This window comes from Phoca vitulina, unplaced genomic scaffold, assembly GCF_004348235.1.
Source record: "Phoca vitulina isolate PV1807 unplaced genomic scaffold, GSC_HSeal_1.0 scaffold27, whole genome shotgun sequence".
Lineage (NCBI taxonomy): Eukaryota > Metazoa > Chordata > Mammalia > Carnivora > Phocidae > Phoca > Phoca vitulina.
The window spans coordinates 24,140,430-24,212,127 of record NW_022589730.1 but is presented as its reverse complement, the minus strand read 5'-3'; the positions used below and the strand labels follow the sequence as shown (position 1 = coordinate 24,212,127).

General features: G+C 44.4%; 1 protein-coding gene, 2 non-coding genes and 1 pseudogene across 3 annotated transcripts; 3 read left to right on the top strand and 1 right to left on the bottom strand.

The window, feature by feature from the left end:
* Nucleotides 1–32,428: 32,428 nt before the first annotated feature.
* Nucleotides 32,429–65,039, bottom strand: ACAA2 (acetyl-CoA acyltransferase 2). The gene is made up of 10 exons (XM_032422759.1): nucleotides 64,550–65,039; nucleotides 58,004–58,170; nucleotides 48,371–48,499; nucleotides 46,000–46,116; nucleotides 44,069–44,216; nucleotides 41,511–41,686; nucleotides 40,616–40,745; nucleotides 36,762–36,832; nucleotides 34,435–34,589; nucleotides 32,429–32,785 (listed from the first exon to the last, which is right to left on the bottom strand). The coding sequence occupies exons 1-10, from the start codon at nucleotides 64,563–64,565 to the stop codon at nucleotides 32,701–32,703; spliced, it is 1,194 nt and encodes a 397-aa protein (XP_032278650.1). The 5' UTR covers nucleotides 64,566–65,039; the 3' UTR covers nucleotides 32,429–32,700.
* Nucleotides 49,079–57,414, top strand: LOC116643667 (annotated as a pseudogene).
* Nucleotides 65,040–65,327: 288 nt separating the features above from the next.
* Nucleotides 65,328–65,469, top strand: LOC116643881. The gene has a single exon (XR_004301662.1).
* A 78-nt stretch (nucleotides 65,470–65,547) lies between these two features.
* Nucleotides 65,548–65,626, top strand: LOC116643879. The gene has a single exon (XR_004301660.1).
* The last annotated feature ends 6,072 nt before the right edge of the window (nucleotides 65,627–71,698 follow it).

Genomic DNA, 71,698 nt, shown 5'->3' with positions numbered 1-71,698 from the left:
AAAGTAATGCTGGCCTCATAGAAAGAGTTTGGAAGTTTTCCTTCCATTTCTATTTTTTTGAAACAGCTTCAGAAGAAAAGGTATTCATTCTTCTTGAAATGTTTGGTAGAATTCTCCTGGAAGCCATCTGGCCCTGGGCTCTTGTTTGTTGGGAGATTTTGGATTACTGCTTCAATTTCCTTGCTGGTTATGGGTCTGTTCAGGTTTTCTATTTCTTCCTGGTTCAGTTTTGGTAGTTTATATGTCTCCAGGAATGCATCCATTTCTTCCAGGTTGCCTAATTTATTGGCATATAGTTGCTCATAATATGTTCTTATAATTGTTTGTACTTCTTCAGTGTTGGTTGTGATCTCTCCTCTTTCAGTCACGATTACATTTTTTTTAAAAGATTTTATTTATTTATTTGACAGAGAGATAGAGAGAGAGCACAAGTAGGCAGAGAGGCAGGCAGAGGGAGAGGGAGAAGCCGACTCTCCACTGAGCAGGGGCCCGGACGTGGGGCTTGATCCCAGGACCCTGGGATCATGACCTGAGCCGAAGGCAGCCACTTAACCAACTGAGCCACCCAGGCACCCATGTCATGATTTCATTGATTTGGGTCCTTTCTCTTTTCTTTTGGATAAGTCTGGCCAGGGGTTTATTGATATTAATTCTTTCAAAGAACCAGTTCTTAGTTTCATTGATCTGTTCTACTGTTCTTTTGGTTTCTATTTCACTGATTTCTGCTCTAATCTTTATTATTTCTCTTTTCCTCCTGGGTTTAGGCTTTATTTGCAGTGCTTTCTCCAGCTCCTTTAGGTGTAAGGTTAGGTTGTGTATTTGAGACGTTTCTTGTTTCTTGAGAAAGGCTTGTAGTGCTATATACTTCCCTCTTAGGGTCACCTTTGCTGCATCCCAAAGGTTTTAAACAGTTGTGTTTTCATTTTCATTTGTCTCCATGAATTTTTTTAATTCTTCTTTAATTTTCTGGTTGACCCATTCATTCTTTACTAGGATGCTCTTTAGCCTCCATGCATTTGAGTTCTTTCCAAATTTCCTCTTGTGATTGAGTTCTAGTTTCAAAGCATTGTGGTCTGAAAATATGCAGGGAATGATCCCAATCTTTTGGTACTGGTTGTGACCTGATTTGTGACCCAGTATGTGATCTATTCTGGAGAATGTTTCATGTGCACTCGAGAAGAATGTGTATTCTGTTGCTTTAGGATGGAATGTTCTGAATATATCTGTGCAGTCCATCTGGTCTAGTGTGTCATTCAAAGCCCTTATTTCCTTGATCTTCTGCTTAGATGATCTGTCCATTGCAGTGAGAGGGATTAAAGTCCCCTACTATTATTGCATTACTACCGATGTATTTCTTTAATTTTGTTATTAATTGGCTTATATAATTGGCTGCTCCCATGTTAAGGGCATAAATATTTATAATTGTTAGATCTTCTTGTTGCATAGACCTTTAATCATGATATAGTGCCCTTCCTCATCTGGGATGAAACGTGAGATCTTGCCTTTATACTTAAGCTCCAGCTTGGCTGGGTAGAATCTACTTGGATCATGCTTTCTTTTCCTTGTAGACATTTCTCTTTTGTTCTGGCACTGACTGCTGCTGGAAAGACATCCGAAACTTGCCTTATTTTTCTCCTTGTATGTGAATTTCTTTTTGTCCTGAATGTGAAAAATATATATACTTTTTATATTCTAAGTTTAATAGTTTAGCCAGAATGTGTATGAAGTTTTACTGTTATTATAGCTTTTTCCTATGAAATGGTATGTATTTTCAATCTTGCAGATTTAGTCTTTATTCTCATGCTCATATGAGTTCACTTTTTAACTACAGATCTCTCATCCATTTGGAATTTATTCTGGTGTATGGTATGAAGGATGGGTCCATTGTTATCTTTTTCCTAACAACTATCCAGGTGTTGTTTGGGCCTTTTGAATTTGAAGTGTGGATGGAACATGCAGGTGAAGCTGCCTGCAGGGCCACTGTGGAATCAGGCTGGAGGGGGTCCAGGACAGAGGGGATTTGAGGGTCATAATAGCGATGTCCAAATGAGAAGATGAATGGGACTGACAGGTGTCAAAAATCTGGAGGTAGCTAAATAAAACCCACCCAATCAATGACCACTATTTAGTTAAGGGTTTATTGTTCACCAATGGGAGCTTTTGAATTCAAAGATGACATGGCGCTCAGGGGCATGAGGTATAGGGTGGCTAATACAGTAAAAATGACAGAGCTGTTTAACCTTTCCTTTTTTTTTTTTTTTTTTAAAGATTTTATTGATTTATTTGACAGAGAGAGACACAGCGAGAGAGGGAACACAAGCAGGGGGAGTGGGAGAGGGAGAAGGAGAAGCAGGCTTCCTGCCGAACAGGGAGCCCGATGCGGGGCTCAATCCCAGGACTCTGGGATCATGACCTGAGCCGAAGGCAGACGCTTAACCGACTGAGCCACCCAGGCGCCCCAGCTGTTTAACCTTTCCAATGACTGGTTATTACAGTGAGGGTTTCCAGATGGCAAGGGATTGGTTAAAAGTGGTTATCTCACATCATTTTTAGAAAGAGGACATAAGTTTGGGGTTTCGTTTGTCTTGTTTTTATTTTTGTCTTATGATTTTCTGGCAATTACAAGAAGCGCAAGTTCACTTCTGCTTGTTTTGCAGAATAAGCTAAATTAAATTTCACTTACGTTGCTCAACTGGTTTTCTCCACTCAGGGGATTTTCAAGTCCGCTCTCCATTTTGTATTGTTTAATAACTCCCCCCTCTGGTCAGTAGGCTGAGAATATGACCAACTAAGTATGGTTTTACTCTTGGTTACCCCTGTCGACGTCAAGCAGAAGAAATCTGTTCGCTGTCTCTGCCAGTTGAGTTGGCAGGCTCTGGGCCACATAACCACTGTTCCCCAGAGCATCTCCCTTCTGCTCAGGTCATGATCTTCCAGTTGTCTAGTCCTGATGGATAGATGTAGTTGATGTGTGGGTGGCTGCAGAAAGGCATTTAAAAACCTTTAAGAGAATACCGTGTACTAGAGAGGTTAATAATGACAACTATAAGGACAGTAAACCATAAGGATTAAAAAATTCCCCAGAGCAGGGGCACCTGGGTGGCTCAGTCAGTTAGGCATGTGCCTTTGGCTTGAGTTGTGATCCCGGGGTGCTGGGATCGAGCCCCATGTGGGGCTCCCTGCACAGCAGGGGGTTTGCTTCTCCCTCTGCCCCTCCCCCCAGCTTGTGTGCTGTCTCTCTTGGTCTTTCTGTCTCTCTCAAATAAATAAATCTTAAAAAAAAAAATTCCCCAGAGCAGGGGCACCTGGGGTGGTTGGGTGACCAATTCGTGGTTTCGGCTCAGGTCATGAGCTCAGGGTTGTGAGATCGAGCCGAGCTCAGGGCGGATTCTGCTTGGGTATCTTTCTCTCTCTCCCTCTGCCCCTCCCCACCATGCTCTCTCTCTCAAAAAAAAAAAAAAAAAAAAAAATTCCCAGAGCTGAGATTCCCGGGAGCCAAGGTTTAACCAATTAAATCAGTCAAATGAGTTATAATCAGATTCAGGCTTTACCTTTCTAAGTCAGTCTACATTTTGGGGGGAGAGTGTGCAATTGTGTTTCCATTTTTTTTCTGAGTCAGTTACACAGGCACAACATGATGTATGAGCAATCACAGGTGTCCCTTGGGACAGACAGAATGGACACAAGGGTGTTTTATTTCAGAGGGCAGTGTTGCAAGTGAGGCCACCTAATTCAGGCCTCTACATGATGTGAGCAATCAGGTAATTTAATAAGAGGCATTTCTATGGAAACAGAAGGAAAACAAAGGTTAATCATGGAGCAAATTATAAATTCAGTTTCTGAGTTTGGAGAGCAGCCAGTTGAGAAAATTTCTAGATGTGAGTTAGAAGCATCTTTAAATGATGGGACAGGGATGGCAGTTTCAATCTGATGGGCCTTCCTGGTTTGCAGTTTGTCTCTGATGATGCCCTTAAGGTGTTCCAGTGAACTCCCTTGAGTGGCCTGACATCATCTATTGTGGGGGTTTCTCTGAAGTTTACAAGTAGATGACAAAGCCTCGAAGACTGACTAGGAGGAGAATCTGATAATGGGTTTTCTACTGAAACACAACTTTTTATAGTCATCCCATTTTTACCAAAGATGATTATAATGAAGCTAATTTGTTTGTCTAATACGTCTAATCTTATTAAAATTGGCCTGATAGGGGCGCCTGGGTAGCTCAGTCGGTTAAGCGTCTGACTGTGGCTCGGGTCATGATCTCGGGGTCCTGGGATGGAGCCCCACCTTGGGCTCCATGCTCAGTGGGAAGTCTGCTTCTCCCTCTCTGCTCCTCCCCCGACTTGTGCACGTGTGTGCTCTCTTTCTCTCAAATAAATAAATAAAATCTTAGAATAAAATAAAATTGGCTTGATCATTTACACAATTGTAGTAAGAATAGTGATTCTATGCATATTCTCAAAATATGACATTCCAGCCAAAGCTTTGACAATATCCAAGGGGCTTTATTAGTTCCATAAAGTCAACCTTAGTTTTTCAAAACTGCCTGGTAATTATAAATCTCAGATTCCATCTTTAAAAGTCTGTTTAGGCTGGGGCACGTGGGTGGCTCAGTCGGTTAAGCGTCTGCCTTCGGCTCTGGTCATCATCCCAGGGTTCTGGGATTGAGCCCTGTGTCCAGCTCCCTACTCAGAGGGGAATCTGCTTCTCCCTCTCCCTCTGCCCTTCCCCCGCCCCTTTGTGCTCTCTCTTTCTCTCTCTCTCAAATAATTAAATAAAATCTTTAAAATGTATGTTTTGGCTAAGAAGTCAAGGTAAGGACTTGTCCCATTGTGCACTATTACAGGAAGACCAGAATCTTAATGAACTTATATAAATACATATATTGTCATGAAGAATAAGCATATTCGAGAATAGTTTCTGAATTCTGGAGGGATCAGGTAGGGGGAAAAAGATAAATGTTTCAATTTTAGTTTACAAAGATATGTTTTACCAAATTGCTGTAAGTTACAGACAGCTAAAAAGAGAGGACTAAAGGGCGTTCTTTCATTCTGGAAAATAAGACAGCAGCCATCAAAAGGAATGAGATCTTGCCATTTGCAATGACGTGGATGGAACTGGAGGGTATTATGCTGAGCGAAATAAGTCAAACAGAGAAAGACATGTATCATATGACCTCACTGATATGAGGAATTCTTAATCTCAGGAAACAAACTGAGGGTTGCTGGAGTGGGGGGTGGGGTGGGAGGGATGGGGTGACTGGGTGATGGACACTGGGGAGGGTATGTGTTCTGGTAAGCGCTGTGAATTGTGCAAGACTGTTGAATCTCAGATCTGTACCTCTGAAACAAATAATGCAATATATGTTAAGGAAAAAAAAAAAGAAGAAGAAGAATGTAGCAGGAGGGGAAGAATGAAGGGGGGGAAATCGGAGGGGGAGAAGAACCATGAGAGACGATGGACTCTGAAAAACAAACTGAGGGTTCTAGAGGGGAGGGGGGTGGGAGGATGGGTTAGCCTGGTGATGGGTATTGAGGAGGGCACGTTCTGCATGGAGCACTGGGTGTTATGCACAAACAATGAATCATGGAACACTATATCTAAAACTAATGATGTAATGTATGGGGATTAACATAACAATAAAAAAATTTAAAAAAAAAGAAAATAAGACATTAAAGAACCAGCAGTGTTTTAAATTAAGTCATAAAAATTATAATCATCTTTATCAGTTCTTTCATTCCCATGTAACGAATTCTTGTTTTGCTTGGTTTGGGGTTAGCAGCTTTATGAATCAATCAGCTTTCCAGAGTTTTTGTCAGGGTCATTTACATGAATCTCTTTGAAGATGACACATTTTTGCCTATAGTTGATTGTAAATGCTTTCAGAGAAGAATGAAAAGTAATACAGTAATTGTGAATGATGGCAAAAGATTAAAAATGGCCATTGTTAAAGATCTGGTGAGAGTTTACTAAAAAAAATTTAAAAAAGAAAAGAAAAAATCTATCTGCAATTGACAAGTAAATTTGGTTATTTCTGTGATATATATTATTTTAATAGCTGGAATTGTGACTGATAACATTATACCAGGACATAAAGACTTTTAGGAATTTCATATAATTTCTGAATTACTTTTATTAATAATATATACCCACATAAATACAATCCAAGAAGGTTAAATATTACTTTTTTTTTGACAATGTTTCCCATGCAATTTGACATACCAAATAAGCCTAAATAAATTAACATTTCTCCTTTTATAAGGAGCGAGAGCCCATCTTTGAGGTTGTTCAGAGACCCTCTGGAAAAATCCCCAAGTCAGTTCAAGGTTAAAAAGATTCCATGGGCGCCTGGGTGGCTCAGTCGGTTAAGCGTCTGCCTTCTGCTCAGGTCATGATCCCAGGTCCTGGGGATCGAGCCCTGTGTCCAGCTCCTGCTCAGTGGGGAGCCTGCTTCTCCCTCTCCTCTCTGTTCCTGTTCTCTCTTGCTATCTCTGTCTCTCTCTCTCCAATAAATAAATAAAATCTTTAAAAAAAAAGTCAAAAAGACTTCAGTCGCAATTTGATTTTGGAAAGTTTGTCACAAATGTGAAAATATTTAAAACACTTGCTCAAACAAGAGCAGAGGTCACTGTGAAACAATAGTTATCCATCCCACCAAACTGACAATTTAAAGATTTTAAAAGCAAATACAGAAAGTTACACAGTTGTAAAAAAAAAAAAAAAAAAGACTTAGCTCTTTTAATATTGAAAAGACTCCATTTTTCTAAGTAATCAACGACCTGAAAAAAGACAATGTGAAACACAGGACATATTTTCATAGGACACAGAATCTTTGTTTTCCAGGCAGACTACATTAAAGCCCCCCACTCCCACTCCCGCCAAAGAAAACCTTTTATAATTTTTTACTAAGAGAAAACTAATACTCTAAGAAATTTTGTGATTTTTTTTAACATAGAGAAAATTAAACTTGATACTAGTTTTGTATCAGTACATTATCAAGCTCATTTTAAAAACCCTTATAAATAAATTTAGTCAATTTTAGCCAGCTTTCTCCTTACAGCATAAAATTTCCTTTCTGCAAACCTGCAAATTCCTATATCCATTTAGGTTTTATCTTATTCTTTTTCTTTTCTTATTCTGGAACAACTTGCATATTCTTAGAAAAACACAGCCATTTTCTTCCCATATAGAGTGGTTTTCCTTTGTTTTGGTAGTTTTGTTTTTACATATTAGTTATAAATTTTAACTATCAGTAACCTCTGTTTTCTAGTGAAAACTAGGAAGGAGGCATTTGTAAACTAACATATATTATCCAGTAGTAGATTAGCAAATTTAAAATACATAATTATAAAAACATAATTCTTTACAAGCATTTTTTATAGTACCACTTTTTAAGGCAGCAAAAGACCTATTTATTAATGGATCCAAATATCTTTTGTATCTGTAAAAAATTAAGAAGCCAAAAGTAAATAAACTTATGTTTAGAAATTAAGTCTCAGTATATTATATTATCTTATTTGGAAATTATCCACATAGTCAATGAATACCCATTATCTAGTTCAACTTAGTATAAACCTTGATCTTACTTGCATCTACTTAAATTACTACTTGCTTTTAACAATTATGCTTGGATTAGACATTAAACAGCTAATCATCATCTTAAATTATATTTTTTGTGGACAAATTTGGTAACATAGAGATAACATGAGCTTATTTGACCTGTTTGTGTTATGTTTAATGTTGGCAACTCTGAAGACATGCCTATTATAATGCTGATTTTTCTTTTTTTTTTCCCTTTAAAGATTTTATTTATTTGAGAGAGAGAGAGCATGAGAGAGAGAGAGGTCACGAAAGAGAGAGATCACGAGCAGGGGGGAGGGGTAGAGAGAGAAGCAGACTCCCCACTGAGCAGGGAGACTGATGCAGGACTCGATCCCGGGGCCCTGGGATCATGACCTGAGCTGAAGGCAGATGCCCAACCGACTGAGCCACCCAGGCGTCCTAATGCTTATTTTTAAGTCAATTAAATAGAGCTTGTTTAAAGAAATATCATAGGCACATAATATACATACATACACAAAAACATATCAACAAACACAGATACCTTATAGCTTTTTTTTATTATTACTTATAGCTTTCGCTTAAAAATTTTAGCCATGTCTCATTTACAATAACACAAAACTCAAGAGAATAGTTGATCCAAATTGTATTTCTGGAAAATGGACTCAGGTTACCTGTTCAGACAGCCAAAGCTTTTCACTAAAGATTTCTTTATTTGTGTACTGTAAGGATTCTTTTAAAGAAGCTATTTTTGGAGTCATTTTATCTTTTAGACGCTTCTGCATACCAAGCAAAGAATTCATTCCATTGTCTCTGAGAGGTTTGGGATCCTCTCCTTTCAAGGATGTCCCTTAAGATGGACTATCTTATCTGAAATAAAGTTTCCCTAAAGTGACCACCACAATTCCAAATTATCCAGAAGTTTGTCCATTTTCCAAAAAGACACAAGAACCTGGTCCATAGAGGGTGTACACACAGGGAACAGGAACTTTCAAGGGAGGGGGAGAAGGAGCCTTCCACCAGGTGGAACCATCTTTGGCTGTAGATTCCCTATGAGGTCTTAACTATGAGGGCCCTTGTTTTTCATCAGCTGATCCAAAACACAGGGAATCGTGTGTTTCCCTCCCTTTCCAACAGAATAGGGTGACTTACCAGAAGCTTCAGCCAACAAAATACAGATATGAGAGAAGCAGTAGGGTGAGGTGCCCAAGAGTGTGGTTTCTGGAGACAGACTGCCTGGGTTCAATTCCTTGCTCCACCATTTACTTGGGCCGGTTATAGAACCTTTCTGAGCCTCAGATTCCTTATCTCTAACAGGGGGTAATAAGAGACTCTACCTCAGGAGACATGAATTAGAGGAGAAAATTAATACAGCAAGGTGCTGGCATTTAGTGCTGATAATGCGGCTGCTATTCTCATTGTCCTTATGGAGCTGAGTCCCTCCCCCGACTCCAACACGTAAAACTTCAAAGAGGAGCTCTGATCACCCAACTCAAGGCACGCATTCACTCCTGTGGCCAAGGAGACAGGGAACCATGACGGGTGGCCCCCGCTGGAACCACAGGGGGGGATGAGTGTGAGGTAAGGTAACTGCCTCCAGAAGGAAGGGTGATGAGGACTAACAGAGCATGAAGTTAGCCCAAGAGAGGGGAAGGGACTGTTATCCTAGAGTCTCCACAGGTGGTTCCTCTCGTTTTGACAGCTACAGACATCCATTGTACTATACACCCAACTCAAGTGGATTTGACATGAGGTTCTCCGAAAGGCAGGGAGCTCGTTCTGCAGAACGTACTGCAGGTTCTATCTGATGACCTAGGTTCCACATGGAGGAGAGGCAGAACCCGAGGGTGGCCGCTGTGTGGGGCGTGGGCAGAGAGCAGAGCCAGCACCAGAGGGCAGGCTGGACTCAGCCCCATCGCTGCTTGCTTCTTGGGCACTTTCTCCCAGCACTGGCTCCTGGTACCCCTCTGCCTCCCAGCACCCACAGAAAACACATATTAGCACCTAAAATTCCGTGGTCCTCTGACAGGGTTCAGTTGTGCAGGGTGTGAGTTTGACCCTGTCTTGCTAGTGAAAGTGGCACATGGAGAGGCCAATTTCATGCTGTTCCTATTCTAATGCTTATTGCACCCCCTCTCCTGGGGTGAGGCCCACGTCAAGAGCTCTCTCTGGCACGTGACACATTTACTTTTCCTTGCCCCCAGTCGGTCCAGCTGTGTGTGATTTTGCACCTGTGCAGACGTTCACAGTGCCATGATCCATCTTTGGACAAAGGTCAGGTAACCATAGTAATAATAGCAAACACTGCTCTATTAATCACCATATGCCAGGCACTCTGATGGAGAAAGCAGGCATTGATGACAGCCTTGCCAAGTCTGAGCCTCATTTTTCTCACTTTTATGGAAGATCTGAGACCCGAAACGGGGAGATCACCTGTTCAATGTCATACAGAAAGCCAGGACCTGAACAGGGGTGGCTTCCATAAGCTGCTCACAGTGTAGGCGGGAAGAGAGGCCCATGAACAGCTAATTAGAGGGCCGTGAGAAATGCTATCAGGGACGAGGGGGGAGGAATAGGAGGCAGCCTGTGGCTGAACAGAAGAGGGAGGCATTTACTTTGTCCCAGGGAAAGACCCGTTGGGATGAAGGGCTGGGCTGGAAAGTGTAGTCATCCTGGAGAGGGCCTTTAAGTTTGAGTAGGATTTTGCCCCATGCTATGAGCTGAACTGTAAATTCATATGTTGAAATCCTAACCCCCAGCACCTCTGAATGTGCCTGTATTTGGAAATAAAATCCTTAAGGAGGTAATTAAGTTAAAATGAGGTCATTAGGGTAGGCCCCAGGCTATTATAACTGATGTCCTAATAATTAGGAAACGGGCACACTGGACAGGAAGGCACTTAAAGCCACAGGGAGGAGACAGCCATCTACAAACCAAGGAGAGAGGCCTCCGAAGAAACCAACCCTGCTAATCTTGATCTTGGACTTGCACCCTCCACAACTATGAGAAAAGAAACACCTGTTGTTTAAGCCACCCAGGCTGTCATACTTTGTGATGGTAGCCCGAGCAAACTAATACGCCATGCCAAGCAGTCGGGGAGGATGGACCTGGCAGAGGGCTCAGTTGAAACACAGTCCCAGAGAGTAGAGACCCCATGGTCTGTTTGGGGATTTGGCAGTGAAACTCAGGTACTGGGACTGTGAGTTGGGGCCAAACACTATGGGGCTTGAATCCCAGGAGGTAGGCATGTGATATAAATAGATTCATGTTGTAGAAAGATGGGGATTGGATCAAAGGTGGTTGGGAAGGGGAAGGTGTGAAACAAGGCGCACATTCCTGACGTCCAGTCTGTCCTCACCAGAGTCCATCTTTCAAAATGTCTTTTTGAGGGGCGCCTGGATGGCTCAGTCGGTTAAGCATCCGACTCTTGATTTCAGCCCAGGTCATGATCTCAGGGTCGTGAGATCAAATCCCTTGACAGGCTCCATGCTCAGTGCAGAGTCTGCTTGTCCCTCTCCCTTCCCCTGCTTGCACTCTTTCTCTCTCAAATAAATAAATAAATAAACAAAATCTTTTCAAAAACAAAATAAAATGTTTTTTAAAAAAATGTCTTTTGATTTTCCCCTTTTCCACACCTCCACTCCACCCTGGTGTGGACCTATGTCAGCACTACCTGGTTGATCTTCCTCCATGTGGGCCACCAGTCTCCAGGCCCTCTTGCCCTGGTCCTTGAGCTGGGTTGCGACATGTTTTTGTTTTGTTTTGTTTGTTTGTAAAAATGAATAGTGACGAGAGGAAGATTTTCACAGGCTATGAAAGCCAACCGGTGAAAAAAAAGTAGTATAATCTATACTGGGGAAAAAAACCACTTGGGTTATTCCTAGTTGGTAGAATTTTAATTATTTTTAAGATTTTTATTTATTTATTTGTCAGAAAGAGAGCACAGGCAGGGGGAGCTGCAGGGAGAGGGAGAAGCAGCCTCCCCGCTGAGCAGGGAGCCCGATGCGGGACTCGATCCCAAAGACTCTGGGATCATGACCCAAGCCGAAGGCAGATGCTTAACAGACTGAGCCACCCAGGCGCCCTGAAAACCATTTTAAAACGCTATAAATACAGGAGAAGAAAATATAAACTCTACTGACGACCTCAGGGAAAGGAAGGCCTTCTCTACAAGATATGTGTGCACATACACACAAGTAAGACGAAGGGAAAGACAAAGGAAAAGCGGAAAGTCTCACGATTTGATTACAACATAATCAAACACTTCGCCATGACAAATGCCCACGTGTGTGTGAGCAAATAACACTGAACAAGTGACGGTGAAGAGAACAGGACAAGGGCAGGATTTATCTGGGATGACAAGGAATGAGAGAGATCACCCTGGGCTGGGGGTGGGGGGGGGGAAGCTGTGGGCACGGGAACTCCAGCGTGGGTGCCACCCTCTATAAAATGGAGATAATTTCTATTTAGATCTGGTTCGTATTTACCTTGCCTTCCTTTCTCACTTTATGTCCTTGGGTCCGCGCACGCACGCTTCTATGGCAGTGGAGATCCTCGCCACGTTCCAGACAATGGAAAGGGGGCTCCTGGAGGTGAAGCAGCCAGAGACAGGTGACCTCATACATGCTGTCCACTTGCCTCCCAGCGTTGCTCTAAACTGTGAGGTCAGAGCAAGGATGGCAAGTGCCCTGAGGCCAAAGTGGAGTTTGTAAACCATTGAAGACAGTTGTCCTGACGAGTCGTACCACACCTGCCAGCCCGGCTGGCTCCCAGCCTGAAGCCCTTTGACCGTGGCCTGCCTATAATCTGGCCACTGGCCACTGCCTCGTGGACTCCAGGCTCCTTCCCTCTGCCTCCATCACTGCTCTCGAGCCCGAGAGCCTCCCCCCTGTTTGGAGGATGTCCAACCTCCCCATGCCCGCCCTTCCCTTGCCCTTCCTCCTGCCTGGCACTCTGCTCCCAGGAACTGCTGTGTCCTGAGCCTGTCCCCGAAACAGTGCTGCCCACTGACCTGGGCTCCCTTCTGCCTCCTCACCCAGCTGTGCTTTTTTATTAAGCTTATCACTATCTGACACTAGAGTATATATCTATTTGTGATGTATCTACTTCCCCCATTAGAACCAGAGTCATTGTATTAATTTGCAATCTCAATCTTCCTTCCTCTCCCCAGTTGCTAGTAATTTCCAGAATCTACAAGGATAGGACAGTGACCTCTCTAAGAGCATGTTGGGCTCTCTGTCCCTGCCTTTTAACTTGTGGTTTTTAATCTGATGAGATGGGGCTTAAAATCGTGTGACTCTGTGCTCTGGTTTGCTGGGACCGACCTGGCCTAATTCATGACCACTGTCCTGGCTCCCCTCTTAGTCTCAAAAGTGTTCTTGTTTGAATAATAAAGTATATGATCGCCCTGGCTAAAAGGATTATCAAAGGCTGCCTGGGAGAGGGAAGAAGTCAGCCAAGGGCAGCCTGGTAGGGAGGTTTGTCCCGCCATTGGCCTTAGGCTGGCAGATGGACGGGGTCTGAATCCGATGAGCTTCCTGTCCCTCAAGGAAGGAGCCAGGCCTGCCTACTCCAGATCCGGCCCCCTGCCTCCCTGAGCCCCTTCCGTCTGTCTGGTCACTCAGCAGCTCTGGCTAGCTCTAGCCCAAGGATGGGTTCTGCCTTTGAAGTAAATGCCTCTGGAAACACCACATAGCTACTAGAAACAGAAGGTCCTCCCTTCTGAGACCTTCTCCTCTTTGGCCTTTCTTGGGGATCATTTTCTTTCCATCTGGTCTCCCTCTGCCCTGAATTGCTGCAGAGATGATAAAGCATTTGGGGGACCAAATCAAGCCAATGGCTGACCAATGTGTGGTCCTAGATGAGCCAGGTGAAGGGAGGCGAGAATCAATAAACATGAGAGCTGGAGGCTGACTGGGAGGTCCTCTTGGGACTCATCTTCAGATGAGGAGGTCACGTTCAGAGAGGTCACTGACCATTCAGTGTCCCTTTGTCAAGTGTCCACTGTGGGCCGGGCGCTGTTCTCAGCAAGGGCACTGAGTGGTGATGACAATGGGAGCCTCTGTCCTCGTGGGCCTGACATTCTGGTGAGGGGGCAGGCAAACCCAAGTGCAGACAAGTTAGGAAGAACACGGGCATTCAGGACAAGTGCCACAGAGACCACTCAAGGTGCAGTGGGTGGTGGCAGGCGGGTGGGTCAGAGGAGACTCCAATAAGGAGAAGCCAGCTGGACAAAGAGGGGGCAGCTGTCGGAGGTTCGGGCACGTGGCCCAGGGCCCCGGGAGAAATAGCGGCCAAGAGGGCAGCCCCCGGACAGTCTCTCGTGGGCTCCTCACACAAATGTGCCCACAGGGCCGGGCCAAGGTTACTTACCCAGCTTTTCAGTGGAGGAAGTTGAAGTGCAGGGAGTGATGAAGTGGCTGGTGCAAGACTGGACCTGGAGTCAAATCTGGGCCTTTCCAATCCCGTCCGAGTGTGCCCCGGGACTCACGCGTGTCAGAGGATTTGGTTAGACTGGACGTGGTGTACGGCTTTGGGCTTCATGAGCTCACTGTGCTCTTGGAGGAGGAAGCTACAAGCTTGCATGACCTGTGGCTTCCAGACGGACCTCCCTGATCTTGCACAGGCTGGTGGGGGCAGGGAGGCACCCTCACACCCGAGGGAGCATTCCCCATAGTCCCATCCTCAACAAGAGCACATTTGCTTAGATTCCCTTGAAGGAAATACCACACACACACAAACCTTGAAATGGGGTCAGTGAATAAGGCCTGGACCCAGCTTCAAAGTGCTTCTGGCTATCCCCACAAATAGCTGTGTGACTTGCAGAGATCACTTACCCTCTCTGGGCCTCAGTTTCTAGAACCAGCAAATGGCAACAGTGTTTGTCCTGATCGCCACACAGAGCTCTTGTGAGGATCAAATAAAGAAAGGGATGTGAAGGCATCCTGCAAACCCCACAATGTAAGGCGTTCTCTCATTATTCAGGTCCCGGATGGCATTGAGCCAGTGTTTCCACAGCCACTCCCCACCCCTACCCCTGCCCCCTGTCCCATTAAAATCAACTCAGGATTTCCCACAGGATGATCTTGCTTCTTATTACCCAGAAGCCCGACTTGATCTTTTCTCCTACTGGCTGATCTGGGGTGTTTTTCCAGAATGTAAACTGCCCACAAGTTGTAAACAAGTTCAAGTTGATCAAGAACAAGGGAGAGGGGGAGAGGGAGGGACTGCCTCGAACTTGCTGGGGATATGAGGATATGAAATCTCAGGGGGCTGATGCCATCCTTGCAAAGCTTCCTTCTGCTACTAGATATGGAAATGATTTATACAGCCTCCGTGCTGGGCCAGGAGGGATTACGTTGCTCTAGGGAGTCGTTCTCAATGTGGGTTCCCTTGGGATACTCCACGAGAAAGCATTTGTTCCCTGGTCACAGCCTTTGGGAAACTGCTGCATCTGCGGCATCTCATGCTCCTACAGGTGACCAGTGAGCATTCGGCCTTTTCAGGGCTCTGAGAAGCCCCAGAGTTAAGAAACCATATATAACTTCAGCTTGGTATTTCCCAAACTCCCTTTGCCATGAACCCCAGCCCTTCTTTTACCTCAAGAGCTGCTGTAGGACGGGGGTGGGGAAGCATCTGTTGAGGCTGTGTAAGCCACCTGCATGCACAGGATTTAACAACAGCCCGGCTTAGGATCAGACTTGTTTGGGAAATCCGGGCCTTCCGGGGCTCAATGAGCACGTGATGGCCTCCAGCTATAAGGAGCTTACAGTCTGGCCAGAGACCCCTGACCTTCACATCAACTGTGGGGGCCTGTGTCTGGGTGCAGGGAGTCTGCTGAGGGTGGAGGGAGGGCTTGGAGTGAGTGCCCCAGGACCAGGATGAGGCAGGGGCTGAAGTGGGGGTGGGGGAGTGTCACTGTGGCAGGCATAAGGGTCTTGGTGGCCAGTCTGGCTGCGTATTTCCAATCCTGCCTCCACCACCATGAGCTGTGATGCTGTTCCTGATCGGAAAAAACGGGAATGATAATAATAATAATAATGATCCCTGCCCCGAAGGTGGTGGGAGTTTGGAAGGCCTGGCAGAGCAAGCCTCCAGTAAACCTCTGCTGTTATTTATATGCAAATCCCTTTTTCTTTCTCTCTTGCCTTTCAAGCTGCCTCCTCCTCAGGTACCTCAGTTACTGAAGTTGGCCCCTTTGGGGAGGCTGAGGGAGGCGCCATTTTAGAAATTAGTGCACAATGTGGTCAGGAAGCAAGTGTGAGGCAAAGATTTATTCGGCCTCTTCCCAGATGGCTCCAGCTGCCTCTCAGGAGGCCTCGTTGATCTCGTTTAGGTCACCTGTGTGGCTCTGAGGTGTTGGCTAAGAGTTCTGTGGTTGAAAGAGCCTCTCACAGGCTTTATGGTCAGAGGTGGGGTTGGGGAAGATGGAGCAGCTTCCCCTGGACAGACTGGCAGAACCCACAGCCCCAGCCGGACAGGTTCTCTACACACACGATGTAGTTTTTGCATGTAGGTGAGGTCCGGAGCCGACCAAGAAAGAATTCTTGAGACGTCTTCGGTGCAAAGAAGTGGTTTTATTAAAGCACCGGGACAGGACCCATGGGCAGAAAAAGCTGCACCGGGGTTGTGAGGGGCAATTGATGATATACTTGGAGTTGGGGGAGGTAAGGGAAAAGGGAGGTGTTTTTTTTTTTTTTAAAGACTTTATTTATTTATTTGGCAGAGAGAGACAGAGTGAGAGAAGGAACACAAGCAGGGGGAGTGGGAGAGGGAGAAGCAGGCTTCCCACTGAGCAGGGAGCTCGATGCGGGGCTCGATGCGGGGCTCGATGCGGGGCTCGATGCGGGGCTCGATGCGGGGCTCGATCCCAGGACCCTGGGACCATGACCTGAGCCGAAGGCAGATGCTTAATGACTGAGCCACCCAGGGGCCCCCAAAAGGGAGGTTTTTAAAAGAACTTTCATATGCTAAAGAAGACTTAGGAGATACTGGAGGCCTCGCCAAGGTCAAGTGAAGGTTGTTTTTCCCTCCAGCAAGGCATATTAACCTTAAGACAGTTGGGAGCTTCCTGGAGGAACTTTATACTCTGCCTGCCTCAAATATTTGTCAACAGGCTGCAGGTTCTAAGGACATTTAATTTTATCTTCATTTCCTTCCGGAAGTTAGGTTATTGATAAGAATGCTTTTTTTTCTCAGGGCGCCTGGGTGGCTCAGTCGTTAAGCATCTGCCTTCGGCTCAGGTAATGATCTCAGGGTCCTGGGATCCAGCTCGGCATCGGACTCCCTGCTCAGCGGGGAGTCTGCTTCTCCCTCTCTGCCCGCCCCCCCGCTTGTGCTCTCTGTCAAATAAATAAATAAAAAAAATATTTTTTTAAAAAAAGAATGTTTTTTTCTTGTAAGTCACTAAGGCCTTTGTAAACTGAGGGAGACTCATGTCTTGCAGGACTGTGATCTCTGTAAGTAAATCATCGGTTTTTCCTTCCCTTAGCTTTAGGGCAGCCAGGAGTGGCTGAGGAAGTTCACACAGATCCCACCTCGGGGGGAGAAGGGGGGCTGTGGGGTGTCAGCTTGGGCTATGTCCTCAGCTTGACTTCAGCTCCCTCATCTCACACACACAAAGACACACACACACACACACACACACGGGCACGCACACCCTCTCTCTCTTTCTCTCACTCCCTCCAGGGCCTCCTTTGCTGCCTGTTGACCAGTGGCCTGTGGAGAAGGATGCCAGGAGAAGGCCAGAGGGCTCCTCTGTGGTTCTGGCAGCTGGGGTGGCCCTGGGCTGAGGCAGGAGTTGCTGAAGGGGCCCAAAGGCTCTGTTGACCAAAACATTTCCTATTTTTTTTAAGATTTTATTTATTTATTTGATGGAGAGAGAGAGAGAGAGAGAACACAAGTGGGGGAAGGGGCAGAGGCAGAAGGAGAAGCAGAGGCCAATGTGGGACTCGATCCCAGGACCCTGGGACCATGACCTGAGCCGAAGGCAGACGCTTAACGACTGAGCCACCCAGGCACCAACCAAAGCGTTTTCATCCAAATGCCCAGGATGCCCAGAATTCTACTGTTGAAAAACTCTTTGGACTAAGGCCATTGGGCCTCCAAACAGGCCCTCAGTGTGCAAGTATGTACCTGAGGCAGAGTAACAGGTGAGCACATCATCACTAGGGCTCAAGAAATGCTGGTAGCTGGTGCCCAAGAGTCACAATGGTGGAGGCCCCAGAGGACGGAGCTGCTGGAATAGCCTGAGGCCAAGGAAGAGGCTCTGAGGCGAGCGTTCCAGGTCCAGCTGGGCCATTCTTTCGAAGGTAAAAACGCAACCCTATGGGTCAAAGGTGGGAGCCCCTCCTGGGTAAACTGAGGCAGCAGTTCAGACTATCGCCGAGGTCCGCCGGTGATTTAGGCCTCACGAAGGACTTCTCTGGGTTAACTTCCAGTTTTTCTGGTCAGTGAAGCACCACGGTGCCCTGCGGGGATGGAGGGAAAGAAGGCTCCGTGGCCCTGGAGTCCCTGGCGTTGGGCCCAGCACCGCCCCCACTGCGAAGGCCGGGGGGGGGGGGGGGGGGGGGGGGGGCCTTCCCCGCGGTGGCCGTGGGGACTCAGGTTTCCCGGGGTGAGCGGTGGCCTGAGGCCCGGTGGCCAATCTCCGCGCGGCTCCCCTCCTGCGCCTCCCCCGCCCTTCTCTTGGCCTCGCCCTTCTCTTGGCCCCGCCCTGCACCCCACGGCGGGCGGGAGGGGAGCCTGCCACCCCCCCTTCCCCCCTTCCTACTCCCACACTCCCCCATTCTGCCGTCCCTCCCACCCTCTCCGGGAGGTCCCACCCTCCCCGTACCCCCTACTTGGGCCTGGTCAGGGCTGAATAAGATGAAAAAGGTTGGGGAGACTGGGCAGGACCTATGGCCATTGTCCAAGAGCCTCCCCGCCACCTGTGGGACCCGCTGCTATCCCAGGGGCCCCTGGTCTGTGCAGGGACAGTGGAGGGAGGGCAGGAGTGTGGGCAGGATGTCTTCATCTCTCGCCTTTGAAGGAGCAGTGTGCTCAAGGAGGCCTCTGACTTCAGCCCCTTTGCCCCCTCCCACGCCTAGGATGCCAGGGAGGGCTGGTTCCTGGGAACCCTCACCTCTGCCCCCACTCCGCAGAGTTTCCCCACCCACACCTCCCTTCCACACCTTCTCCCCTCTGCCTCCCTGCTCTCCTTGGCTGCTTTCCCCCTTTGCTCATCTCCTCCCCACCCACCCCCCCCTTCAAGCCAGGAAACCCAAGGCCCAAGGTTTCCCTTACTTGTCCTGCCCTGGCACGATTTCCCACATCCCTCTCCAGCTCTCCCCCAGCTCCCCAACAAGGGGATGGCAAACCCCCTCTTCTGTCTGGGGGCCCTGGAGTGGGGTGGGGCTGGGGGCCTGCTTTGAGAGGCTCTTAACACAGCTCAGAATGTGACATGCCCTGAGTTAGGGACCACAAAGAGAAATCCACTTAAGCTTAGGTTTTCCAGGTGTTAAATAACAGAAACTCAACCGAGTAAATTAAAGATCTAACTGGCTTTATTAATGGATTTACGACGAATCAGGCAGCATCTCATCTGGCAAGTAAAGGGGAGCTCCAAAGGGCTACAGGAAAGGAAGTTTCTTAAATGTGGAGAGGGAGCAGGGGAAAAAAGGAAATTATTAACAAAGAAACAATTATTTTAGGCGGGATCTATCAGTAAATTTCCTAGTGCTGACCAGGAAATTCACAGGTTGACTGGTTACATGTTACATTTCAGGGGTTGAAAGTGCAGTTAGGTTAGGTACTGAGTTTTGCTTTACTGATACGGAGCCTCAGCCTAAGTGACGCCATTTGGGAACCGTGGTTTTCTTTTTAACATGAAGTTTCCCTGTTTTGATCAGATTCTTGGCTTTACAGAGAGATTCAAAATTTAAGGCTTTAGTGCCTCTCTCAGCTGTGCTTCCTAGTTCTTGCGGCTTTTGGTCAGCTTTTCTGTGATGTTCACAGGTTATAGCCTCAGGTTCATAATTTTTAAGTCGGTTGTCCTCTTTGTTCCTTTTTTGACATTCCAGTCTTAGAGAATTTGCTTAGTGGCTAGCAGCTGTGAACATGATTTAAGCTTCTGAGAGTATATCATGCATGAGGGGGATTATTATGATTACTCTAAGCAGGATAATTCCCAAGGTTCAGAGTGCATTTCAGAGCCATGATCCTCAGGACCCAAACCAATCAAAATCAAAAAAGTCAAAGAAAGACCCTGCTGAAGGAGTCACTCTTTTAGCCCAAGTGGGCTGCTCAGCGATCTTATGGAATTGGGTTTCGGTGTCCCCAGAATTGTTAATCCAGGTGATAGCAGATGGTGTTGGGTACCCCAGATACCGCCTTGTTCCGCTACAAGATAATCAAGGGCTATTCTAGTATGAAGAACAACTTAGGCCAGAGAGTCTAAGGGGTCTTAGCTGGGCCATTACTGCTTTAGTTGTGGATTCACCACCGATTTCAAGAATCCAAGAGAAGTTCCTGATCCTAGCCTCATTTCTATTTATCCTTAATGAGGGAATTAGGGATCTGCCAAAAGGAGTGAATCCTAAATCCCGAAAGCCCCTGGTGAGTCCTTCCTAACTCAACCAGGTCCATGCAGGGGAGTCGACCAGTGAGAGGTCTTGTTTTGCTTTTCTCCTAGGCTGACATAAAACTCTGTTCTAAATTCTAGAGCTTACTCCCCTTTAGCCAGGGCCTGGGAGATAGAATTGAGGGTGTTATCTTTGCAGGCCAATGCCAGAGGAGAGGAAAGGAAAAGCAGGAGAAAGGGTTTCATGTTCAGTTAGTGTGAAGTCTTGATCTGTTGCCTTAGGCAGAAGCAGTCTACTTCGATGTCAGCTACTTCTCTTCCGGGCCGGTTTTGACTGGGAGGCTGCCAGCATCTGTAGGGACCAGGTGTCAGCTGGAGCCTTCTTCAGCTGTGTGATGTGTACTCAAACCCAGTACCTGCCCGTTCTGCAGCACCTGGTAAGGTGCCTCCCAGTGGGGCTGGAGGGCTGTCTTCCTCTGACGGCATTTCCACAATACCTAATTACAAGGCTCTAAACTATGATCAACAGGATCCTTTGAATTGAAATCAGGAAGGCTTCTTGAACTGATGATGATGGGCTTGAGCAGAAGACATTAGAGACAGCAGCTGGTCATACCAGCATGAGACAAAAACTCCAAGAAGTTTGCAAGGTGTTCATCAAGGTTTGTCTGATTCGTGCAGTGGAGTAGACGCCTTGAGCACTGGAGACTATAGAAGGTCTACCCCAAGTGGAAAACACATTTTCTAAAAGATACTTTTTTCCACTGGGAGGGCATCAACCAGGGAGAAGTTTCAACCCATCCAGAAAACATACAATAACAGGGACATATTGGTAACCCATACCAAGCGACAGTTGAATAAGGTATACAAAGGTCCATAAGGAAGAGGGCTGAGGCCTCTGGGAACAAAAACAGGTTTTCCAGGATTGTGGACCTGATAAGGCCGCCATTGCTGATAGACTGTTTTTGCAATGTTATAGAAGTATCCCCACCAATGTCTATTTATAATTGGAATTGTCTTAAATGCCCTATGGTGGGTGAAGGAATGTAGAAACCAAAACATGGGGTATGCCAGGGAGTCAGGAAGAACCAAGCAGCCATCTTGGTTTTCCCATAGCCCCGACTTGTTCATTTAATTTACAGCCTTGATTTACCCACCTTCACTTCTCTGATTCAGGATGATGGCAAAACTCTGGCAATTGGGGGCCATTTTTGCAGAAGCAAGATGGACTTGATCCACTTGTGACACAATCTTACAGATTCAGTTGTTGCTGCCTCTATGAAAGTCAGCTTGATCACATATTAACATTTTCTCCCCACAGATTCCCTTTCCACAAGCCTTCTACAACTTTCTTTCTTACATTCAGATTTTGTCCTAAATGTTTCCTTTTTAAGTAACCAACCTCCCTTTAGGACAAAACTACCTGCTTTTCCCTCAACAAAAGTATTTGTCCATCCCTCATGCTTATTCTTACAGCAAACACATATCCTACTTCTCTTGGATACAGAGTTGTTTCCCTTATGACTTCCAGTAGTCTTAGTTACATTTATTAGAATTCTTAACTCTTAGAAACCTTAATTTCTCGTGAAAGTAAGTAAGCAATTGTGAACTGTCTGTTACACTAGCATTCTTTAGATTGGCAAATTTAGGAATACATTTCATCATTTCTAGAAACGTCATTCTTCATAGTACAGTCTTTCAACAAAGCACAAAATATGTTTCCTAACAGACTCAAATTTATCTTTAGTTTCTCTGTAATAAGTCAAAAGTAGATAAATCTATGTTCAGCAATTAATGATTCAGTATTTTGTCTGATTTGGAAGTGATCTAGATATTTAATGACTTTAACTTAACTCATCACTGAACCTAACTCAGCAAAACTTTAAAGTTTTAGGTTACCAGAAAGATTTGGGAGACAATTTAAAAGTTTGCCTATGGGCACCAGGCTGGCTCAGTCAGTTAGAGCGTGCACCTCTTGACCTTGGGGTCCTGAGTTCGAGCCCCACATTGGGTGTAGACATTACTTGAGAAAAAAAAAAGCTTGTCTAAAATTTTACTTTTATTTATATCTATTCAATCTACTTGTTTGTAAAAATTATGCTTAGATTACCCATAAAAACTTCACAAGACATCAAAGTCAGTCATTTTCCCCAGCGATTTTTTAAAAAACTTTTTTAACAGAGAACATCAACTTACTTGACTTTTTTTTTTTTTTAATTTTATTTATTTATCTGAGAGAGAGACTGGGAGACAGAGAGCATGAGAGGGGGAGGGTCAGAGGAAGAAGCAGACTCCCCGCTGAGCGGGGAGCCCGATGTGGGACTCGATCCCGGGACTCCAGAATCATGACCTGAGCCGAAGGCAGTTGCTTAACCAACTGAGCCACCCAGGCACCCAACTTACTTGACTTTAAGTAAACCCAAGAGGAATAAAAGCTTAAACTTTAATGCTGGTAACTTTCAAGTCATGTCTATTTTAATTAAACAGAGTTGTTTAATTATTTTTCCAGATCACATGAACTTCAAACATTTGAGTTAGTTTCTGTCTTTCTGAGAGTTTTAGAATGCCCTATCCTTACAAGCACTTGCCTTCAAACCAACTAAATAGAGCTCTTTCACAAATTAATTTTAGCACTATCATCCAGAGGTAGAAAAATATCTCACATTTACAACATATATATACAACATACAATATAGATACATACATATTGTATTATACCATACAACATAATATATATATTTGGACACACACATAAACACACAGACATGCAAAGACCCCATAGTTACTGATATTTGTGGAGAAGATTTTTCAGATTTGTATTTGCCCCAGGAATTAATCTTAAGGAAGTTGGGCTGGAGTTTGGGTACAAAGGCCACTTTCCCTTCTTGAGCCCTTCAATCTCAGGTGATTGTAGGCTGTGTTTACATTTCAATGACATGATAAGATTTATAACTTCAAGGGACAGAGAGAGAAATGAAAGTTCAAGAAGGACTTTGGTTTCCTAAGGCCAAGAATTTATACTGAACTGCTGGAGCTTGGAGCTAAACAGGAGAAATTTGTGGGTTGGTAAAGGAATGGATGAACTTTGAATTGCCTCTAGAGCTGCCTTTCTCGTTTTGCAAAAATTTGTGAGATAACGGGCAGTTAGTTGCTTTCAATTCCTCAGAGAACTGGGTTGTAAGTTAAATGGCATTATTTTCAACTTGCTTCTTTCCCTCTGGCTACATAGTTCTACTTTTAAATATTTCTGGCAGTATCGAAGGAACCCCCGCTTTGGTGGAAGAGGGGTCCCCCAAGAGGGTGCAAATGATACTTACCTTCCTAAATCTCGAGTCCCTCCCAATGAGAGCCAAAGAAAGAACCAACAATCCGCAGGTCCCCGAGGTAGGCAGAAAGCCCAGCCGAATTATGCAGCTGATGCAAATGGTACAAACAAGAAGTCATTAGCTGTCTCTGGGACCGAAGTGATCAATAACCAACAGGTCTGGATTTGGAAAGCAAGGGACGGCGCGCAGGACTATTTTCCTCTCTCAACTGGGCACTACAGACTCTGAAGAGCTGATTCTGGTAAGAATTTTCACCCTCTGCTGGTTCTGTGATCTACCAGTTACCCCCTGGCTGTTTAAGGGAATAACATAGCAGTTTACCAGAAAATTCCTTAGTTTTGTCATTTCTGGGAGGGTCCCTTATGGCGGCCCTCCTTTGAAGGTAGATATGGGGGTGTGTGTAAGGCCATTAACTTGGTGGACCTCTGGTTACGGTTGTGTAGCCTTCTGAGTGGGAAGACCGTTCAGCCAGAGGATTAGTAGAATGAACGCTCAAAGGAGGAAAGAGTGGAGCAGTAGGAGTTCTGTCTTGGAGTCTTTTGTTTTAGCTATCTCTTGCATCTTTAATTTTTCATTAGCCTTTTACAACGAATCTTTCCATTTTTTGGAAACTGCTTTGGAATTTTGAAACCTTTTGGAGGCTTGCTTCAGCTTGCCAATTCAAACAGTTTTCCTGTTCTGTTTAATTTGGGAAGCCTTGCCTCAAGTTAATGTTCTGAAATGATCTTATCTAGTTGGAACATTTCCCTTAACCATTGTATTGCTAGGTTCTAATTCCCCTGAGGCCTCGCAGTAGCTCGGGAGGACCCCAGCTGCAAATGGAGTTAACCCGCATTTCTGTCTGGCCTTATTTTGGGGTCCCCAGCCTGACAGTTACCAAGCCAAGCTCTTCAGGACACGGAACAAGCTTAGTGAGATTTTGCTGTCGCTTGTGAGATACCTGCAACTTCCAGGACTCTAGTCCTTCGATGTAAAATAAGCAGAAGGTGGCCTTCTAAATTCTAGAATTTAAGGATCCCATTAGCAAAGACTTGGGGTTTCTAGGAGCCTGACTAATACCTACGAGGGATTGCCACTGGGTTGGGGATTGTACCTGTGTTAGAGAGTACCTTGCTGCTCGGAAGTTCTCTTGAGGTTGGCTAGGGACCTAGACTGTCTGAGCTGTCCCACGGCCAGCTTACCCATTACGACAGCCTTCCCGAGGCGGGGAGCTCTAATAGCCTTTAAATGCTTGACCAGGTCCTGCCGACTTTTTCAGCTTTCTGGCCTCTGAGATTCCCATTAGCAATAGCCTTTATCTACACAAGATAAGATAAACAAACACGTATACCTTAACATATGGGCAGTAACCAAGAGATGTCGCTGAGTCCTGGCCACAGGAAGGTCCTGTGCCTTTGGGCACCGGCTCTCCCGGAACCTTGGACTGGGGGAGGGATTGAACCAGCAAACCCCGAGGAAGGGGGACTGTGGACTGATTCCAAACAACATGGAGAACTCCAGCAGCCACCAACAGTTCCCAGTGTGGAATCCAGGGACAGAGCAGAGGGTTGGGGTTTCCACTCCCCGGGGAATTGTGGTCTGAAAGGCTGGGGGCTTGGCTCTGGTAGACCCTTCTGCCGGCTCATCAGCTGGGCTCCGGGCAGAGCCATCTGCCAGTGCAAGCTGACCTGCCCTGTAAAGGAAGGCCAGTTAGATCGGGAGCCTGAATGCAGAAAGAGCAGACCTCAAACCAAGAGGAGCTTACCCACAGCTCTTGGAAATGGCCAGCAGGACCGTGAACTCAAAGAGTTCACAGGGTACCATTCCCGTGTTCTCATCATCCCCAAATGTCTCCAGGAAATTTGTTTTGGATCTCATCACTGCCAGCCAATCTGTGAAATAACAAAAATTCAACCAAGTAAATGTTAAAAATCTAATTCGTGAATCGGGCAGCATCCTATCTAGAAAGTAGGAGGAGTTTCAAAGGGCTCTGGAAAAGGAAAGGTTTTTAAAGGTAGAGAGGGAGCAGAAAAAAAGGAATTATTAGTAAAGAATCCATTATTTTAGGCAAGGTCACCCTTCTACGGGGAACGATCAGTAAAGGGGTCTATCAGTAAATTTCCTAGCGTTGACAGGGACATTTCCATGTTGACTGGTTAAAGATTACATTCCTGGGGGGTTGTAACTGCAGTTAGCTTATGTGTTAAATCTTGGTTTTCTGATGGGGCCTTAACCTAAGTGATGCCATCTTGGGCCCATGGTTTTCTTTTTAACACTAGGCTTGACAGAAATTGGGTTGACTTCTCTGGGCAGAGCGGGATCAGGCTCGTCTGGAAGTAGACAGACCTTTTTAAGGCCTTAATGCCACAAATCCAGAGTTCGCATGTTTTGGGAGAGGGGTGTCCAGGGTTGGAATGTTCTGGGAGGACAGACGTGGGAAGTTTTAGGTCTCTATAGATTCCTTTTAGGAACCTCTGGGGCTATATTTCAGCTTGTTTGGCTCAGCTGTAAAAGGCGTCCTGGGAGGTCAGCAGATGAGCTTTGAGAATTTACAAAACAAAAGAGAAAGAGATAAAACACCACCCTGTGTGGGGCTTGACCTTTGGAATGGCATCCAGAGCTGGGGAGACCAACCTGCCTACTGCTGGCAAGTCGGGACCCTTCCTTTCTGCCAGCTCAGCTGTTGATGGGGGCCATGATCTCGGGCAAACCATTTCCCCTCTCTGGGTCTCAGGGTCCCCAGATAAGGTGGGGGTTAGACCTACCAGGCTTCAAATGATGGGATTCCATGTGGGCAGCAAGGTGGGGGGGCTCTAATGTGTCTCTCCTGGCCAATCCCAGCCTTTGCGTCTGTGTGCAGTTTGTCTTCCCTTAGAATTAACTAACTCGTAGGAATGTTACTGATAATTACCCTTCTCTCTGTTTTTATTGTTACTTGAAGATGCTCACTAAGTATTTGGAGAATGAGGCCTGGCAGATGTCTGCGACTTGGAGGGTCAGATTCAGTACTGGATTGAGCCCAGAGCTGGTTTCTTGTGGGGCCTTGCTGCCTGCTGTGGGCACTGGGCCTGTGTGTTAGGGAGCACTCTGCCTCCTCCCCTGGCTCCTCTGGGGCAGGCACTCAAACCCCTGGCCTGCTCCTGGGAGGGGTGGCTGCTGAGACCTGCACTGTTCACATCCTCAGCAGATGGAGCAGCCTGGGGGCACCAGCCTGAAGCTGCCCAGAGGCAGGGAGGGGGGGCTCCAGAAGCGAGGGTGCAATGGATGGCTCGCTGAGCAGCCCACAGCTGCAGTGTCCGGCACAGCACCCCAAGCAGGAGACACTGAATGACCACGAGCATCAGGCACCGCTCTAATCCTTCGAGGCCCATCTCAGAGTGCACCTCTTCTATGCAAAACTCTGTGCAAGCCAAAAAAAGGAAAAAAGGGAGGAAAAGCAACCCCTCCTTAGTCCTCAGCTTGACCGGAACTCTTCTTGGACTCACATAGTTCAGACCAGCTAGCCTAAGATTCTCCACTGTCTTGCATTTAATAATTTCAGGGCTTTTTCAGTGGGTTCCCAGAGAGGATATGCTCCCTCCAGGGCTTCATGTCCCCTGCCGGTAGGAGAAGCAAGGGAGCCCCTTACAGAAGTACTGAGGCGGGGTGCGTCCATGGATTGGCAATGACTCCCCACCGCCCAGCCGCCCCCGAGCCCTGAGAGGCCTGACTTGTGTGTCCTGCCCACACCTCCCTCTTCTCTCCCCGTTCCGTTGTTCCCAGTATGTGCCTTTTCATTGCGCCACACGCTCAGCTTTTTCTTGCCTCTGCTGGCTTTTTTTTTTTTTTTTTAAAGATTTTTATTTATTTATTTGTCAGAGAGAGAGAGCACAAGCAGGGGGAGCAGCAGAGGGAGAGGGAGAATCAGGCTCCTCACTGAGCAAGGAGCCCGATGTGGGACTCGATCGCAGGACCCTGGGATCATGACCTGAGACGAAGGCAGACGCTTAACGACTGAGCCACCCAGGTGTCCCCTCTGCTGGCTTCTTGATGGAAGTTTCACACGGAGATTTCCTCTCTTGCATCTGCTCGAGGAAGCTACTCTCCCCGCTTCTGCCTGGCAGAATAGTTACTCTGTTGGTGCACTCCAGCATGGCTGTGGTCACTGGGGATTCTCCTGTGAACTTACTACACAGCTCCACAGACTTTAAGGGGCAGTCCCAGGCCAGGCCCCCCCAGATGTTTGAGTCTCCCCAGTGCCCTCGGGCTTGGTGGCTAAGAGCGAGTCCCATCAGACAGGACGATCTGGGATTGGCCACAGAGCCAGGCCGTGAGTCTGGCATCCGGGCAGCCATCATCTTGGCATGACCACCACTAGCATTTTAATGGAATGACATATCCATTACACATCCTCTGCATGTTTTATTTTTTTTTAGGATGTATTTGAGAGACAGCGAGCACACAGAGGGGGAGGGGCAGAGGGAGAGAGTCTTTAAGCAGACTCCCTGCTGAGCTCAGAGCCTGCCCAGGGTTCTATCCCATGACCCTGAGATCAGGACCTGAGCTGAAACCAGGAGTCAGATGCGTAATCCACGGCGCCACCGAGGCACCCCTGCATATGTATTTTAAAACCTAGTTATAAGGCAGTGTACAATAACTTACAGTGGTTCTTGTCTCTTTATAGTTAACATTTCTGGCTTATGGGTATTTCTCTTTTCACCCTCTACTATGTCCTGGAGAAAACTTGGGAGTCGCTTCATACCCCTGTAGAGAATTCTTCCTCCTATGTGTTCTAAAACTGTCATTTAGAGAGCTTGAAGGGGCTAAAGATGACCATGTCCTTCGTAACTTGGCTTGACCTCACTTGACATCATCCCTCCAGCTGGAGGTCTTGTTCTCTCCACTGACCACGTCCAGTGAGAACAGAGTGGTGGGTCCGGGCTCAGGCCCGGGAGCTCACATCCGTGATGGACACACAGCAGCCTGCAGGACAGAATTCTCCTCCCTGGCAGGTCGCCCCGGCTCAGAGCTGGGCAGATGTGCACCTTGTCAGGCTCGAGCTGTGTCCAGGGACCAGACGCAGGCTGGGGAATGACCCGGGCAGACAGTCGGTGCATGACCAGGCTGGGGTGCTGCTCGTCGCAGGATGCTGCTGGTTCTCCCTAGAGATGCAGGCCTACCTAGAGCCCTGGGGGACAGTCGGACTGGGGTCCTGGCTCCCACATCCCATTGTTTCCCAGCCCCAGGCCCACGGATCTAAAGACTAGCTGGGCTGTGAGTTCATCTGTACTGTGGGCCTCAGCTCCTGGTGACTTCGCTTCTTCTTGCAACCTAGAAATGCAGTGGGACTTCGTGTGTGTGCACGCGCGCCCATGTGTGTGAATAACCAGCGTAGCTTGCTCCTTGCTCGCGGTATCAGCATGTTCCCTCATTCTGTAGTTCCTGATCTCATCTTGTCTGATACCTAAAAAGGCTCCTGAGAAACTGCACGTTCAAAGCACAAGTCTGGCTTTTACTTCCGTCAGAGTTCCTTGTTTCTACAACTGCTTCGGGCCCCTCGAATGTTGTCTGCGGGCCCCCTTCTCATTAGTTTCCTTTGCTCTAACTTACTGGAACACGGCGAACGGTGGGGAGGGCGGATGTTGTGGTGCCTGGGCAGACAGGGCCTTGTCCCCAGCACTGGCCATGCTCCCGAAGAGTTTTGCCTCCGTCAGATGCTTGTTCCTTTACTGAGGCTCTCACGTGAGAGGCACTGGGGCATACAGGGAGTCCAAGGCAGCGCTCCTGTCCCCGGGGAAGCAAGGCTAGGGCCCAGGACACGGATCTCCCATGTGTCTTTGCTCTGTCTCTGTCCCAGCTGCTCCCCACAGCCCTCAGGCCGCACTGGTTCTGGCCCCATCAGCCGAGGTCGGGAAAGGGTGGCAGAATGCGAGCAGCTCCCTGCAGCCCTTGCTCTGTGGGCATCCGGGGCCTCTGAAATAAATAGGGTCTGGAGTGGAGAAGAGGAGCCCCACGGGCTCCAAGTGTCCCCGAAGGTGAAGGGTGGGCAGTTCCATGGTTGCTGAGTCATCCCTGCTGCCCCAGACTCTGTCCCCGGCCCCTTCTCCCTGCGCCCTGAGCCGGCAGGGGCGGGGGCTGGCGCAGGGCCCGGAGCCTCAAGGGGCCTTGACGGGTGCAGCTCATAGGGGGTCTAATGCTGGGCTCCCTGGCTTGGGGGCTTTGCTTCTGCTGTTTTTCACTGCGGAGAAATAAAGAGCAGTGTCCTTGGCCAGAGGGACTTCCAAATTCCTGCACTGGGACTGGCACTGGCCAGCAGGTGAAAGAGAGTTTTGTCCCCCACCTGCAGTCCGAGGTTTCTTTACTGCTGGCTCCTTCTCTCCCTCTCTTTCCAGGAGGCGAGGAGGACCAAGAGGGGCCGACTTTGCTGAGAGAAGCATCTGTGAGATGCTGAGTGAGAAAGGGGCTGGGACAGCACAGACCTGTGGTGCCACCTAGGGGACAAGTGTCCCCGGTCTCGCGGCTGGCGCACACAGACTCCTCATTGCAAGTCAACCCGATTAATAAAACCCAGGATTCACTTTAAGAATAAAAAACGGGGGGGAGGGGCGCGCCTGGCTGGCTCAGTGAGTTAAGTGTCTGCCTTCAGCTCAGGTCATGATCCCCGGGTCCTCAGATCGAGCCCCATGTTGGGATCCCTGCTCAGAGGGAAGTCTGCTTCTCCCTCTGCTCCCCGCAACCGCCCCCCCCCCCTCCTTTTTTCTCCCCCCCCTCAAAGGAAAAAAAAAAAAAAAGGGAATAAAAAAAGAGATGAAGAGAAAGGGAAAGGGGAGTCATTGTTCACTTCATAAAAATAATTTCAATTATTCCTCATTTACAAAAGCATTCCTTTTAGAGTACCTTTAAAAATGTATGCTCCCATCCTACATTTTAGTGATAATTGATTTAGTAAAAAATCTACAATTTTTTTCCATGAAGGTAGAAGAGATGGCACTTATTATGTAGAATGAGGAAAAACCATACAAGAATTGGATCAGTCTTCAGAAAGGCAATGCAAATATACTTGGTTTTATATATTATTCTCATTCTTATTTAAATTTTTCTTTAAGTCATGAAAATGAAAACCAAGGAGTGTTAATAGAAGGAAAAATTGTTCTTCTCTTGTTTGGATCCATCTAGGATAGAGGCCACTAATTCTTGATCAAGTCCCACTTAAATGCCAATGACTTAGAGATATGGCTCTGTCCCACATGCCAGACTCCTTCCCCCAGGTGCCTGCCCAGCGTCTCCGCTTGGATGCCTGTTTCTCCCAACCAACAGCCAAGCCAGGAGGAAATCTCAAATTTCCATCTTCAGAATATAACCAGTGTCTGGCAAGTTCTCACTGCCCTGTTGCTGCCTCTAGGTCTGAGACAGTGCCGTTTCTTGGCCTGGATTACTGCGGTAGCATCCTGACCGGCCTCCCTGCTTCCCACGTTGTCCCTCCACAGTTCATTTCAACAGGGCAGACTGAGGCATCCTTCTTATAAGTCAGGTGATGTCTTTCTCTGACTCAAAAGCCTGCAGTGGGTCCATTTTACTCAGAATAAAAGCCAAAGTCCCTACAATGGCTTCTCAGGCCCCACATGATATGCACCCAGGTACTTCTCTGGCTCATCTCCAACCTTTCTCCATCTTGCTCCCTCTGCTCCAGTCACACTGGCTCTTTGCACACCAAGTGCACTCCTGCTTTAGGACCTACTCTCCTCCCAGATTCTGCATGGCCAATGATCACCTCCTTTAAGTATTTGCTCAACTGTCAGGAGAGTGAGGTGTCTACCCTGACCAAATCCAACAATCCATACTGAAACAGTATTTGCTCAGTTTTCTTGAACTTGAGGTGGTCATTGACATGTACTTTGGTTAATTAAAAGTAGGGCGCCTCTATGTCCCAGTTTACACTTGTTGCCCCAGGGTTCTGGTAATAGCATCCCCTTCTCTTCCCAATAATCAATATATCATTTATTAGTATCAAGACTAAGTTCAATAATTTGCTCCTTGGATGGATTATGAACATCACTTAACAAAGTTAAACTGGTTTTCAAATTTAAAAGAGTAATACAAGACAATTCAACTACACCAAGAAATAAACAATTCAACTTAAAAAACGGGAGAGGGACTTAAAATAAGACATTTCTTCAAAAAAAGATGTAGGAATGGCCAATACGCACGGGAAAAGATGCTCGACATCGCTGATCATTAAGGAAATGCAACTCAAAACCACAGTGCGGTACCCCTCACACCCATGAGGAAGGCTAGTCTAAAAAACAAACAGAAAATAGCAAGTATCAGTGCAGGATGTGGAAAAATTGGAACCCCTTGTACAAGGTTGATGAGAGTGTAAGATGGCACAGCTGCTATGGAAAACTGTTTGGCAAGTCCTAGAAATATTACAATCAGAGTTACCATAGGATCCAGCAATTCCACTTTCGGGTACATGCCCAAAAGAACTGAAAGCAGGGCCGTGAATAGATAATTGTCCCCCCTTGTTTATAGTAGAATTCTTCACAAAAGCAACCAAGTGTCTACGGATGGATGGAAGGATAAACAAACGCGGTCTATACATACAATGGGATATTCTTCTGTCTTAGAATTCTAAGAAGGCAGTGCTGACATGTGATAGGACATGGGTGAACCCCGAGGGCTCGATGCTGGGTGAGATAATCCAGGCACAGGACAGCTCCTGTATGATTTGCTTTCTGTGAGGGGCCTGGAGTGGTCAGATTCTTAGTGGCAGGAAGGAGAATGGTGCTTGCCGGCGTGGGGGTGGGGGGCAGCAGGGAGGGGGGCAGGAGAGTCCGTGTTGAACGGGGGCAGAGTCTCAGCTCTGCAAGACAGAGTCCCGGAGATGGAGGCGACCGGTGGTTGCACAACAGTGGGAAATGTATTTAAGCCACTTAAAAATGGTTAAGATGGTAAATTTTATGGTATGTGTATTTTTCCTCAATTAAAAGATTTTTAAAAATCCAAGAAATGACAGGAAAGGATCAGCTGAAGTTAAAGCAGTATTTATTCCATTTTTCTTGCAATCATATTAATCTAAGGCATACGTGGTAATTACATGGCAAGAGAATACAATTTCTTTTAAGGCCTCTGTAGTTGGATTTTTGTGCAGAAATACATCTTCGCCTCATTATCCCTTAATCACACTCAGACACTTGCAGTAGAGGGCATGTCTGGTTTCGCAGCTGCTCCAAAGGCCACCTGCTTTGCTGTGGCCTGACCCAGCACAGTACGAGGGGGCCTCGCTGGGCCCCCCGCCCCTCAGGCCATGCTCTCGATGATAACGGCAATGCCCTGGCCACCTCCAATGCAAGCTGATCCAACAGCGTATTTCCCGCCCCGACGCCTAGAAGAGAAAGCAGTGGCTGAAATCTACTCAAATAAAAAACGGAGCTAATTAGAAAATTAATGACATAGAATTAATAATGGTCACATCTGCATTATTCATTCTCATTCAGCTCAGCGTCTCAATCTTTTCCCCAATCCTCAATCTTGGTTTATAGTCACAACACAAGGAATTCAGAAAACTGAATATATTTATTAAGAGAAAGTGGTAACACAGAAGAGAGAGGCTGAAACAGATCTAGAAGCTGAGGTGTGTTGTGAGAAAGGAGAGAGGCCAGGTCGTCATGGGGATAAAAAGGAAGCTGAAGAAGGGGGAGTGAGCGGCCAGCCTCTTTGATTTTTATAGATTCTGATTTTCATGGCACCTTAGTGGAACTGCAGTCAGTGAAGTTTGCCCATGTGAACGGGTAGGTGATTTGGAAGCATTTCATGTCCCTTTCATAAAAATTAGACTCCTCTAGACCACGGTCTATTCTCGCTCCTCAATCCAAGAGAAAAGCACCTGGGAACTTTTTGGTGCACATCACTCATTTCAACTCCGTGAATTACTAAATGAAGGGTGCCTGGGTGGCTCAGTCGTTAAGCGTCTGCCTTTGGCTCAGGTCATGATCCCAGGGTCCTGGGATCGAGTCCCACGTCGGGCTCCCTGCTCAGCAGGGAGTCCGCTTCTCCTCTCCCTCTGCCTGCCACTCCCCCTGCTTGTGTTCTCTGTCAAATAAATAAATAAAATCTTAAATTAAAAAAAAAAATGAAATGAAATGAATCCCATTTACCTTAACCTAATAGGAGCCAGAGTGACTTTTCTGGCCTGACGTATTTGGTTTTGTTTGCTTCTTCCTAATAGAGCAAAATGGTCCAAAATACACTGTACCAGAAGGAGGAGCTCTTGTATCAAAACTGAGAAGTATCAGACACGCAGAAGGGCTCTTCTGGAACCCTGGCACAAGTGTCAGAAACACTTAGCTCAGACCCAAACTAGCAGTTTGCTCAGGTTTCTTAAATGACAGCATCCAGCTCAGAATCCTCCCAATATTTTGTTTGTTCTCCTAAAGAATTGTATCTCGGGGCGCCTGGGTGGCTCAGTCGTTAAGCGTCTGCCTTCTGCTCAGGTCATGATCCCAGGGTCCTGGGATCGAGCCCCACATTGGGCTCCCTGTTCCCTCTCTCGCTGTCTCTCTCTGTCAAATAAATAAATAAAATCTTTAAAAAAATAAAATAAAGAACTGTATCTCACTCTTGTAGCTGGCACTGGAGTGTAAGCACACCACGACGACCGAAGTCCTCAGTAGGGCTGACTGCTGTGCACCAGTGCCAGGTGGTGGGAGGGGCTGGGGATGGGGCAGGAGGGGGAGGAGGCAGGCAGTCCTGGCGGCAGGGGGGACAGTGCTGGGGAGGGGCCAGAGGCTCAGTGAGCACACGGCAAACACGAGGAAGCGTGCACATCCCAAGTGCAACACCACTAACAAGTCAACCGAGTCATCTATAAGGTCAGCCCAAAAGGGGTGCCCCCAAATAACTTGTTCCTGGTGAGAAGCAGTACAGGGGGATATGAGGAAGATTGGAAAATGCTGGACTGTTCTGAGGAAACCCAAATCCATGCATTTTTACCCAAGATGGCAAATATGAAATGCAACAATTTCTAGTAAATACCTTAATTCGTGAACCAGGTGCGCCGTAATTCTTGTTCCAGATCCTCCCAGGGGATGACCCAAAGCAATGGCTCCACCATTCACATTGGTTTTACTTGGGTCAAGATCCAAACTCTTCTCGACTGCTAAGTATTGAGGAGCAAAAGCTTCATTCACCTAAAAATAATCAAAACACAGATAAAAATCCTTGTTCATAAGTTGATTTTTAACTGAGAATTGTTCAGTCCTACTGATGACTACTTTTGCTCTTTTTCTCCTATTTAAACTACCTTACGATGTTATTTCAATTTATCTTCAACCACTCTTTGTAAAGATAACAGGTTTGAAAATGGGTGGATTTACCAACCGATACTTTAACTGCATCCCTTGGAGAAAAGAAATCCTCAGCAATGTTATAAATGGGTACCTAGTAGAGACAGTGGGAGATGGCCTACGGGTTCTGGAGCCAGAGGGATGGCTCAAATCTTGGCTGTATGCATGTTCTTTAAGCTCTTGACACTCGAGGTTCCTTCAATAGTAAACTGTGACTGTAGTACATCCTAGGAGTTATTGTGAAGGTTAAATGAAATCATGGGTATTAAGTGTCCGGTGTATTTCCTGACACATACCAACCATTCAGTAGATGGTTGCTCCTAGTATTATTATTATTATTACTACTACTATTATTATTATTTCCCAGTACTACTAGCCTTTCTTCTAAGAAGAAACTGACACACAACCAAGGATAAACCTTCAGAACCAGATACATAGAGGAATGGTTACCGTGCTGAAATTTGGCAGATCTGAAAAGTATCATATTGTATTTACTTAACAAGGTTGGCTATGAGAATTACCTTCCTTCAAGTTCATAGCACTATAGTTTCATATGATCTTAGCTAGAAAATTTTATAGGTAAGAAAATTGATTTTTTTTTTTTTATGATTTTATTTATTTATTTGAGAGAGAGCACGAGAGGGGAGAGGGTCAGAAGGAGAAGCAGACTCCCCACTGAGCTGGGAGCCCAATGCGGGACTCCGGGACCGTGACCCAAGCCAAAGGCAGCCACCCAACCGAGCCATCCAGGCACCCAAGAAAACTGATTTTAAGAAAGGTAACTTTTACAGAGTCGAGATCAAAATCCAGCCTTGTGTTCTTTCCTACTGTATTTTGTGTTTTTCCAAGATGGTGCTTTGTTTGTCCTTAGGTCCTACATTATTTTTCCATTTTATATGGTCATGTTTAAGGCAGTACTAAGAGACCTGGAATATGAACTAGCAAAACTAGGTTTTTGAACTGAGGAAAAACTACCACACGGTAATCAAAAGTCCCAAAGACAATCATATCAAGGTACTGAGAGCTATGTCCTTGAGTACATACACATCTATAAATGATTATGAACAGCTTTGCAGAGCTGACATATTTAAACAGAGTTTTAAGTGTGAAATCTAGAGTCAGAAATTCAGGGACATTATTTGCTAATATAAGTATGATAATTAGGCAGCCCCCTTGAGGGTCTAAGCATGGAAGAAGAGCTATAAGGATAAGCTGTCTGTCTAAAACCATGGTTTCCTGGGGGCGCCTGGGTGGCTCAGTCATTAAGCGTCTGCCTTCGGCTCAGGTCATGATCCCAGGGTCCTGGGATCGAGCCCCGCATCGGGCTCCCTGCTCGGCGGGAAGCCTGCTTCTCCCTCTCCCCTTGCTTATGTTCCCTCTCTCGTTGCCTCTCTCTCTCTCTCTGTGTCAAAATAAATAAATAAAATCTTTAAAAAATAAAAAAAATAAAACCATGGTTTCCTGGATGAGAGGTTACCACAGAGGAGATCACACGTGTGCCGAGTGAGAAGCCCCTTCTCTACCAATTTAAATAAAGAGATTTCCTTTGTTATATTAGTGATTTCCCAATGTCAAGTAGCATATGTTTAATTACGTAAAATTTTCAATCGTCCCCAAATGTAAAATGTATATTATTTATTTCTCACCCACCTTATATAATATTCAATTCAATTCAACAAGCACATAGGTAGTCTAAAATGCAATATTCTTATAAGGTTCTAAAGTTTCTAGGAATTCATATTTTAGTAGGAGAAATCAGACTGTTTTAATTCTTCGAATATACATAAAGCATTTTAATCAGGTAGAGAAAAGTACTGACCCAAAGCATGTAACAAAATTAATACTTAGATGCACATCATTTGGAAAGGCACGGAAACAAAAAAAAAGCTGCAAAATACCAAATTAAAGCCATTTATGCGATAGAAATGGCTTATTCATGTAAAATAGTGTAACACTTACTTCTACCAAATCCATGTTTATTGGTGGTTTATTCATGTAAAATAGTGTAACACTTACCTCTACCAAATCCATGTCCTTAAGACTCTGTCCTGTTTTCTTCAGTACCCCATTGATGGCAGGGACAGGACCTATATAAGAACAAAATCAGTTTCATCTTATATTAAGTATCAAATTTCTCCTTCCTTACTAAACAGGTAAGGAAGAAATAATGTAACAGTTATTAGTAGCCACAAATCTTACTACCTTGATAGCACATTATTCAAAGATGTGACAATAAAAAAACAGAAAACAGCCAAAGTGAAAAGCTGGTTGTGCAAAATTGTAAATGAGACGCTCACATGGAAAGTTCTACCGGAAATGGCTTTAAGAGTTCAGAGAGCCAAAGGAGTCCTCTATGGGGTTTTGCAGTCATTTACAGATCATGCTTCATACCAAAAATCAAGTCAGACTGAGGGCTCTCCTGGGACACAAATCACATGCATTCCTAGTAGAGAAGTGGCTGTGGCCACTCTCTGAATTTTCAGGCCCATCAGGACAAAAGGCAGCAGCATCTCCACATGGGCACAGCAAGGCAGGAAGCCACAAGGCACTTCAGGGAAAAGATACCAGAAGCAAAGAAGTGTTTATGATGACAATGGTAGGCAGATTTTAAACAAAACAAAACCCCCACTGCAGAAATGCAAATCTACCTAATAAGACTTCCGAAACTTCAGCTCCCAACTTACTGATGATCACCGATGACAGTTTAATGCTGCTCAAAATTTTTAAGCATATTGGTATTTTTTCCCAAAAGGTAAAAAAACTGGCTAAAGATTATCTACTTCACTATCTATTCTTAGAGAATGAAATTGCCATAAATGTCTAAAAAATATATGTGTTACTTTCTATTGAATTTAAGTAGTCAAATATTCTGCAACAAGTTTCATAAATATGCCTAAAGTAATAGGGGAAATTGGTCTTTACAAGAAAAGCATAATGCAATCTAAATACAATGTACTTTGTCACCTAGTTAAAATGTTCTTTGGACAACAGTCTGCTTACTGGTGGAGGGCATCCAGTTAGCCCTTTTCAATCTGGCTACCAATTTAACATAGAACCTAGTTCCAGATTCTCTTTGTATGTCTAAGGCACAAAAATAGGATAGAGAGTCAACAGCAGAGCATCGGTTAGCTGGCATGGTCAGGGGATGAAGTATCCTACAGGGACCGAAGTATCCTACAGGGATCAAAAATACACAGAATTAAAAGCCGAGGGTGTTAACTACACTCTACACAACTCCTTGTCTTCATATCCATAGTAAGCATGACTCAAGGGCATTCTTGTTAACTTAGAATCGTTACAGTCAATTGTTACAATACACTGGGCCACAACCTGAGTTTTAAAGGATTGTTCCCATAACATTTTTACTGGGACTCAGAAAGTTATAGTATTTTTGTTGGGAAAAGGAGACCTCATTTCTAGTCCTACCACTAATAGCTATGTAAGCTTGGGCACCTTTTTTGGGCTCTAAGCTTCTCATCAGAAGTGGCTTGAACTGGTTTTTAACCATTGGAATCCTTTCTACAAATAAAGCCCAGTAAAAGATAAAACCAGAGCTGCTACAGCTGCAGAGGTTCAAAGTTTCACCCACCACTGCCACCACTGGGGAGTTCCAGGGAGCGCTGTCTTTCCATTTGTGTCCTTCCTGGGAGCCATTACTAGTCTCAAGTCCCAGCTTTCCTCCCTTTTCTGGGTCAGCAGTTACTCTTGCAAGGCTAAGGATTGCTTGATGTTGGATAACTACATAACCAAGGAAACTATTCTTAGAAATTGGATTGATGAATCAATCCCCACCACTCAATAACCACTCTCCCTTGTTTTCATTTGGGGCACTCCATGTAGTTACCTTGTTTAATCCTATACAACAACCGACAGACAGCGGTCTAGGTGAAGGGACACCTGACACTGAGACATTTGGCATTTATGGCTCTGTTCAAGCCCTGAGGGGAAAAAAAAAAACAATCCTTCCACCACAATGGTGTTCACTGTACTATAGGGCCAACATCCAGACCCTGGCAGAGAAGGAAGGAAAGCTACCTTTTCTTTGCTCACTATGTTAATGTATCAGAACCTATTCAGTGAGGTTAAACTGAAAGAGAACTATAAAATAACTACTTACCTATATCAGATAAATTTGACTGATCATCAAAACCATCCAGATACACTTAAAAAAAACCCATATTCTCCAGGCTTTACCCTGGAGCTACTGAAACAAAATCTTTTGGGGTGGGGTGATGGGTAGATTCTGATGATCATTTGGGGTCTGGGAAACCACTGTTCTAGACACTGAAGTGATAAATGCCATACCAATAGACAGACGTTTAATTTTTTAAGCTACCTTCCATCTCTAAAACAAAAGCCATGTTTTATCAATAGCGAGTAGCTAAAAGCTAACAAGCTTTTAAGGCTGAAACATAGAAAAATTGACTTTTAACGGATGGTTACATAGCTTGCAGTTTTGGTTAAAGTAATCTCAAACACAATGAAAGTAACACAATATGGACATGGCAGCAAATATGGTTGGGTATTAACTTAGTCCCAAATGAGCACAAGTGGTATTACTTGAGGAGAACCTTGAGGCGTACACTGAAGGATCTCTGAGAACACAGGTCAGCAACAGGTCATCTCCCTTCTATCTTGGGCCCTACTTCAAAACCCAATTAGTTAGTTGGAAAAGGCCTAACTAAGCTCATAGAAAAATCTCTAGACCCATCGAGAATCTGAATCTAGCCCTAGGGTATGCTTTTCTTTGGGGTATGATGGTATAGGTGGGATAGGATAAAACCTCCCGGCACTAATATTTTTGTAAGTGAGACTCCTCATCAAGTCTGTTTCCTGGAGAATGATGACAGAAATTACTAAAATTCAGCATCATCTGAGGTTCCTAGGAGTGTAACCAGCAAAAAGCTCTTTGTTCTCCTTCTAATTCATATTTTTCAAGCCAAGAAAGACTAGCCCTTGAACAACACAAGTTTGAACTGAACAGGTCCACTCACATGCAGATTTTCTTGATAAATACAGTACAGTACTATAAATGTATTTTCTTACAGTTTTCTTAATAACATTTCCTTTTCTCCAGTTTACTGTAAGAATATAGTACATATATAACATACAAAATATGTGTTAAAAGCTTATGTTATGGGTAAGGCTTCTGGGCAACAGTAGGCTATTAGGAGTTATGTTTTGGGGGAAGCAACAGGATTTCAACTGCATGACGGTTGGCACCCCTAGCCTCCATGTTGTTCAAGGGTCAATTATACACATTTGCAGGGAGTTCTCCTGCTAATCTTTGCCAATCGAGATACACTATAATTCTTCATTTTCCTATTACGCCGCAGCTGAGCCAGGTGGGCATGACTGACTTCCGGGATAACACGGTAAGAAGAGCACTTGAATTAGAGAGGCCCGGTTCCCCTTCTGCCTCCATCACTTACTGGTCTGGAACTTGACAAGTCAACCTCCCTAAGCCTCCATTTTCTCCTTCACAAAGGGGTTGTGGGAAAGGGAAATGAGACACACCAGACCCCGCACGCAGAACACCCAGCATTCAGCCATCTCTGTTTGGCCCCAGGATCTCTCCTTGCCTGTTCTCTCATCTGGTCAGCACCTTGTAACTCTTCTGTTATACGCTGGGGGCCAGTTTTAAATATCTCAAATGGACAGTGAGATGCGATTACTACCCATGAGCAGTTTACACGGTCTTGGTTTTCCTATTGTGCCTGGCACAGGTTTTCTAGATTTGCTTAAATGACTGATTACCAGTTTCCTTTTCTCCACAAGTGACCTTGATTTGGCTACCGTTTCAGGTATCTGAATGCCAAAGATTTCTCTCTAGAAACTAACAGAACCAGTTTGTTTCACTACAAACTTACCAATACCCATGATAGAAGGATCACATCCGGACACAAAGTAGCCCACAATTCTTGCCAGTGGTGTGAAGTTATGTTTTTTAACAGCATCTTCACTAGCTATTATAACAGCTCCAGCACCATCAGATACCCCCTGGGAAACAAAAACAGAAGATTAACTAGAGGGCAGAAGGCCCCAGCTAATCAAGGTTTGAATTAATGGGGGCAGAGTCAGGACTGTGGTAGTGCGGAAGCAGCAGCGCCGCCGTCTGGGCTACGCCCAGGGCTGGTACTGCTCCGGTGGGCCAGACGCTGTTTTAGGCACCGGATCCAGCCTCACCAAGGGAAACCAGGAACTAATGTCCAGGAAAAGCTTATGTCCAGATGTGGGGAGATGTAAGAAATCTGATGAGTTGTATACATCAGAAAAACAAACCAACCAACCCATGAAAACTGAAATAATAACCAAGCAGATTTCCTTCTAGATTCCTCATAATATTCAGAACAGACTAAGAAACTGGAAGAGTGTTATATGGGAGTTAAAATATTTTGTTTCGGGGGCGCCTGGGTGGCTCAGTCGTTAAGCGTCTGCCTTCGGCTCAGGTCATGATCCCAGGACCCTGGGATCAAGCCCCACATCGGGCTCTCTGCTCCGCGGGAAGCCTGCTTCTCCCTCTCCCACTCCCCCTGCTTGTGTTCCCTCTCGCTGTCTCTCTGTCTGTCAAATAAATAAATAAAATATTTAAAAATATATATATATTTTGTTTGGGACTATGACAACCCCAATTAACAGAATATGAACACTGCCAGGTTAAGCGAAATAGCCAGACTAGCCTGGGAAGTAGCCAAAAGATACCACGTGACTACTTTGCACTGAACGCGTCAGCAAGAGTCCAAGATGAGCTGTGGCGCCACCTACCGAGGCGTTCCCTGCAGTCACAGTTCCTTCTTTCTTGAATACCGGGGGGAGTTTATTTAACTGCTCCAGGGTTGTCTGGGGCCGAGCATGCTCGTCCACCTGCATTGTGTGTTTCCCCTTTTTCGTCTTCACCTCAATTGGTACCATCTCATTATTGAAGTAGCCAGCATCATTAGCTGAAGTAGGAGAAAGACCATCATAAGAATGGGAGAAAAAGAAGATACACGAAACAAAATCAAACACATCCTTCTCAATTTAATTTCCGCTCTACCCTTTCTTCACAGGCTACTTTAATATAAGCCTTTGTTACATGTACAGCTTACACTGCCTGTTGGAGGACTTAACATACTGCCATAAATCTATGCAAATGCATTCTTGCATCTTCTTAAAATTTTAATTTTGATCTTTTTTACTACAATTTTTTTTTACAAGGTATCACTAGACTATTAGCAGTCCCTGTCCATTATAGATATAATAGCACGAGGTAAAATTTAATGTCTCATTTAAACTTCTCTGGGTGAGATAAGAAGTAATTTAAATGTTACCAAGTTGTACAATGATAACGTATTGTACACTTAAAATTTATTAAGGGTTGGTGGGGTTGATGTTAAGTGTCTTTACCAAGGTAAGAAAAAAGAAGTTGTCTCTAAAAGAAGTTACCGATCCTGGGGCGCCTGGGTGGCTCAGTCGTCGTTAAGCGTCTGCCTTCGGCTCAGGTCATGATCCCAGGGTCCTGGGATCGAGCCCCGCATTGGGCTCCCTGCTCCATGGGAAGCCTGCTTCTCCCTCTCCCACTCCCCCTGCTTGTGTTCCTGCTCTCACTATCTCTCTCTGTCAAATAAATAAAATCTTTAAAAAAAAGAAAAAGTTACCAATTAGGTTACCAAGGGATCTATCACTGAAATTTAAGACAAGCAACCCGAAGAAATTCTGTGAGCGATTGCGGACACAGTTCTAAGTGAACCAGCTGACCTACTTCCATCCCCACAGACTAGAATGGACTACAGTAATCCACCGCTTCAGAAACAGGATATGCCGGGAGTGAGACCACCTTCCTTCTGATATCCCTTTACAACAGGCTACACACTTCCCTTATCTGGTTTTCACAACTCTTAGGGCAACAGGGGAGGGAAATCTTTTTTATCTCTATTGTACAGATGCCCAGTGAATAAATAACTTGGCTGAGGTCAGATAACTTGTATGCGGCAAAGATAGAAACAGAACCCATGACTCTTGGCCTTGGGAGCAGCACCCTCCCACTTTACATGTGTAACTGAAAAACACAGAGCATGAACTGGCTGGCATCGGCTCCGTCCCACTTCTCTTTGAAACGCTAAGATGGACTTTATTCTCACTGTTCCAAGTATTTAATGCCCCTAAAGAAGAGTTGCTGCTCGTTTTTAATTGTTTCATTTAAAAAATCTTTTCCAGGAGACTAGTAAGCGTCTTCAACTCCCCATACCGTCACGTTCCCCACCGTGGACTGCTCTGACAGCAGTGTGGGCTGTTACACCAAGAGCACCTGAGCTCTGGCCGCGGACAGTTCCGAGTCTTTGAGTCAGGGTGCAATGATTCTCAGTTAGGAATGGGAGCAGGTGGGCACAAAAGAATACCCAATGGGTCCTTTCCAAACATACCATCCCTTCCTTGTGAACAGGATATGCCTCAGGGAGGACACCCGCTCTGTCCCAGCAGCCCCTGCGAGCCATCGCCTCCCACAGTCTAACAGAGCCCTCGGAGTAGAGTATCCTACTGACCTCAGAACAGGTTCAGGACTCAAGTGGCCAGATAAGGCCAATTAACAAGGCCACTTTTTAAGTAGTAGTACTGTATTTCAAAAGAGAAATTTTGCAATCACTAATAGAATATCTACTCATATAAAAACAAAGGAATGGTGAAAAAAATGTGATTTTCAAAAGGTAAATTTATGACCATTATAATCTGAAAACGACAAAAATCTCTATCTTTTTTTAAACCGAGGTATAACGGGCATATTAGCTTCAGGTACACAACATAAGGATTCGATCTTTGTGTACACAGGATTGCACGACGACCACCGCTAGTTAACATCTGTCCCCATACATAGCTGCAAAAAACGTTTTTTCTTGTGATGAGAACTTTTAAGATCTACTCTATCAGCGACTTCACACACGCGCTACAGCGTTCTGTAACTATGGTCACCATGCTGTACATTACATCCCCGGGACTGATTTTATTTTATTTTATTTATTTATTTATTTTAATATTTTATTTATTTATTTGAGAGAGAGAGAATGAGAGAGAGCACATGAGAGAGGGGAGGGTCAGAGGGAGAAGCAGACTCCCTGCCGAGCAGGGAGCCCGATGTGGGACTCGATCCAGGGACTCCAGGATCATGACCTGAGCCGAAGGCAGTCGCTTAACCAACTGAGCCACCCAGGCGCCCCCCCGGGACTGATTTTAGAACCTTTATTTTAGGACTTATTTTATAACTTTTGACTCCCTCCACCCATTTCACACACACACACCCCCCCCCGAGTTTTCTTCTGTAGGTATTTCTAATGTCCAATCTCACTGACCAGCTTTCCACCTCTGCTGTGACCGCAGGGCGTACTTGTCACAGTCTTCTCTGCTTATATTATGTTTTGCAGCAAGATTCTCTGCAGTGATTCCCATGGGGAGTCGGACATGCTCATCTGTTAATCCTGACCACAAAGCATCTTCCAGCTATTAAAAGACATGAATAATAAAGTGATTAGTTAAAGCGTATCTTCTGAAAGTAATATGCTGTAATATCTTTACATTTAAATAATAGCTCCAATAAATGAAAGTAAAATTAGATTTTCTGATAGCATTTACTATTACCACTACTCATCTTTGGTTCTGGGACATTTTAAAAAACACCCAATGCACATGTTCTCCTCTCTCTCTTAACTGTGGGGCTCTAAAGAGAGGCGACAGCACTAAATGTGCAGGGAGAGGACACAGAAGTTTTCCTACAATAAAAAACGAGACCCCCGGGGCTCCTGGGTGGCTCGGTTGGTTAAGCATCTGCCTTTGGCTCGGGTCATGATCTCAGGGTCCTGGGATCGAGCCCCGCATCAGGCTCCCTGCTGAGCGGGGAGTCTGCTTCTCCCTCTCACTCTCCCTCTGTGCACTCTCTCTCAAATAAATAAATAAAATCTTAAAAAAAAAAGAAAAGAAAAGAAACCCCAAAGGCTACATTTTGTAAGAAACCTAACGCGGGGCCCTCACGCGATGTTTCCCGTGGCCACCTCTGTGAACCAGGATTCTGAGCTCGGCAGCGGGAGTGTGCGCGAGCTCCTTCAGCGACAGAACAGCTGGTTCCGTCCACTACTGTGAGGAACCCCGTACATGTTCCTTGAAGAACAGAAGAGTTGTTACTCATTATTCAGTGAATCTCTGGTAAGTGTGCCCTTCTGTGTCCTCTCCACTGTCTCATCACCTTCGAGTCACCAACCTGTCTTTCCCAAGGTGTTCTCAAATATACTTGGTGTCTAAAAGACTATCTCATATTTTCTAAGTCTTATTCTTTCCAACTTTCAAAAAGGCCAGGGGACAAACTGGGTGAACAGTGTAAACCAGTCAACGCTGTTGGGAAATGCTAACAACAGAGAATGTCATCAGCCCTTTCACATGGGAGCGACAGCACCCTAGTGTTCGGTATCAATATTGTCATTCCCTTGTCATTCCCTCTCAAAGATGTGAAGATCAGTTTTCGTCTGACTGATCTGGGACAATATCGTCTATATTCAAAGAGAATGTTTAAAAAAAAATAAAAAATAAAAAAAATAAAATAAAAAAACCCCAAAAACCAACCAAACAAACAAACAAAAAAAAACAAAGAGAACGTTTTCTGTGATGATGATATCTATTCAATGAAGACTGCTCCAGGTATAAAACTTCCATAAATCATGGTAAAGATTAAATTATTGGGTTTACCATTTATTCAGTAGAGAAATTAATTACTTTAACCTCTGCCTATCTTTTTATCTGCCTCTTCCCTTCCTCTGTCTCCCCAGGTATTAATTCCACGACCAGAGGTGTGCTGAGATAAAGTCTATTTGGATTTTTTAAATGTGGGTTAAAATGTCAAAACTAAAAACCAAACTGGGGTTTTGAAAGTTTACAAATTTCAAGTCATTTGTATCTTGTAACGAAATTCGTTTCAAAATTTTTTTTCTTGGGGCGCCTGGGTGGCTCAGTCATTAAGTGTCTGCCTTCGGCTCAGGTCATGATCCCAGAGTCCTGGGATCGAGCCCTGCTTCGGGCTCCCTGCTCAGCGGGAAGCCTGCTTCTCCCTCTCCCACTCCCCCTGCTTGTGTTCCCTCTCTCACTGTCTCTCTCTCTCTCTGTCAAAATAAATAAATAAAATCTTAAAAAAACCAAAAAAACACAAAATTTGTTTTCTCTCTCCCAAAATGGTGTTATTAAAATTATTAGCATAAAAGCATGACAAATAATTTTTAAACATTTGAATGGTTCCAACCTTGAGATCTGATCCAAACTTGGTTCCAAAACGTATGTTTCTGACACAGTAGGGAGACTGGCTCATGTTTTCAGTTCCTCCACACAAGACAACTTCAGCATCTTTAACACAAATTTCCTATTTGAAAACGAATGAGCAACAACAACAAAAAACCTTTTATTGTAACAGAGGTACGTATTCAGCAGTAAACTAATAGTACATGTAATGATTTACACTCTCAAAAGGAAATACTTGTCAAGTAACTATAAAGCGAATGCTCCAGCATCCATTCCCAAGATACACGGGAAAAAAACCTAACAGACTTCAATTGTGTGTGCACAAGTGACAAATTCTATCTACATTTTGGCAAGGAATGATAATTCTTACCCTCAATATAAATCTTGAAAATCAGCGGAGATATTAATGCCGGGCATAATATATAGATTGTTAGCTAAGGATAAAGAATAAATCCTTTAAGAAGATGGAAGTAGAATTTATCCCATTCAATGGAGGAGTCTGAAGCAGACCACAGACTTACAAGAACTGGGTCAATCGAGGAGGCTCATAAAGAGAAAGCCATTTCATCCTTCTCACGCTTTCCACTATTTGCATTTCTCAGAAAAGCAGCAAGTAACAAGCCTCCAGAGCTCAGTGTTCTCAGTGACTTCTAGGAAAATCAGGACCACTGTTCCAGATATATCTTTATAGAAATAAATTAACATGAAAGTAATTTATCCATTACAATATGTCCATGTCCTTCATTCTGTAAAGAAATGAAGATCTGGACAAATAAAATTGGATTTCATCGTATCCCTTTTCCCTGTGCTCAAGGGAACAAATGTATTTGCCCAAGTATCCATCCCTTAAAAAAGTGGCGCGAGCCAAGCTACTCATGCTGTTTGACAAAGTCCAAGTATGGGGGACGATCCTGAAAACAGGAGACTCCACAGCTGTATTCTCTTTCATTTTGTTTATGGCAATCTTTATAATTGTGGGAATATTTCTGGGGTTTCATGATAAAGTGACTACTCATCTTAGTTACGCCTATCTAAGCAATCACAACGAAACTAATTCCACGAAGAATTAGTTTCTATAGAACAAAATAACAAGACGGTCACGCTCTGTCTAGCACCTTTCTCTTTGCGTACTGTTTTTTAGTTTTAGCGAAAGCCAATAAGCAGAAATCAATAAAGGTCATGTTAATCACTACAAAGGAAAAATGAAAGAAGGCTATGGCTGTAATCCAGAAAATGATCTAAGATTTGGAAAAACAAAAATATCCTAACATATAAATAAAGTTCCTCCGAGGCTGTCAGGAGGAGATGCTTGCAACCTGATCCTGTGTCTGTGTCTCCTCATTCGCCGACGCCGTCCTTTCCTACGAGAGACCCACCCCGGCTGGAGCTGGACTCCAGCAAAAAAGGAATACATTTTTTTTTTTTTTTGATTCATTAAAATATTTATTGAGCAGCTAGGGAGATACAAAGGTAATTAAAACATCGTCAAAGAGGTGAGGCAAATGCACGCATCACAGAAAGCCAAGTGTAAGGGGTCACTGAATCACAGCACTCAAAAGAAAAGTGCTTTAGGAGATCAAGAATGACACTGCTTCCAGAAAAGGAATACATTTCTTAACATCCCCTAAATCCTCCAACTCTCTTCCTAGCCTTATAGTCTTTATTCAGTTTCACACTGCCTCACAGGGAACTCTCACAGTCCTGGGTTCAAGTTCTGCCTCTATGACTTAAGTCACCTTACTGATCAGTTTCCTTGCCTGTTAAATGGGAATAGGGATAGTTCCTGCCTCACTGGATGGTTGTGAAGATTAAGTGAGATACTGAATGTAAATCTAGCATAGGTCGGGCACATAGGAAGAACTCGATAAAAATGACAGTTGTGATTAGCTTTTAAAAAAATTTGTGATACAATATACATAACTTAAAATTTACCATTGTAACCAATTTTAAGTGTACAGTTCATTAAATACTTCACATTGCTGTGTGACCAACCACCACTCATCTCCAGACATCTTTTTGGCTTTGCAAGCTGAAACTCAGTACCCATTAAACATGAACTCCTCATTCTCTCCTCCCCCAGCCCCAGCCACCACCGTCCTACTTTCTGTCTCTATGAATCTGACTACTCATATAAGTGAAATCATACAGTGTTTGTCCTTTTGTGACTCCCTTATTCCATTTAGCATGTCTTTCAAAGATCCGTGAATAGCTTTTAAGAAACTATTTTCTTCCTGTGAATACTTTTCCAAGAAAAATCAAATACTGACCTTTGCTAATAAAGCACCATAAAAGCCTACAGTGTTATACTGAAGTGGGGCATTTCCTCCAATAGCTTTTAACGTATTTTCAGAGAAGTAATAAAATTTTGCCCATACCTGACATCCACTCACAATGGACTGGAAACCAGAGCCACAGAGTCGGTTAACCGTGAAAGCTGGGATCTCTTTTGGGACGCCAACACGCAAACCAACATGCCGGGCCAAATATGCAGCATCTGAAGAACTCTGGAATGGAGGGAAAAGAAAAAGAATGTCCTCTATAAATCTTAGCAGTAAGAAGGACAAAATATACAGAAATGTGGGCAATCTATCAAAAATGATAAACTATATGGCTCTAAGGTAGGACACAATGCATATAGGTACAGCGTATATTTTACGTAATACAGGGGTTTATTATTTGAATAAAAACTAATTTGGTCAGTTGGTTTTTAAACATACAAAGTACGAGAAATCCTTATATTAAGTCTTCATATAAGACAGAAATTTATAATAATTACAACTGTTTAAGAACAGAATGGGCTATCTTAAAATAGTATGTTCCTTAACAGAGGAAGTATCGAAGGACACTGGAATAACCAGGAAAGCTTGATAAACATAGCAATGCTTGAGTCGAACCAAACCAATTAAACCAGAAAGGTGCAGGCGAGGCATGGGTTATCAGTAGATACTTTTAAAAGCACCCAGGGGATTATAATGTGAAACCGAGGCTGAGACCTGTTGACCTAGGGAGGGGAGAGATAAACAAGGACCCCAGGTTCAAGAGTAACAGCACTGGCCCTGCTTTGGGGTCCAAGAACAGCAGTGATGGCAGGTAGCCCGCTATAGACTTAGGAGGTAGACACTTATTTCTTGTGAAATCTGCACTTTGGTGTTTTTACATCTATTTCTGATCCTATAACCCAACCTGTGCACTTGTTCTGTGGTTTTGGTCTCCTGTATTTTTTTTTTTTTTAAGAATTTATTTATTTATTTTGAGAGAGAGAGAGCACAGAGGGAGAAGCAGACGCCCCGCTCAGCAGAGAGCCGGATGCGGGCCTCGATCCCAGGACCGACCTGAGCTGAAGGCAGACGCTTAACCGCCTGCGTCACCCAGGTGCCCCTGGTCTCCTGTTCAATGGCACATAAATGCTACTGCCGAGTAACCAGAACCAGGTGTGAACATGTTGAGATTTTTACTGTGTTTACCATAAGGAAAATTGTGAAAGAACACATATAAAAGATACAACAGCATAAAATAAATGCAGAGCTGGAAGTGGACTCCCCCACGGGCAGGCAGACTTGGTATGTGTGAGTGTGAGTGTGCGGTAAGCTTCTCATCCCTGCATGGATGCAGTGTTCTTAGCCTTAGTGGAAAAACTTGGCTTAGCGGTTTCAGCCTAATGTGGCAAATAGATCGTAAAGGACAAAGCAGTATACTGATACCTATACACAGAGCAGTGCTAGCTGTCTGTCTATATAAATAGAGAAATGGGCTTAGCCACAGAGGTTTAAACTATCTGGCTGTCCCATATATTAACACAAACCAGGGCTCGGATACACAGTTGTCTTTCATGTTTTATGGTCTCCCAGCCTTTCCAGCCCAGACACTTTTGGACAAATCTTTGTCCTCATTTGAGGTTTTGTTGTTGGGTTTTTGTGTTTGTTTTTGTGGGTATTTGCCTCATTCCATCCGTGAGCTTTGCAGGTAGACGGATGTGATTCAAAACTTATGTTCTAAGGTGTTTCTTGTTGAGGAGTAATTGGTTTACAGGAGTAAGTCATGCTTCTCCCCTAAAGGGGGAGTAGGGGTGGTAATCCACAAGACAAACCACAGTTGTTAGAAGAATTTCTTGATTAGAAATTTTAGCTTTGAGTTTTGTTGCTTTAGTTCCTAAAACAACTTGGAGATATTCCTCATTGGTCCATCTGATGTGGGAAACAAAGGCAGAAAAAACAATTATTAAATTTCCTTACTACTTATAGCCCATTGACAAGTCCTTGAAATACAGTGACATTCCTCTAGGAATGTTAATACTTTCCCAAGGGCAAAAGGCAATCTTAGCCCCAACCGCCAGGATCCTGTAAAGTCTCAACATATAAAAATTCCTTTGGAAACCTCCTTTATTTCTACCCCCCAAGTTACATGTGGGCAATCATCCCCCAAGCATATGATCCACTGATACTCATCTGAAGGGTCTCATGACTAAGGTTTTATTAGACAGTAATAAATGACCTTTCACCAACAATAGCTAGCCCCCTCAAGGCCCTGGAAACCTTGCTTCCAAATTCCTTAGAGACTTAGGCTATCCCTAACCCCCTCCTGACTTGAAAGTATATAATGGGCCACTCCTAACAACCCCGGTGCGGCTCTTTCTGCCCATGGGTCCTGTCCCCGTGATTTAATAAAACCACCTTTTTGCACGAAAGATGTCTCAAGAATTCTTTCTTGGCCGTCGGCTTCGAACCCTAACATCTTTCCTGCATCACATCTACTGCTTTGATTCCTTGGATCCCACCCATTCTTTCACTTTAAGAAAAAACAAGTAAATGTTGCAGAGTGTATTTTGCAGTTGCCCTTTTTAAGAAGCACTTTTCCCTGATCTCAGGGCTGTGAGATCAGGCTCAGGGCTAGGCAGGGAGTGTGCTTGAGATTCTCTCTCTCCTTCAGCCTCTGCCCCACCCCCCACCCCTAGGCATGTGCTCGCACGGGCGCTTTCTCGCTCTCAAAATAAATATAATCTTAAAAAAAAAAATTAAAAAAAGATTGTTGGTCAGGGGATATTCTTTTGCCAGAGCTTTCTGTTTTGGAGTCACTTCTCTTATAATACTCTAATGTCCAGACTGGCAAAATAGGTGTTTTATAAAATCAAGCAGGAGAGCCTGAAGTAATAGAAAGAATATTAGGCCAGGAGTCAGGAGATCTGGATTGGAATCTAATCTAGACTGTCATTCACTTGCAGTGTGAACTTTGGTTTATCGAACTCTCAAGTTCCTCCTATGGGAAGTTATCTGCAAATGGATTCACAAGTGCCTCGTTTGTAAATAAAAGGAGTAGAGGAGTTATGATTGAGTTGTTAAATTCTAGCCCAATTGACTGAATACAGATAGTTTCTGGAGATCTTACTGACAGAATACATACTTACTTGTATGTAAATTTTGAATGTGGTCCTACCTGATGCTTAGAAACCAGACGTCTTCTACTTTGGCCACTGTATTCCAGAAAGTGGTAATTTCCCCCCCGCCCCCGGCCTTTTTTGTTATCTATTCTCTAAGTGTTCCCACGAAATGACTTTACATCTCCTTTAACATCAAGATTTGTGGGAAGAGCTTAGTACAGGAGGAAGAATACTAAACTAGAAGTCAGGGGATCCGCATTCTAGCCCAGGACTGTTAACAGACTACCTGCCTCAACTCTGAAACTTCTCTGGAGGTTTCCTCATGTGTTAAGAGAGGCCTGGAGTTCTATAAAATCTCTAGGGTTTCTTCTGGCTTTTTAACATTCCATAAATCTTAGTCAGAACTTATATTTTTTAAAAAGTTCCTATTCCTGTTTTATTTTTCAATTGAGGTATAATTGACATATAACATATTAGTTTCAAGTGTACAACATAATGATTCGATATTTGTATATATTGCAAATTATCACCACGATAAGTCTAGTTAACATCTGTCATATATATGATGAGGGAGCAGAAGGCTACCTGAAGACAAAGCATTAAGCTGACACCTTGCAACCTCCCCCTACCCCCCACTCCTGGGTGGGACACGTGTGGCATTCTTCCAGGAATCTCCCAGCTATGTTAATGTTAATGCCTTGCCAGAGGGAAAAACAACCTTAACTTGACAAAGGCAAGGCGTCCAGTTTCTTGTAGGTGGATCCTCTTGAACATATGAAAACCCTTTTGAAACCTCCCTTTCCCTTACTTTCCCCAACTCCCCTTTATAATCACCACTCCTCAGAACCCCGATGCAGCAGCTCTTTCTGCCCACAGGTCCTTGTCCCCATGCTTTAATAAAGCCACCATTTTGCACCAAAGACGTCTCAAGAATGGTCGTTGGCTCTGGACCTCACCCCACCGAAACTCACCTATATTCCAAAACCACATTATACAGTTACCAAAAATTTTTTTGTGAGGAGGACTGATGTGAGGGGTTAGGAAGAGCGTAAGTCTCTAAGGAATTTGGAAGTGGGGGCTTCCAGGACCTTGAGGGGCTAGCTGCCATTAAGATAAGGTTCTTTACTACTGTCTAGTACAACGAGTCTTGAGACCCTTCAGATGTGTATCAATGGGCCACATATTTGAAAGATGATTGCTAACATGTATCTTGGGTGGAGGTGTTTATGGTTATCTGGGGAAAATAACAGGAACAAGAACAAAGCTACAGTGGTAAAGCATTAAAAGAAGTCCTTGAGGGAGCTGGAGGAGTGTTATAATCTGGATGCCTCAGGGATTCTGCCTGGAGACCAGAGCAGCGGCAAAATCCAGCCTTTGTTCCTTTTTCTCCCATCAAGGACTTTTAATATTTACTTACTTAGCATCTTTCAAATATGCAGTACAGAATTATTAACTATAGTCATCATGCTGTTCATTACAGCCCCAAGACTTACTTATTTATAACTGGAGGTTTATACTTTTTTGACCTCCGTAACTCATTTAATTATTCCTTATAATAAGGCTATTTTCATATATTAGAACTGCTTAGGACAGAATACATTAGCACCTTTAAGACCTCTCAAAACATAAATATAAGTTCAAAATACAGTCGATTCTCATTATTCATAGATTTCATACTCACAAATTCACCTGTGTGTTAAAATTTGTAACCCCAAATCAATACCTGCAGCACTTCTGTGGTTATTTCCAGGTATGTGCAAGGTGGAGGAAAATTGAGAAATTTTAGTCGCCTAATATAATACACACTTTCCTAGCTGAGGATGAACAAGGGGACACTTAGCCTTCTTGTTTTAGTTCTCATGCTATAAACAAATGTCCTTTCTGGGTGCCTGGGTGGCTCAGTCGGTTGAGTGTCTGCCTTCAGTTCAGGTCATGATCTGGGGTCCTGGGATTGAGCCCCACATGTGGGCTCCCTGCTCAGTGGGGAGCCTGCTTCTCCCTCTGCCCCTCCCTCCTGCTCATGCTCTGTCTCTCTCTCAAATAAATAAATAAATTCTAAACAAACAAAAAACAAAAACAAATGTCCTTTCTGCCGTCTATTTATTGCAATGTTTTTCACATTTCTGTGCTTTTTGTTGGTGATTTTGCTGTTCAAAATTGCCCCAGGCCTAGTGCTGAAGCGCTGCCTAAGTGGAAGAAGGCAGTGATATGCCCCGGGGAGAAAATATGTGTTAGAGAAACTTCAATCAGGCATTAGTTACGTGCTGTTGGCCAAGAGTTTAATGTTACTGAATTGATAACATGTATTAAGATGGGGTCATCATTATCAACAGAATAAAAAACAAAAATGTTGATCATCTCAATTGACACAGAAAAAGCATCCAATGCCCTTTCATAGGAAAACACTTAATAAACTAAAAATAGAAGGGAATTTCCCCAAACTAGTAAAGGGCATCTACAAGAAGTCCACATCTAAGATCTTACTTAATTGTGAAACATTGGCTGTTTTCCCCCATAATATCAGGAAGAAGACAAGGGTATCCACTTTTTGTCACTTCTCTTCAACCCTGGAGATTCTAGACAGGGCAATGAAGCAAGAAAAAGAAATAAAAGAAATCCAGACTAGAGACTAAGAAGTAAAACTAGCTCTACTCCCAGATGACACAATGTCACATACTAATAAACTCTAAGGAATTAACTAAAAAATTATTAGAATAAATGGGTTCAGCAATCACGGTACAAGATCAATATACAAAAATCAATTATTTTTCTATACACTTGAACAATCTGAAATGAAATGAGAAAACAATTCCATTCAAAACAGCATCAAGGGGCGCCTGGGTGGCTCAGTTGGTTGGGTGGCTGCCTTTGGCTCAGGTCATGGTCCCAGCGTCCTGGGATCGAGCCCCGCATCAGGCTCCCTGCTCAGTGGGAAGCCTGCTTCTCCCTCCCCCACTCCCCCTGCTTGTGTTCCTGCTCTCGCTGTCTCTGTCAAATAAAATCTTATTTAAAAAAAAAAACCAAAAAACAGCATCAAAAAGAATAAAATACTTAGGAATCAATTTAACAAAAGCCGTATAAACTGTATATTCTAAAAACTATAAAATAAGCTGCTGACAGCCCTGAATGGGGCCAGACTTTCATGTTGGGCTGCCTGTCTAATCACAACCCTAAAGAGGACTGGAAGGCTTGCAGCATCTGTGGGTAACTCCCCGGCTATCTCAAGCCAACTCAGCAGTGGTGCTTTCCGCAGTAAAAGTCCTAATGAAGTGTGTAGCGTTGTCACCCAAGACTCTGACAACTACAATATGCTGCTAAAGAAGTGGGCCCCTCCACCTGTCACTTCGCTCTCCGGGGAACCAGAGATGCAGCACATCACCCTGGGGAATATCAATCTAATTGTCCAAAAATGACCCAAAATCTTGAAGCAGGAAATCAAAGTCTTCTTTGTGAAGTACAATGATCCCATCTATGTTAAATTAGAGAAACTGGACATTATGATTCGCTTGGCATCTCAGGTCAACACTGCTCAGGTTCTGGCAGAATTAAAGGAATATGCCACAGATGTGGATGTTGACTTTGCTCGAAAAGCTGTGTGGGCCACGGGACGGTGCCATCAAAGTGGAGCGATCTGCAGAGCGCCATGTAAGCACACTGCTTGATCTCACCCAGACCAAAGGAAGTGGCCCTAGAGGCAACTGTTGTCATCAGAGACATCTTCCGCAAACACCCCAACAAGTCCAAAAGTATCATTGCCACTGTGTGTGAGAACTTAGACTCGCTGGATGAACCAGATGCTCGAGCAGCTATGATTTGGACGGTGGGAGAATATGCTGAGAGACCTGACAATGCAGATGAGTTACTGGAGAGCTTCCTGGAGGGTTTTCATGATGAAAGCACCCAGGTGCAGCTTACTCTGCTTACTGTCATAGCGAAGCTGTTTCTCAACAAACCACCAGAAACACAGGAGCTGGTACAGCAAGTCTTGAGTTTGGCAACACGGGATTCTGATAAACCTGACCTTCGAGACCAGGGCTATATTTATTGGTGTCTTCTCTCAAGACCCTGTCACAGGCAAAGTAGTAGTCTAGTCTGAGAAGCCACTGATGTCTGAGGAGATAGATCATACTGTGCCAGCCCCGCTGGATGAGCTCATCTGCCACACTGGATCTTTGGCCTTGGTGTACCGTGTAAGCCTCCCAATGCTTTTGTCATTTTGGAAGGAAGTCATGGAATCCGTCGCAAACACTTGCCAGTACATCATGGGAGCACTGATGCAGGTGACAGCCTTGTTGGCAAAAGCCTCAGGTTATCCCCTCTCAAGGTGACCTTCTAGACCTTTTAAACCTTGACCTCGGTCCCCCAGTCAATGTGCTTCCGGTGTCCTCCATACAGATGGGAGCAGCAGATCTCTCGGGAGGAGGACTAGATGGTCTGGTAGGACAGTCTTTCATCCCATCACCAGGGCCTGTAACCTATGCTCCTCCACCTACTCCCGCTGTGGTCAGCAGTGGTCTGACTGACCTGTCAGCACTCTCCACGGGATAGGCATGGGACCTGCTGGATGCATAGTTTCTAAGGCTGTCTGGCTGCCTGCAGTAAAAGCTAAAGGCTTGGAGATTTCCAGAATATTTACTCATCGCCAAGGGCACACCTCTATGGAAATGAACCTCACCAACAAAGCTCTGCAGCACATGACAGACTTTGCAATCCAGTCAAACAAGAGTAGCTTTGGTGTCACCCCCAGCACTCCTCTGGACAACCATATACCACTGATGCCAACCCAGTGCATGGATGTCTCCCTGCCTCTGAACACCTCAGGTCCAGTCATGACGATGGAACCTCTGAATAACCTGCAGGTGGCTGTGAAAAACAATATTCACGTCTTCTACTTCAGCTGTCTCACCCCACTCAATGTGCTTTCTGCAAAAGATTTCAAAATGGACCACCAGGTCTTCCTTGCAACAGGGAAGGCTATTCCCAACGAAAAAGAACTTCAGTTTCAGATTAAGGAATGTCAATTAAATGCTGACAGTTTCCAGCAAACTGCAAAATGACAATGTTTATACTCCTGCCAAAAGGAAGGTGGAAGGGGGGACATGCTGTACCGATCCTTGAAGCTCAATAATGGCATTTGGATTTTGGCTGAGCTACGTATCCAGCCAGGAAACCCAAATTACATGCTGTCGCTGAAGTGTAGAGCTCCCCAAGTCTCTCAGGACATCTATCAGGTCTATGGCAGCATTTCTGAAAAGCTAACAGATGGGTCCGGTGCCTCCGGCCACCCTGTGACTGGTGCAAGCCAAGAACTCTTAACTGGAAGAAATCGTACTGCCATGTAGACTCTGAACCCAAACACCCTGAGGCCACACACCAAGATAGTGACTGGTTTAACCTGTGCTGACATCAGGGCGCAACCTGTCGGACAGTTTTAGCTTCTCGTGAACATGTGTAACCACTGCTTCAATCGCTTCCCACCCTTGTCAGCTGTGGCAGCGAGCTGTCCTTACTTGTGAGCTTCTCCGTAGCGTGTCAATGGCTGGCAGTTTTGAGCGTAGTTTGATATTTTGTAGTTGAGAGCTCATTTCGAAAGCAGAAAAGGACAAAAAATATTAAAGCAAGGAAAAGTGTCACTGAAAAAAAAAAATGAAGTCCTTTAGACTCCACTGCAAACAATATCAGTTCTTGGCAGAAGCAAAATCTCTTGAGTCGTGGCTCGGAGCTGCAGGGTGGCCAAAACTGCGCACCCCTTTCTGAGCCTTATCCCTGCCCCAGGAGCTGGGCACTTGGTGGAGGGGGTGGCCGCAGCCTCCAGTCTTCTCAGCCTGCCTCTCCTACTATGGAACAACCACTTTCTGAGCCAGCAGAACAGTGACAGGGCCCCAGGACTTGCAGTGGCTCCACATGGAGCCTCTGTTAAACCAAGGGCTGGGAGGAAGAAGGGAGCCCCCACTTCTTGGCCACACTTCAAAGGAATATCCAGCTTTCATTGTCTGCAAATGAATGATCTATTCTGTAGACCTTAACATAGCAGGATAGAAGGTAAAGGAAGTTATTTCCCATAACAAATGCTGACCAAGCTCCTACTGTTTAAGAAATTATAGGAGATGTGTTACACTGACTGGGTTTTCTACCCTCCTTAGTTGGTACACAGAGAGAACCAATTAACTTTAGATAAGCCAAGGAAATGAATCTGGTATTAAGAAGCAATGAAATGGGGGCACCTGGGTGGCTCAGTCATTAAGCATCTGCCTTCAGCTCAGGTCATGATCCCAGGGTCCTGGGATCGAGCCCCGCATCGGGCTCCCTGCTCAGCGGAAAGCCTGCTTCTCCCTCTCCTGCTCCCCCTGCTTGTGTTCCCTCTCTCGCTCTCTCTCTCTGTCAAATAAATAAATAAAATTAAAAAAAAAAAAAGGAAGCAATGAAATGTAACCCCAATGGGACAGATATATGGCTTCCGGATTGTACGTGGCTTTGAACGATGTATGCCATTGCTCCCAGGGTCACAGGATTACTTAAATCATAAATATCTTTAACTATTATTAACTAGTTCACCATTAAGACATATTAAAGAAATTATCTTTTTGATAACATAAAGCAGTAAGAATGAATGCCTCCCTTCTGCCCTACTGACCTGTATGACATTGCCTACAATGACGCTGTCAATGGTCTCAGGTGCGACCTTGCCCGCAGACAAAGCAGCCTTGGCCGCTAACTCAGTCAAGTCGGTCGCCGTGAAGTCTTTCAGAAGACCTCCATACGCTCCAAAGGGTGTTCGCTTAGCAGCAACGATGAATACACCTATGGCAATGAAGAGAGATTTGTAAGCAGTGACAGATTTGTCAGTGTCCCTAACATGCTTTAAATAATCTCACTATGGAACCTAGTATTAGGTACTGTTTTCAGTTAGAACTCAGACAATTTTTGTCACACAATAATACATGGAACAATCACACTCACAGAAGCAGTCTTTTAATGAAGGGGTATCAGTTGGAGCAATAACTCTATGCTGGCCCCAAGAACTGCATGCTGCAATGTAAATCCATCCTGGTAGAAAACATTCTTGTCCTCCAGTGATTTACAATGCTAGAACATTTGGTTAAAGCTAAAATGCTGGGACGCCTGGGTGGCTCAGTTGGTTAAGCGTCTGCCTTCGGCTCAGGTCATGATCCCAGAGTCCTGGGATCGAGCCCCACATCAGGCTCCTTACTCGACGGGGAGCCTGCTTCTCCCTCTGCCTGCCGCTCCCCCTGCTTGTTCTCTCTCTCTCTCTCTGACAAATAAATAAAATCTTAAAAAAAATAAAACTAAAATGCTTCTTCGATGTGAAGTATGTTGCCTAATCACAGAGTCAAAGAGTCTCCAAATTAGAAGTTCTCTTGAGGTTTGAGGCCAACCACTCACCCCACAGAAAATTCCTAACGCGAAAGAAAAAAACTCCTCTGCTAGAAAACTTACAGTAAGAAGGCATCCTCCACTGTGTGAAGCAGTGTGCCCATGAATGGACAACCCAAAGGATGATTTTTGCTCCTACTGAGCTAAGCCAGCTTACCCAGTCTTCTATCCACCAGTCTACCCAAATGCACCCCAAGTCACAAAAATAGTTTCTAGGGAAAAAAAAAAAAAAAGGAAAGAAAAATTGTTTCTAGAGTTGATAATGCTTTGAATGTGACCCAAATACGCCTGTACTTTTGGAGCCACAGGATGACTAAATTACAAATTTCAAATTACATGAACCATTACTGTTTACCCTTGGAATAAAGTGGGCAAAAGAGATCTCCTTTTACACGGGTAACCCCTCCAGATCTGGAGTCAGCTAACCTGTAAGATCCCCCAGATCTGAAGTAAATAAAAGGCATTCTTCCAACACTTCTTTATTTGACATTAGTTCTGGGGGATTAAAGACGTTCTATTTTGCCAATATCCTAGTAAAACGTGTCACTTAGAATACAACAAAATTTCCTGATCTAACCACAAAAATTAAGGGGAATTATCTATACATATATTAATGTAAATTAAGACTATAAATTTATGGTATTACTGTTAGTCCAACTGATGTCCTTGTGCAAAGAAACAAAAATTGCTCCTTCCCGAGACACTCTACTGCCGCCTCCCCCCAAACGGGTTACCGAAGTCTCCGATGAGAGTGACGCTCACTAGAGCTGTGTGAGGCAAAACTTGCACATCGGGAAGCAGCACCCAATATAGCCGTTTCATCACACTAACATTTATTAGGCACCAACAAAGCACTAGACGTTTTATCACTTTTCATATACTATCTAATCTTCCCAACAATCCTGCAAGGTAAAGAGTACAGTGGCGCACAGAGGAGACACTCAGTATGCCACAGACCTCGTGCTTGGTGCTTTGCATACATTGGCTTCCTCCAAAACAATCTGAGCTCACATTTCCATGTCCTGCCAAGAAATTATGGGACCTTTAACAATGGGTTTGTGCCAAGATACTAACCTGTAATTGAGACCATACAAACATTATACCACTCTTGGTATTTAAGTACAATTCTCCCGATTATGTTAGTGGAGATTCTCTCTTTCGTGGAACAAACTCAACCTATCCTAAAAAAAAACTCAAAAAACGAAAAACAAAGGGGCGCCTGGATGGCTCAGTTGTTAAGCGCCTGCCTTCGGCTCAGGTCATGATCCTGCAGTCCCGGGATGGAGTCCCGCACTGGGCTCCCTGCTTGGCGGGAAGCCTGCTTCTCCCTTTCCCACTTCCCCTGCTTGTGTTCCCTCTCTCGTTGTCTCTCTGTTAAAAAAATAAAATAAAATAAAAAACAAAACAAAAAACAAAACTTCAACTTCTCCTTTCATTCCTACTTAGAGAAACTCACATTATAAAAGAATTTTAGGAGGGGCACCTGGGTGGCTCAGTCAGTTAGGTTAGGCATCAGTTGGTTATTAAGCATCTGACTCTTGATTTTGGCTCAGATCAGGATCTCAGGGTCATGAGATGGAGCCCTGCTTCAGGTTCCTCGCAGAGCCTGGTTGAGATTCTCTCTCTCTCTCCCCTCTGCCCCTCCCCCTGCTCATGCTCTAAAATAAATTTTAAAAATCTTAAAAAAAAAAACCCAAACATTAAAAAATAAAAGAATGTTACTCCTAACATATGCAACTATGATTTGGAACAAATCCAATTAATATTTACAGATATTAATATTCAGATATTTACAAGACCATAAATATTATTTCAGTGCATTACAGATGTTTTGTTCTGATAGATGGGTTATTCTGTGCCACTATACCTTCCTGAATTTTTGCAAATGTCCTCTAAACCTCCTTGCTTAATAGTTTACCTATTTTTATATTGATACTTTATTTCATTTTTCTGTCCCCTTCCCATGTTTTCTTCCTAATTTCATTACAGCCTGCGTGTGGTCATGGCTCCTATCTGATCAACTCTCCTGCAAATAACAATGATGGTATAGAAGAATGACTACCTGAAGGCCTTGGAGAATGAACAAAACTAGGCAGATATGGAGGAGATATGGAAGAAGGGAAGAGTACAGGGTGAGTGCCCCATTTATTTATGGCCTCTGACTTGAAGGCAAACAGTCCACACTACGTGAATGGCTAGAACTCAGAAACTCAGTCTTACTGGCTTGAAGACTCAGAGAACTGAGTTCATGGCAACCACAGCCATTGGTAAATGAGAATGAATCTGGGAAAGGAAAGAACCACAGGCAGGAGCCCAAATCATATATACGAACTCTGTCTAAATATTTGGCTGACCCTTTAACCATGCACCCCTACAAACACCTTGGCTAAGGCTAACAGAACTGAACTTAGATTTGAGCTGTTGCCCTCTAGAGGGGAGACAGAGTTTGAGTTCAGCCAAATTAACTGCCTGCAAAAATAAATAGCCAACAAAAAATCAAAAATTAACATGCTTTGGAAGAACATAACAGAATTCAGGCTCTACAATGTTTCATATGCAACATCCATGCTACAATCCAAAATCAATGCACATATGAAGAAACAAGAAAATATGATTCATTCTTTTATTTTTTATTTGTTTTTTAATATGATTCATTCTAAGAGAAAAGACAATCAACAGAGACCAACCCCAAGATGACCCAAATGTTAGAATTAGCAGCCAAGGATTTTAAAAGCAGTTATCTATTGTAACTAGGCTCAAGGATGTAAAGAAAAATATGCTTATAATAAAGGATAAGCCATCTCAGCAAAGAAACAGAAACTGTAAAACAAAAAAAACCAAAATGGAAATTCTAAAACTGAAAGATATCTGAAATAAAAAATCCACTGAATGGGCTTCACAGTGGCCCCTGGGTGGCTCAGTCGTTAAGCATCTGCCTTCGGCTCAGGTCATGAACCCAGGGTCCTGGGATCAAGCCCCGCATCGGGCTCCCTGCTCCGTGGGAAGCCTGCTTCTCCCTCTCCCACTCCCCCTGCTTGTGTTCCTGCTCTCGCTGTCTCTCTCTCTGTCAAATAAATAAATAAAATCTTTAAAAAAAAAAAAAATGAATGGGCTTCACAGAAGAATGGAAATGATTCAGTGACTTTGAAGATAGGAGGTACACAGAAATTTTACCATCTGGAGAGGAAAAAGAAAACAAAAAACACGGGCAGAACCTCAAAGTCTGACAAAGGAACAAAGGTTAACTCAATGGAGAGGGTAGTCTTTTCAGCAAATGGTGCTGGAACAACTGGACATCCACGTGCAAAAATAAATAAAAAATAAAATCTAGACACAGACCGTAAACCTTTCACAACAATTAACTCAAAATGGCTCATAGACTTTAATATAAAATGCAAAACTATGAAACTTCTACAAGATAATATAGGATAAAATCTAGGTGACTGTGGGCTTGGTGATAACTTTTTAGATTCAACACCGAAAGTCTGATCCATGGAAGAAAAATGTGGTAAGGTGAACGTCATTAAAAAGTTCTGCTCTGGGCGCCTGGGTGGCTCAGGTCATGATCCCAGGGTCCTGGGATCGAGTTCCACATTGGGCTCCCTGCTCCGCGGGAAGCCTGCTTCTCCCTCTCCCACTCCCCCTGCTTGTGTTCCCTCTCTCACTGTGTCTCTGTTAAATAAAAATCTTTAAAAAAAAGTTCTGCTCTGCAAAAGACACATAAAAGTAAATGAAAAGAACAAGCCACAAGCTAAGAGTATTTAAAAAAACACTTATTTGATTAACGACTGGTATTCAATATACACAAATGATGTGGTTTTGGAAGGTGAGTTTTGGTGGGATAAGGTCCGGAGCCGACGACCCAGAAAAAAGTTCTTGAGAAGTCTTTGGTGCAAAACGGTGGTTTAACCACGATACCAGCACCCGCGCAGAGAGAGCTGCTGCAACAAGGTCTTGTGGAGTGGCTGATTATATATACTCGGGAGTTGGGGATGTAAGGAAAAGGGAGGTTTCAAAAGAACTTTCATATGCTAACGAGGACCCATCTACAAAGATACCTACAAGATACCAGAGGCCTTGCCCTGGTTTTCCCCTCTAGCAAGGTATTAACATGAAGATGGCTGGGAGATTCCTGGAAGAATGTCACACAGGGCCCACCCAGGAGTGGGGGGTGGGGGGAAGTTGCACGATGTCCAGCTTATGCTTTGTCTTCAGCTAGCCTTCTACTCCCTCATCACAAATACATCTTAAATTTCAACAAACGAAAACCAACAACCCAGTTAAAAAGTGGGTAAAAACTCTTAACAGACACCTCATGAAAGATGACATAAAGATGACAAATAGCCATATGAAAAATATATTCAACATCCTATGTCATTACGGACATACAAATTAAAATAACAATGAGATACCACTACACAACTATTAGAATGGCTAAAATCCAAAACACCAACACCACCAAATGCTGGTGAGGACGCAGAGCAAAAGAAACTCTTTTGTTGCTGCCGGGAATGCAAAAGACAAGCACTCTGGAAGACAGTTTCACTGTTTCTTAGAAAAACTAAAACAAAACCTATCCTCCCCATATGATCTAGCAATCACTACTCTTGCACACGAATGTTTATAGCAGCTTATTCATAACTGCCAAAACGTGTAAGAAAACAAGGTGTCGTACAGCAGGTGAATGGATGTAGGACATCCATATAATAGAACGTTATTCAGCAATAAAAATAAATGAGCTGTCAAGTCATGAAAACACATGGAGGAAGCTTAAATGCACACTGGTAAATGAAAGAAGCCAATCTAAAAGGGCTACCGACTGTATGATTCCAACTATATGCCATCTGGAAAAGGCAAAACTATGTAGACAGTAATTACGATCAGTGGTTGCCAAGGGACTTGCAAAATGAGCTGATGTGACAGCACAGAAAAAAAATCCCACTAGAACGCAAAACCGGAACACTGCCTTCCTGTCTCAGGTTAAATATTAACTCATTTAGAGAAACTACAGACAGCAAGCAGGACAAATTAAGGAAAACTACTCCTACAGCATCCATTTCTGTTTATAGATTTGGCAGGCACGCCTAGTTGCCTTGAAAGGATACACAAACATTCCCAAAAAAGCCAAATAGCAGTAAGAGAACGATTCCTTGGGTGCAACGGGATGCATGCTAATAGAAAAACTGGGGGATTGGTTCTTCTTGTTCCTGAAAGTTAAAATTCCATTGACTGTGACCATTTGTTATGAGAAGGGAGTTTACAGGGTTTTTTTTTTTTAAGTTAATAACCTTAGAATTTATGTACTTAGTGACTGCACTTTCCTGGAATCAATTTAAAGTAATGGAAGGGAAAGGGAATAAGCTGGTCTTGCAATAGAATGCCACCAAGCATGTGGCGGAGCAGGTCACTGGGGCAGAAATTCCCTGGAGACCCTAAGAGACCGTCTATTCGTCCTCATAAGACTTCTGCAACCAGGACCTGTTCGGAGGTGGGGACTCCTCTGCGAAGCAGCCCTCCGCCCGAGGCCCCCGGTGCTTCCGGCGCCGCCCGAATTTTCCCAACAGCTGAAAACAAAACGGACCGCGTGGGGGAGGGGGGGGTCTGCGCGAAGAAGGGTAATGACCTTCAAGGTCAGAAGCAAACCTTGGTCTCGACCCTCAGCTGGAAACTGCACCGAAATCGCTGTCGCTAGTGCCTTACAAGTATGTTTTCTCCTTGACCCCAACAATCCTTCCGGGTTGGGCTTTCACCAAGCCCCCTACAGAGAGACCCCACCGACGCTCACCTCGGAGCAGCGCCATGGCTGCGAGCGAGCAAGAACGCAAGGCTTCCCCTCCAGCGACGAGGATGGGCGCCCGCCCACCTCCCGGCCTTTAAGGCCAGGGGCGGCGCCCCGAGGGGCCCCGCCTCCGCTCTTTCACCCACTTCCCGGGCCCGGCTGCCCGCCCTCCGCCTCTCCTCTGGCGGGCTGGTCGGAGCTCATCGCCCCTTGGGCAAGACACCACCCTCCGCGCGCCTTCGCGTGGGAACCATAACTCTGCCAGCCGCCGGCCTTGCAGAAGAGAGCGTGCCTTGCCGGCGCCTTCCTTCCTCACTCTTGCCTTTAAAGACTTCACCTCTCTTTTCCAAAGCGAGACAGTGACTTGACTCTACCCCGTCCATCGTACCCCTGGCCTCGATAACCCGTCCCCCCACCCCGTAATCCCGTAATGAATGTTCCCCTTCATCCCGCAGATCGTAATCACTGGACCAGGCATCCCGACACCAAGATGGCCCCGGCGTGGCAGGGGGCTCGAGGGGAGGGGGCGTGGGCGAGCGGGCTGGCGCGGGGCCGGAAGTTGGGTGGGCGGGGCGCGGAGGACGGCGCGAGGGGATTGGCTGAGCCTCTGTCGCTGGCGGCGGGGTGCGGCTGCGCGGAGGGGCCGAGGCCCTAGGCCCCTGGGCCTGAGAGGCGTGGGGAGACCGGGAGACCTGGAGTCGGGGAGACCCGGGGACGTGGCGCCGGGTGGGGGTGGGGGCGATTGGCGTCCGAGGTTGGGTAGCGAGTGTCGGAGGGCAGGGAGTCCCCGAGTCCCCAGTGTAGCCCGCAGATGAGCTCGAAGGATTTTCCTTATATGATCGGGCCCCGTTGCTGGCGGCGCCGCTGGCCCGGAGCCTGAGAGGATTATGAAAACGTTTCAGGCGAGGTGTGGCTGGGGACCGGGGCGGGGAGATGAGGGGCAGCGGGCTAGGCTGGAGATGAGGGAGAGTTAGGGAGGCCTCTGCCGCTGTAACTGTGAGCCCTGGTCGATGATGACGTGACCACTGCGCAATCTGAGTTCTAGGAACCAGGTGATGGAGTGTGTGCTGAGCACTGAGACCGGGCGAGCAGGAGAGCCAGGGCGCCAGGGCTCGGGAGGGTCAGCTTCCCGTGCCTGGGAAGCTGCGGTGGGTTGCCTCGAGGTTTTCTGTGAACCCTCAGGGTGTGCCTGCCCTAGACTCCTGCTTTCAGGCTCCTGTAGCCTTCTTGCAAGGTGTTAGTATACTAAGTCCCTCCTTCTTACTATGAAAACATTTGAACATACAGAGAAGTGGAAACATCTATGCAGTGAACACACAGACATCCACCACCTGTATTCTGCAATTGTTAACATTTTGCTGTATTTGCTATATCACATCTGTCCTAACATCAAACCACCTTATTTTTCTAATGCAGACCTTAATACAGTAGTCTCCCACCCCCAGTGGGGGGGAGGGGAGGGAGACATGGTCCCAGACCCCTAGGAGATGCCTTAAGCCAGTCAACTGTGTGTTTTGTAATGAAGAAAATAAAAACCAGAGAAGAGAATGTAAAGTGAATTATGCCTAAAAGTGAGATACAGGGGTGGAAGAAATAAAGAGATCTTTAAAAGTTATGGGGTTTTTCAGACTCAAGTCTAGGGAAAAAACTGAGGGTTGCTGGAGGGGAGGTGGGTGGGGGATGGGGTAACTGGGTGATGGGCATTAAGGGGGGCACTTGATGTAATGAGCACTGGGTGTTATATGCAACTGATGAATCACTAAACTCTGAAACTAAAAAAATAAAATAGTAATAAAATCTTACAGTTGAAGTCTAAAAAAAAAAAAAAAAAGATATGCCACCCTCCAAACATGCCAAAAAATAAAAAAATAAAAATTATGGGGTTTTTCATGAAAACTTTCTAATAATTCAAATGCAGAGAAAATTCTTGGTCTGTACAACTAGTGATTAGGGATATAGTGTCCTTTAATAAGAGAAGGAAGGTTCTATTCAATTTGCCTTTCACATATTTATTAAGATACCATCAGTAAGTATCACAATCTCCCACCTGATACCCTGCAAATCACTGGCAGCAAGTCCCTCCAAATTTACTAAGTTTTCTCTAATTAGAAATGTCACTAAAATGGGTGGATCCTAAAACCATTTGGTAAAAGGTTTACACATATAAAAACATGTAAATATATGTAAAGACATTTTACGTAGTCTCAGAGTATCACGAAGAGGAAAACGTACCTTTACAATAGAGAAATCTTGGGACTGTTAACACCTTAACCAAATGACCAAGCTTCACATCACCAATAATGGGACAAACTGATGCCATGCACCCCCTCAAGGCATTGGGGACACAACTCCACCTAAAAAAATGTCTGACTTGAATCTCATCCTAAGGAAATTTTCAGACAAATCCAAATTAAGGAATGTTCTGCAAAACCACTGACCTAAACTCTTCAAAAGTGTTGATGTTGTGAGAAACAAAAAAAGCCTGGGAATGGTATCAGATAAAAGGAGCTGGAGAATGACAATTACATTTAATGTAGGATCTTTCACTGAAACCTGGATTAAAAACAACCCCAAAACAAAGCAAAACAAAATAAAAACCAGCAACTCTAAAGAATAGAATTGGGACATTTGGGGGAACTTTAATATCAGTTATATGAGATAGTTGTATTGATGTAACTTTTCCTGATTATGTTAATAGTAATGTGGGAGATGGTTCTTTATTCTTAGGAATGAGCATGGTGAAGAGTCATGATGTCTGTATTTTCAAATGACTCAGAAAAAAAATGCATATAAATACCCTGGCAGAGAAAGAGAGAAAGCAAATATGGCAAAATATTACCATTAGAGAATCTAAATGAGGAGTATATTGTTGTTTATTGTTCTACTTTTATAACTTTTCTGTAGGTTTTTAACTTTCTCAATATAAGAATGAGAGAAAAAGTATATTTCAAGTAAGCCTAAAATTATCTGAAGCAAATTATTTTTTAAAATATGTAGTCCTTTTCATGTTTAACCGTATAACCATTATATATCGTACTACACTATGTATATCAAAGTTATTTTATAATTTTTTTTGTCTAGATGTGAAACCTCATAAGATGTGAAGTCATTACTTTTAGACATTTAACTTGCAGTATTTTTTTTAAAAAGATTTTATTTATTTATTTAAGAGAGAGAGAGCACACAAGCCTCTCCCCGCTTGTAGAAGCGGGGGAGGGGTTGGGGTGGGCCGAGAGAGAAGCCGACTGAGCAGGGAGCCTGATGCGGGGCTCCATCCCAGGACCCTAGGATGAGGACCTGAGCCGAGACAGACGCTTAACCAACTGAGCCAACCAGGTGCCCTGCTTTCGGTACTTTTTTTAAAATGTATTATTTCTTTCTGTACTTATTTTTTGGGAAAAAAGTAGAATTAGCGTAAAACTGAAGTCAGCGACTCTATTGTAAATCTGTAAATTCTAGTATTATGATTTCATTAGAATTTCAGAAATATCAAGGCTCAGCCTTATCTCCCACTTTTTCTGGATAATTTTCCTATGCTTAAACTTCCTATAGCACTCAAAATTGATGGTAGCTTCAGCAGCAGTGGCTTTAGAAGTTTCAGTACTGGAAACAGGAAAGCTGGTGAAGTCAGTAGAAGCTAGGACAGTTTTTAAAAAGTGAGTATATGAATTTGACTGAATGAGACAAGCGAGTTTACTAATCTTGAGTAGTTTGGAAAATTACGTATGTGCTCACTGTTAATCTGCTTTGGGGATAACTTCAGTTTTTGATAATTAGAAAAGGCGATTATTAGCTTAGGTGTGGTTTTGCCCTTACAACAAATACCTACTCTTCAGAAAGTTCAAGTTACGAAACAAGCACAACAGAAATGAAATGTAGACCGAAACAGACACCGATTTGCTGAACTTCCTCATTTTCTGTTTACTCTGTGTGGGCTTTAATACAGGCTGTAACAGGGAGACTACTCCCGGGGGCACAGCTTAGGGAACGGAGAGGCAGCTCAGTGAGAGGGTCTTAGGTGACTTGGGGAGGGTCCAGAAAAGCAGAGCTTCACTCTGGGTTGGGTGCTGTCTGGAAGTAGGGACAAGTCTTTGGAAATCCTCTCTAGGAGGAGGCAGATCCGAGCTAGACTAGCCCGGCTGCTGGTGAGGTTGCATTCACTCCTATTGCTGGGAGAGGGCAGGGTTGGGATTGAGTGGTTTACAGGTGGTCTTGTCTCTGTCCCTAGACAAAACTGTCAAGTGGTCTTGTGTTGTCTCATTTCATCACAGGCACAGAGCAACCTTGCCTGATGTTGGTGTTTTGTGAGATTGGGCACCAGGGGAGGACACCCTGGCCTGGCTGGGAGGGCCAGTCCAGCTTCTCAGACCATCAGGCCTTGCCCTAAGTGCCAGACCAGGTCCCGGATGTTGGGCTTCTTTGCTTTCTCAACTCTAAGTAGTTAAGTGTGTCTTGTATGAAGTTTGACTCTTCGCAGACAGTTTTCCTGTTGACGCCTTGACGGTAAGCCTAGACCTCTCCGGGTATGAGGTGAAGGCTTTCCTGAAGAGTGAGGTTATTCTTCCATCAGCTGCCCAGAAGAAAGGTGAGTCTATCCTTAGGTTGGAGGTTGGGTTTTATTATTTTTTTTAAGGTTTTGGAGAGAGAGAGAGAGAGAGCCCGCGTGCGCATGAGCAGGGGGTAGGGGCAGAGGGAGAAGCAGACTTCCTGCTGAGCAGGGAGCCCAACGTGGGGCTCCATCCCAGGACCCCAAGATCATGACCTGAGCCGAAGGCAGATGCCCAACTGACTGAGCCACCCAGGCGTCCCATGGAGGTTGGGTTTTAGAGGTAACTTTTCACTGACTGGTATTTCTGTGCCATGAAGTATTTCACTGTGGTTCCTAGTGATGGATGTTTAAGGGCACCATCCCTGGAGAAGCCTTATCCTATACCTACAGGTGGGGCTGGTGACCTAGGTTTTAAAGATTTCCAGGTGATTTTGGTGTGTGCTCCTGTAGGTAAGAAACACCCTACCCATGTTCCTGTATGTATGTTGTTTCTGGGCTCTCTATTCTGTTCCATTGGCCAACTGGTCTGGGCCATTTCCACACGTCTCCCATCTTTATAGTAAGCCTTGATACTTGTTAGGAAAGTTTTCCCTTTAAGGAAGGTCTTCCTTATCCTTGGGTCTTTGCACTTCCATATCAATTTTAGAATTAGCTTGTCTATTTTCCCCCCCAAAAAACTGTGGAGATTTTTTGATTCTTTATGTAGATCCGCTTGGAGACAACTGACAACAGTTTTGGGGTATTTGAGTCTTCTTATCCGTAAATGTGATATAATTTCTCCAGGTTGTCAATGTTTCACTTATGTTATAAACTCCTCCATACAGATCTTGTAAATATTTTCCATTTTTTTTTCTTACGCCATATGCAAAGTTACACCTCTGATTGAGTTGGTCTCTGGGCTCTGTGTCCCAGGCCACTGATCTACTCATCTTTTCCTATACCAAACTACTGTGTATGAATTCTGCAGCTTTGAAGTAATTGCTCAGTAAGTCTTGTTATTTTACACCCCCAACTTGCAGGCGGAAGTTTGCCAACCCCTGGTTTAAATGATCATGATACATGTTTGAATGTAGGTCCTAGAATGAAGTTTCTCAAGCAGGCATTAAAAATAAGCTTTTCAGCCAATGTATAGCTGCGGAGTTTTAAATTTCACTTAGATTTGGCACAGTACTTCATTCAAAAGTATTTATTTCCACAAATTTTTATCCACAGCTGAACATTATAGTAACTAATACAAGCATTTTTTTCTATAAACAAAGGTATAGTTTACAGATTTGTTCAAAATGAAAAAATATTTTTATCAGTAGTATTTCTTCTTACAATGTTAGATTCACCCCGGAATATGATGTGAACCCTCTTCGGAGAAGCAGACTTTCATCTAAACAGTAGCTGCTGGCAAAATGTTATATCCAAATCTGGGTTGTTTCTGATACAATATCATTTTAGAAAGTAGCTTAAAATCATTTCTGATTAATCGCCTTTATTAGCATTAGAAATTTCTTTAGGAAAACCAATATTTAGTAGCGATCTAATAAGAGAAAAACAAGTCCTATATTTGTCATTGCCATTAACCTCTAATTTTTCTATACCCCCTAATTCTCTAATTATGGCACCAGTGTGTGCAAAAAAAGTGAATTTTGGCTATTCGGCTCATGCAGGAAATTAGAGAAACTGACTGCAGAGGAATATTCTAGGAGGAAAAAGGACAGGGTCCAGCCCCACGCTGTCACACTGTAGTGACTACTCAGTCCCATAGGCAGGAGAAAAGAGCTTCAATTCAGGATATATCCCTGCTGCCTAGAAGGTCAAACGTATGACAACAATTACATATATTCTAGGCAAAAGAAATGAATTCTAATTTATTTTCTATAATGCTAATGCATTAAGGCTGTAAGTAAAGAGTGGTGAATTGACGGTACCAGGGTTAATTTTTTCCTAAGTGTTCCAAGTTCCTGGTTTTGTCTTTTGTCTTGTTTTTACAAAAGCCTGAAAATTTCAAGTATAGGAAAAGCAAGGGAAGAAACGGCTTTGGACATGCTCCATGGAAAGGGGAGAAACAATCTATTTACCTTTGGGTCTCACCTGCTGTCCAGATACCATAAAGCTAACCGCAGCTACATGATCCAGGGAGAATGAGTGGAGGGAATATGCTTGTCAGCTCTAGCAAGTTACTAATATGTATATCGCACACATTACTACCGGTAAACAGAGAGGTCCCCTGTGATGCTGAAAACACAGACTGTTTATAAATATTTGATTCTTAATCTTTAAAATGCTTCTAATGTTTCAAGAGACAAAGCAAAACTCCACCATGATGTCGAACATTAAAATTCTTCCCACGGCAACTCGTATTTCCAAGAAATAATTGACAAGTCAGTTATCTTAGTAACTGCCCAAGGCACATGGTGAGTGGGGTGTCAACTAAATTTTAAATAAAAAAGAGAGACAGGTATCTAGTGCGGAGTTCAAACCTTGATGTTGAATTTACGTGAAGTCATTGATTTCATGAAGTTGGAAAATGTTTAACTTTAGAAAGGCAAAGAATAAAAATGCTAATAAGTGATTAAAGTTTTTCTGAAGATGCTTCTTCCAGTCTCCAAGTGTTA

Coding starts and splice junctions, on each gene's coding strand:
- ACAA2 (XM_032422759.1), bottom strand. Junction 46,117..48,370: donor CCATTGTGAGTGGATGTCAG/GTATGGGCAAAA, acceptor GTTTTCAAATAG/GAAATTTGTGTTAAAGATGC. Junction 41,687..44,068: donor ACAGCAGAGGTGGAAAGCTG/GTCAGTGAGATT, acceptor CTCCTACTTCAG/CTAATGATGCTGGCTACTTC.